Source organism: Apodemus sylvaticus, chromosome 20 (genome assembly GCF_947179515.1).
Source record: "Apodemus sylvaticus chromosome 20, mApoSyl1.1, whole genome shotgun sequence".
Lineage (NCBI taxonomy): Eukaryota > Metazoa > Chordata > Mammalia > Rodentia > Muridae > Apodemus > Apodemus sylvaticus.
Window position 1 is genome coordinate 4,666,744 of NC_067491.1, and position 62,066 is coordinate 4,728,809.

Genomic DNA, 62,066 nt, shown 5'->3' on the forward strand with positions numbered 1-62,066 from the left:
AGGCACGAAGGCACACATGCATACACACACACACACACACACACACAGTATATTTGAAATGATGACTGTTTATTAAAGCTTAGGTTACATTACTTGTGTGAAACAAGATTTCCAGGCCCTACCCTAGCACAGACAGAGGAGCAATCAACACGTTTGTTGTTTTAAGAAGTTCCCTGGAGATTTTAAAACAACAGCAAAGCCTGTGACCTCTGCCTTAGTAAACTGCAATAGGAAACCAGCTTTTCTTGTTAAAACCAACTTTTCTATTTATACCCCACATCTCACACTGGTCTATAGAAATGGCCTAAGTAAGGCTTCGAAAAATGTGTATAAGGCCTCTTCATTATCCTCCTTTTTATTGTGGGTTAATTATTGTCTTGGAATTTTTTTATTGCTGTGACAAAACACTATCATGCCCAACATCAAGTTGGGAAGGAAGAGGTTTATTCAGCATACACTTCCATAGCACTGTTCATCACTGAGGGAAGTCAGGACAGGAACCTGGAGGCAGGAACTGAGACAGAGGTCATGGAGGGGTGCTGCTTACTGGCTTGCTCTCCATGGCCTACTCAGCCTGCTTTCTTGTAGAACCCAGGACCATCAACTGAGGTGTGGCTGCACCTTCAACCACTGGTGAAGGAAACGCCCTCCAGCCTGATCTCCTTTCTCTCAATTGAGGTTACCATCTCTCAGAAGACTGTAGCCTGTGTATCAAGGTGACACCATGCTCCCAAGAATAACTGACCCCTTGTCATCTTGACACACAAAACACATCACTTCAGTATTAAGCTGTAACCTTTCCTTTCTGTTCACTACCAAGGTCGCACATTAATATCAACATCACAGTCTAAAACATCCCAAAATTTAAAAGTCCCACAGACTTTAAAAATTTAAACAGTAGGGCTGGAGAGAAGGCTCGGTGGTTAAGAGCATGGGATAATCTCTCAGAAGACCTGGGTTCGATTCCCAGCATCCGCATGGCAGCTCACAACTGTTTGCAATTCAGTTCAAGAGTATCTGGCCCCATCACACAGACATACGTGCAGGAAAAACACCAGTGCTCATAAAAATAAATAAATCTTTTAAAAGTTCAAATAGTAAAAGTCCAAAGTCTCTTTAAAATATTCAAAACTGCTCAACTGTGGACTCCCATAAAATAAAAAAATAAGTTTCTTTTTTACCTCTACAAAGAACTAGTCCACAGTCGCAGTCTAAGCGAAGCAAAACAGATCCAGCAGTGTAAACTCAGCATCCAGTGTCTGGGAATCTCTCATGGTCCTCTGAGCTCCTCCAAAGGGTCTGGGTCACTTCTCTGGCTCTGCTCTCTGTAACACACACAGCTTGTCTTCCAGGCTGGCTCCACGCCACACCTGCTGCTGTTCTTGATGGTTGTCCCCTGGTACTGGCATCTCCAAAACGCCGGACTTTTTTTACAGCAGCTGGGCTGCACTTTCACCTTTAACCTCTCCTGGGCTCTTTTCGGGAATTCCAGGCCTGCCACACAGGGTCCAGCCTCTGCTGCTGTCCATGACCCCTTCGTACCTTTATGGAGTTATCTGCTGGGTCACTCTTGCGTCACCAAGCTCAGCTGCGGGCGTGAGGTTCAGCCTTGGCCCCCTCCGGGCCACAGCTTCTGAGGAAACACTTCCCAGAAGATTCTGCTTTGATGAATCGCGGCTGATTCTTCAGCTCCAGCTGACCAGACACCGGATTCCCACACAAAAGGCCAAGTGGAGTCTTTGCCTCCCTCTGAACCCCCACCGGCCTCTGTGTTCTGCGCTGTTCTCACCATGTATCTCACAAAGATATACATCTGTATCTTCCAAGCTCCCACAGAGCTGCTCGCTGTGCTCTGAGCGCCCAGTGCTCTTCCCAGAGCTCGAATGCCACCACGGCCCTCAACAAACAAAACAGTAAAAACACATCGCCAAGGCGTCTCTGTCACAGCCGCAGCCCGCGGTCCCAGTAACAATTTCTGTCTTAGGTTCTCTCTCTCTCTCTCTCTCTCTCTCTCTCTCTCTCTCTCTCTCTCTCTCTCTCTCTCTCTCTCTCTCTCACTCACGCGAGATTTGGTTTTTTTCCTGGAACTCACTCTGTAGACCAGGCTGGCCTCGAACTCAGAAATCCGCCTGCCTCTGCCTCCCAGGGTGCTGGGATTAAAGGCGTGCGCCACCACTGCCGGGCTTAGGTTTTCTATTACTGTATGAGACACCCTAAGGAAAAGCAACTTGGAGAGAAGAGCGTTTATTTTGCATTCCCTTCCAGGTGTCAGTCAGGCAAGGAAGTTAGGGCAGAAACCTGGAGGCAGGAGCGGATGCAGAGGCCATGGAAGGGCGTGGTTACTGGCTCGCTCAGCCTGCTTTCTCATAAAACCCAGGACCACCAGCCCTGGGGGTGGCACCGCCCACCATGACTGGGCCCTTCCCCCATCAACCTCTAATCAAGAAAATATCCAGGGGCTTGGGGGAGAGGCTGATACTGGTATGTAAAGTCAATAATTAATGAAAAAAACAAAACAAAAATATCCTCCAGGCTTGCCTGCTTGTCGAGCGTTTTCTCAGCTGAGGTCCCCTCCTCTCAGGCGACTCTGGCTCATGTCAAGTTGATATAAAAAGCAGCCAGAGCCAATATGTTGTGACTGAGTGGCCTGCTTGTTTTGTGGGAGTGCTAACAGTGGGGGTGAGGGCTGTCCTTGACTCTTTTACCTACTTGTGGGACCCTTCCCCTCTACTGAATTGCCTTGTCCAGCCTTGATGCGATGGGGCGGGCCTGGTCTTTTTTCTTTAGATTTATTTATTTTATGTATATGAGTACACTGTAGCTGTACAGGTGGTTGTGAGCCACCATGTAGCTGCTGAGGATTGAACTTAGGACCTCTGCTTGGTCTGGCCCAAAGATTTATTATTATTATTATATATGATTATATTATATAATTAATATATTATTATTATGAAGTACACTTGCTGTCTTCAGACACACCAGAAGAGGGCATCAGATTCCATTACAGATTCCATGTGGTTGCTGGGATTTGAACTGGGGACCTCTGGAAGAGCAGTCAGTGCTCTTAAGTGCTGAGCCATCTCTCCAGGGACGTGCCTAGTCTTACAGTGTAGCTTATTATGCTATATTTGGTGGATGTTCTCGGGAGGCCTGCTCTTTTCTGAGGGGAGCTTGAGGGGGTTGAATCTGGGGGAGGGGGAGGTGGTGGGGGAGAGATTGGGGGAAGGGGAGGAAGGGGAAACCATGGCTGAGATACAGTATATGAAAGAATTAAAAAACAAAAACCTAGCCAACCCACTTATCTTTGCTATCAACTCTTTCCTGTTGACTTGGAAAATAAACGTTCTCTCTGCCTGAGCTACTGTCCACTCCACACATTAGCTCGTGTTTAAGAAACAAGAGTAAAACCGGCAGTGGTGGCCCTCACCTTTAATCCCAGCACTCAGGAGACTGAGGCAGGTGGGTCCCTGAGTGTGAGGCTAGCCTGGTCTACAAAGGGAGTTTGAGACCAGCCTGGTCTACAGAGGGAGCCCAGGACAACAGGTGTACTGAGAGTTTTGGATTCTTTTTAAGGTTTATTTTATATATGTGAGTACACTTTTTTTGGGGGGGGGATTTGTTTTTTTTTTTGAGACAGTTTTTCTGTGTAGCCCTGGCTGTCCTGGAACTCACTCTGTAGACCAGGCTGGCCTTGAACTCAGAAATCTGCCTGCCTCTGCCTCCCAAGTGCTGGGATTACAGGCGTGCGCCACCACCGCCCGGCTATGAGTGCACTGTTGCTGTCTTCAGATACACCAGAAGAGGGCATCAGATCCCATTGCAGATGGTTGTGAGCCACCATGTGGTTGCTGGGAATTGAACTCAGGACCTTTGGAAGAGCAGTCAGTGCTCTTAACTGCTGAGCCATCTCTCCAGCCCTTGGTTTCTTTAAAAACCTCTCATGTTATATGTTTTTGTTTTAAGCTCAAGTATGGGATATGGGGCTGCTTCAGTTTGTCTGCAACTGCTAACTATGACTGTCTTGTGCGCCAAGATAGGCAGGGTTTTGCTATCTGCAGATAGTTTAATTCTGGAGACTCTGGAGAATATTAATACAAGAGCCCCAAGAAGGCCGGGGCAGCTGCTCCCTTGCTGCTGCTGGGTTGCTGACTTGCCCCTGAGAACACCACAACCCTAACCAACAGGAAGTAGCCTGTAGAGGTCTCTGTCCTCTTTCCCCTGCAACCTTTCTCTCCTACCTCATGTTGGGGGTCAGGGGGTGGGTTGGAAGGGAGAGAATAGTCTATGAACTCAATAAAATAGCTAAAAGAGGAAAAAAAGTCGACAGCCAAGTCTACGCAGAGAAACCTGTTTCACAATAAAAACAAAACAAAGACAAAAGCTACTTGTATGAGGTGAACCCACAATTATTCAAGTTTCTGAAATGACATACTGCTGTGTGATTATCAACACTCCTTTCCTTGCAGGGCTACGAGGAGAGAGAGCTTGCCTGGCATGCAGAAAGCTCCGGGCTCAACCCCAAGAAGCTTAGAACACAGAATACCTGGGAGGCAGAGCAGGCCAGCCAGAACAGCAGAGTGAGACCACTGGAAGAGAGAAATCAAAAGGTCACGCTGAGCTGCGTATCTATTAACATCACTTTATAGGGCTGGAGAGATGGCTCAGCAGTTTAGAGTGCTGACCGCTCTTCTGAAGGTTGTGAGTTCAAATCCCAGCCACCTCGTTATGGCTCACAACCATCGGTAATGAGATCTGATGCCCTCTTTTGGAGTGTCTGAAGACAGCTACAGCAATCGAGAAGGGCCGGAGCTAGAAGGAAAAGTGTCTGAAGACAGCTATAGTGTACTTATATATAATAAATAAATAAATCTTTACAAAAAAAATCACTAACACCTTGCATCAAAAAAAAAAAAAAGAGGAAAAAAATTCCTTTTTGAAGGTGATGGAGACTGAACCTAGAACTGAAAGGTTATATACAACTGTTCTGCCAGCAAGCTCTAACCTAAACCCTTAGTCACTGTTTTTTTTGTTGTTGTTGTTGTTGTTTGGTTGGTTGGTTGGTTGGTTTGGTTTGGTTTTTGGAGACAGGGTTTCTCTGTGTGGCCCTGGCTGTCCTGGAACTCACTCTATAGACCAGGCTGGCCTCGAACTCAGAAATCCACCTGCCTCTGCCTCCCAAGTGCTGGGATTACAGGTGTGCGCCACCACTGCGCAGCCTCACTGTTGTTTTTGAGACATAGTCTCAAACAGCCCAGGCTTGTTCGTCTACCTCCAGACCTGGGATTACATTTATGTATCAGCAAGACTGCTTTATTGTTGTTTTCCAGTTTAAGACTCGTTCCCACTCCCTTTCTGCTCTGAGACTGGATCTCAAGTAGCCCAGGTTGGCCTCAAGTCCCTACGTGACATCTGACTCTTCCAGTCTCCTCCTCCTGAGTGCTGGGACCCCAGCCTCGTGCACGGTGAGCACGCAGTCTACCCACAGCGCTGCATCCCTTGCACCCACCGCACCGACGGTTTACTCTTCGGAGCTTTCCCCAGCCGGGGAGAAGGTCCGTTTCAGGCCACAAAATTGGCTTGTGCCTCGTTCTTCCTACGGCGCCGCCGGGAATCTTCTACCCTGAGCTATTTCTGGCGCACTTGCTTGCACAAGCTCTAGTATGAGGCAAGCCGCCAGAGTTATTTATTCATCTGTTTCAGGGCCGTGGGCTGGTTCCCTCTCTGCACCCAGACCTTTAGCAGCCGCCAAGGAGAAAATGTATATACTCAGGCTGGGCAATGGTGTCGGAAAGAGAAGGAAGGGCTGCAGAGCCCAGCCTTGCATTTGTCCCTCATCTCCCGAGGGAGTCCGCGGTGCACAGGACTATCCACGAGGAGGAGAGTCGGAAGACGACGACCAGACTAAACTGTAAATCTTAACATCTACTTCAGTCACCAGCTTCTAGGTCTGTCGGCTAAGATCAAATGTGTAAAAATAAATAAAAATGCAAAACTCTGCAAATTACACAATTCCGCAGTTAACAGCCAGAGGAAGCGAAAGCGGCCCCGCCCACCGCCAGGCCACGCCCCTGGCCTTGCGGGCGTCCGTGGGTCTGCAGCCGAAGGGTCATGGGTGGGGGCTGCTCAGGCCCTTTCCATCCCGGAACCGCGTACGCCTCAGAGCCTGAGTCACCAACTGTCACCCGGCCGGAAGTCACCAACTCTCGCCGCCAGGGAAAAGTTTCCCGTGAGCCTGCGAGGGCTCGCGGACTACGACTCCCAGCATGCTCTGCGGCCGCCGCAGTTAACCCTGCAGGGACTGGAGCCGCCCTGGGTCCCGCCCCCCACCTGCCCCTTCCTCCGACCCGGCAAGGTGAGTTTTGAGGGGCTGGGAGGGCCTTTTTCCTCTCTACGGCTTAGAAGTGAGGGAAAGTGAGGGAAACGGGTGGTGTTGTTTAAGAGGGATTCCTTATTTTCCAAAAATGGGACAATTTGCAGTAAAAAAGATTCTGACGCCCTTTTACAAATGGGAGACACCCTGCTGCTCTGCGAACTCCAGGGCCTAAGTGGAATGGCCGGTCTCTCTGAATGCTACCTAAATCTTCTTTATCCAAGAACAGAGTAGCCAGAACCTCCTCCTAGCTCCCAAACATCATCCTTTCCCTTCACCAGCGCGTCCAGCAAGGTTTGTGGCTCAAGGCTGAGCTAAGGTTTTTGTCCTGATCCTGACTGGTGGTGTGTCTGTGTGAATACCTATGAACTCCTTAGGAGGCCCTGCAACCTTTTGGGTTATTAGAAGGCTCATGGTCTCCCAGGGCCCCTTCCCTTTGTGCGTGTGTGTCTGTCTGTGTTCCCTCCATGTTCATTTAGGCATCCTAGCTTTTTGTCTGATTTGAATAGCATTGTGCTGTTGAAAAAAAAAAAAAGCTCCTTCTTTGGAATCATGTGTGACAGATGTTAACCCTTGCCTACACTGGAACCCCTAAGTCAGCATTAGGTATAGGAGACAGTGTGTAATACCATGTTCCGGTTACTGCGCGTAGTTCTAGGTTGGAGAGGGCCCAGGGGCTACAAGTTCTGAGGATGGGCAGGAGGGAGTGAGAAGACCGCCTCCTCTCACCTTTTACTGTTTCCAGAACAGATTTGAAAGCTTCCCACTTGACCCCAGCACCCCCTCCCCCACCCCCACTCCACCCGAGTCCTTGCTTTGCTTGGGCTTTTCCATGGTCTAAAACTAAGGCGAGTTGAGTTTTTGTTTGTTCTTTTTTTTTTTTTTTTTAGTTTAGTTCTTTCTCTCTTCCCTTAGCTCCTATCTCGGAATCACTGGCAAACATCCTATCTTCACCCTGGAGGTTAACAGTCCCTGTTCTGAGAAGTCCCTTGTTTCTTCTCTGTACCCTTAAAGAAAACATTCTGTTCAGCTTTAGGGGAGTGGTATCAGAGGGAAGAAAGCTTTGGGGGCAGGAGTCCTGAACCACACCGGAGGCCAGGAGAGTGAGGGCAGACAACTCTTCTCCCTCACTTTTGCCAAGTGGCTCCCTGCCCCTGCCCCTGCCGCTGCCCCCGCCCCCGCCCCTTTGACATCCCAGACTCCCTGCCTATTTAAACAGAGATGGGTGCCCCCATCGGCACATTGTTCTTTGGCCACCTGACATCATGCCTCCCAAGAAGGATGCTCCCGTGAAGAAACCAGCAGGGCCCTCCATCTCTAAGCCGGCCGCCAAGTCTACAACAGGGACCCCTCTAGCCAAGACCAAGGCTGAGCTGGCTGGCCCCCAGACACCTGCAAAAACCCAGGAGCCCCCTGTTGACCTCTCCAAAGTGGTGGTGAGTCCTGAGGAAGTGTGGATCTGGAACGGGGTAGCTCCGGGATGCGGTGCAGCCTTGGGGATCCTGGAATATGTGGAAAGGGTAGGGAATGAATGAACCCCGGGATGAGGTCGGGGCTCCCAGGCAGGCCAGTCTCCGAGGTGAAGGGAGAGGGGTGCTGTCTGCCTCTGGCTCCGGCTGTTCAACTCAGAAGGCCACATCTCTGAACCCCAGGAGGGGAGACTGAAGAGGACAGACTTGTTAGACAATCACAGCTGGGGGCAGGGGTAAATTTAGCCTTTGTTCAGCCCCCAGTTATGTGAGGGATGCAGGACTGGGGTAGCAGGAGGGAAGGGAACAGGTGGTATGGGATTAACCCTGTTCCCAAGAAACCCTCCCCCTGTAATTCCTCTTGGGATTCTCCCAAGGCCCAGTGCTGGGAATGGGGCTAAAGTGGCCCGGCTCCCTGCTCATCCCGCTGGGCCCCTCCCCATTAGTGGCTGCCAGTTGGTTGTGGCAGGGAGGGACTGAGTAATCCTGTCATCTCCTCACCTGCCCTTTTTGTCCCCTACAGATCGAGTTTAACAAGGACCAGCTGGAGGGTGAGGAGAAGCCCGTATCCTAAGCCCCATTGTCCTACCCCAAACTCCTGGTCAGATGCTCTTCTCCTCACCACAGTGCTGACCTTGAAACCTCCCACACTTGTCCTGCTCTCCTCCTGTGCCCAGCTCTGCACTTTAGTTTCTGAAGCTAACCTCCCTCTGTCTGCAGGGGATGAGAATCCTTGGTCACATAGCCTTCCCCTTGTGTCTCAGAGTTCAGAGAGGCCTTTGAGCTGTTCGACCGCGTAGGCGACGGCAAGATCTTGTACAGCCAGTGTGGGGACCTGATGCGGGCCCTGGGCCAGAACCCTACCAACGCCGAGGTGCTCAAGGTCCTGGGGAACCCCAAGAGCGAGGGTGAGAGGAACCTTGAGATTTGTGGGGTTTCGGTTTTCTACTTCTTGGTGATGGAGATTGAATACAGGGTTCTGCCTGGGCCATTGAGCACCATATCTAGCTAGCAACTTTCTCTTTATCCATTTTTTTTTTCTGAGATAGTATTTCAGTATCCCAGCCAAGAATAACCTTAAATTCTGATCCTCCCATCTCCACCTCCTGTCTACTGCCCAGTGGAGTGTTGGGATTACTCCAGTTTATGTGGTGGATTGAATTCAGGGCCTCAGACAAGCCAGGCAAGCCCTTTATTTCAGAGGTCCTTTTTTTTTTACTTTTTGAGACAGGTGCTAGTAAATTACTCAGGTTGGCCAGGAACCTGCAGTTCTATCCCAGCAGCACTAATCCCCAGTTTTCTTTCTCTTTTTAAATTTTAATTATCATTTAGATAGGGTTATTATTATTGTTATTATTATTATTATTACATAGGGTCTCTCTCTCTACATATCCCTGCTTACCCTGGAACTCACTATATAGACCAGGCTGGCCTCAGACTCAGAGATCTGTGGGCCACCACACATGCATTAGTGGTTCTCTCTGTTTTGAGTGTGTCCTGCGACTGGGCTACATCCTCACCCTTTTTTTTTTCCTGTTGTGATAGTCTTAAGTTGTTCTGGCTGGCTTTGAACTTGCCTGGTAACTGGTTACAAAACTGCACCACCAGGCATGGCAACAGTATCAATTCTCAATGACAGAATATTGGTGATAGAGGGCGCTGGGACAGATCTTAGGACTCAAAAAACAAACACAGGGAAGGAAAACATCCTGAATGCTGTAGGGGATGGAAGTCACTATAGTAGGGTTGGATGACGCTGGATCTCACACCTTGGTGTCTCTCTCACCTCTGTCTAATCGCCAGAGCTCAAGTCCCGACGTGTAGACTTTGAGACGTTCCTGCCCATGCTGCAAGCCGTGGCCAAGAACCGGGACCAGGGCACATACGAGGACTACCTAGAGGGGCTTCGTGTGTTTGACAAGGAGGGCAACGGCAAAGTCATGGGCGCGGAGCTCAGACACGTTCTTACTACTCTCGGTGAGGCCGGGCCGGAGCTGTGGGTGGAGACGTGGGTGGACCTGGAAGAGCTAGATAGAGCCCGGACTGGGCTTACGGTTCTGCAGTCATGGGCAGGAGGCTTGAGAGGGCCGGCGTTGTGGAGGCAGCGCCTGGGGTCCTCGATCATCTAGAGGCTAAAGTGTCCAGCAACGAGCCCCGGGCAGGGGATGCGCTGGGAGCCTCATGTCCGCCCTCTGCGAGCCACACTTGTGCTGGTTCCGTGTAAGACTCAACCCCTGCGGCTCGCTCCGCTGTCTGAAAGCTTTCGCCTGCTCCAGGGCACCGCTGATGTGTGCCGTGCGGAAAGGAAAAGGGCGGCTGGGAGGACGACCCACCTGAGAGTGGTGAGGCAGGGAAGGCGCGGGGCTCTAACTGTCTGTGTTCAGGAGAGAAGATGACTGAGGAAGAGGTAGAGACTGTTCTGGCAGGCCACGAGGACAGCAACGGCTGCATCAACTATGAGGGTGAGGGCAGGGCGAGCAGGGTGAGGAGCTGATCGTGGGAGTGCCCTCAGTTACCCAAGGTCAGGTTCTGACGTCCTCGCCTCCTCTGTGCAGCCTTCCTGAAGCACATCCTAAGCCTCTGAGCTCCGCGCGTGGCCACGGGCCCTCGATCCAGCAGGCAGAAGCGCGGGCAGTGCGCTTCCCCGCCGGCTGTAGCGCAGCCACCAGGGCAGGACCACTTTCTTCCCACCTCGCCCACCCCCAGCCCAGCCCAGCCCACGTAGAACCCGCGGAGTCGGAACCTTGCCCCACCTCCTGTGCGGCCAGGGCGCGTTCCTGCCACTAGGGGGCGCGTACAGTCTTGAAATAAAAACGTGGTCCCTGCTTTGGTTTCCGACTGTTTTCTTTTGAGAAGGGGGAAGGACAGGAGCGGGTAGTGCTCTCTTCGGCAAAAGCCCAAATTCCCCTGCTCTTGGTGCGCCTCGGAAGAAAGGTTTCCAAGAGTCCCACCCAGGTCCCCGCTGTGGGTCTTCCTGAGGCGAGGTGGGCCCCCCCACCTCATTAATAATGTAGTGACGTCATCTGCATGAGCCCAGACTAGCATGCCTATTGGATGAAGCTGCGGAGGGTGACGTCATGCGCCGTAGGACGTACTAAGGCTGGGCTTGGGTCGGGAGTCGGAGCCATTACTGCCGGAAAAGGTCCCGCAGGAGCTTAGCAGCCAAGATGGTGGGCCCTGGGAATCGGGAGATTAGGGGGATTTGGGGCACGGAGAGGACCGCGGGTGGGAGTAGAGAAAGCAATGGACGTGGGCACGCCCAGGTTTTGGAAGGTTGGATGTGGGGTTGGTGCCCTGGGAAGCAAGTCCTCAGCTTCAAACAGGAGTTTGTAAAACCGGGTTAGAAGCTTGCGGGGTTGGACCTCAGATACTGACCAATCCCTTCTTCTCCGGGCAGTGTGACTTCACCGAGGACCAGACCGCAGGTAGGCAGCCCTGACCCGCAGCCGAGGTCACCCTTACCGAGAGGGACCCCTTCCTTTAGCATCTTTCCTCCGATCCCAACCTGTCATCCCCAGCACTTCAGAAGAGTGCCCCGTGGATTTCCTTCTCTTCTGCTCTAGATCCTCCATTTTCTTTTCTCATTCTTTCTTCCTTCCCCTTTCACTCTAGATCTGAGCCCCAAGTACTGGGTGAGTTTTAGGTGGTGTGGGTATGTGAAACAATTTGACTAATGCCTGTTGTGTGTCGGGTCTATTATGCTGTGTTCTGCTGCTTTTTGCCTCTCCTCTGACAACTATCCCTCCTTAAGCTCGGGTTCTGAATGCCATAAAGAGCAGTGACTTGATATCTTGTTAAGACGGGCACTGGAGAGTTTGCTAAGGATGTGGCTTAGCTTCACCTCTTGGAAGATCTCCGGAGGGAAAGGGTGGGAGTGGGAGGCTAGAGTCCAGGCCACTGCTCCTACTTCCTTATATGGGCAGGACCTAGCCTGTGCGGTGGCAAATTCCAGCCGAGTAGTAGAGTAGTGGTGGAGAACAGCCGCTGCAGCTCAGGGGTGTGTAAACAGATGGCTGCCACCGTGAGGTAAGGAAAGAAGGCTGAGTGTCTTTATGTGGGGCATTCGAGTTGACAGAAATAGATCCGTAGGAGCAGTCTTCGGTGTACAGGAGGACGAGATATCTGGTTTCTGCAGCATGACTTGAGTGCTGCTGTTCTTCTGAATCCCAGAATTCAAGGAGGCTTTCCAGCTGTTTGACCGAACAGGCGATGGCAAGATCCTGTACAGCCAGTGCGGGGATGTGATGCGGGCCCTGGGCCAGAACCCTACCAACGCCGAGGTGCTCAAGGTCCTGGGGAACCCCAAGAGCGATGGTGAGCATTTTAAGAACTGTTTGTTCAGCTAAAGGTTCATCCCTTTATGTTCATCGGTGCCAAACTTGAGCAAGTTTAGTCTCCGCCAGTTCCACTGATTTCCCTCTTTTGTCCAGTCCCTTGTGTTCTCTAACGTGTGATTTCTCGTCTGACACGTCTACCTCCCACACGACAGAGATGAACGTGAAGGTGCTGGACTTTGAGCACTTCCTGCCCATGCTGCAGACCGTGGCCAAGAACAAAGACCAGGGAACCTACGAGGATTATGTTGAAGGCCTTCGTGTGTTTGACAAGGAAGGGAATGGCACTGTCATGGGTGCTGAGATCCGTCATGTCCTGGTCACGCTGGGTAAGGGTCTGTGACCTTTCTGGAGCTAAGCTGCCACCTTGACACATTTCACCTGTCACCCAGTTCTCTCTCTGCAGGCGAGAAGATGACAGAGGAAGAGGTAGAGATGCTAGTGGCAGGGCACGAGGACAGCAACGGGTGCATCAACTATGAAGGTGAGGGGCAGAGTATAACTGGGGCCTCTGAGGAAATGGCCGTTCAGGGCGTGTTAGGGGGCATTGTATTCCTAGACTTGGTTCCAGAAGGGGCGAGGCTCAGACCAGTCTGGGAGGGAACTGTTGGGGAAATGACTGTCAAGGAAGGGGTGACGGACAGGGTACGAAGGGTGGGCTAGGAACGGGAAGTAAACAATGTCTGTCCCCACTGCCTGACCCCTTCACCCCATGTCTGTGTCTTGTCTTCACCATTAATGTCTCTTCCTTCCTGCAGCATTTGTGAGGCATATCCTGTCGGGGTGACGGGCCCAGGGGCGGGTACGGCTCCTCCCAGCCTCTCCTCTAGTTATCGCCCTAGTGTTTTATTCTTCCCAACCTGTGCTCTCGTCCCTGCCCATGCCCCCGACCATCTGACTTCCACCTGGCATGACTGCATGGAGCTGGCTCGAGGGGAGGGATCCTCAATGAGGAAAGCAGTTTGGGGGTGTGGTACCTCCTCCTCTCCTAGAATGGTCTCTGAGGCTTGACTTACAGGGGTCTTGGTGCTGGTGTCTGGGGACCTCAGCAGCTTGTAGAGAGGGCTTGTCTTATGGTGATTCTTTGGCCCTGGAGCATGGAGAGTTGGCTGGGGGCGGGGAGGAGCTAACTGCCCTATTCTGCTGCTAAAACAAAAGTCCCTTTCCCATCCTTCTACTGGACAGCTTGGAGGTACCCTAACCCAAAACTGACCTCTCCCCCTGCCAGTGGCTGACAGTAACTGTAGGCGTAGCTGAGAACTTTTCTGCCGCTGCTATGTTCTTGCTATTTAGAGTGGGGTGGGGGCTAACAGCCAGTGGGAGGGGAACCAGGGACAGAGAGAACACGGTGGCTCTTTTGGAAACTGACCCAAGGTTGGTCGCTATGGGCTTGTTCCCTCCCACCACCTTCATGGTCTGTGGTCTCCTGGCCCATGGGACCCCTCCCCAGCCCTCTCCTTGGCTGACACCACCTCTCCTCTCTACAGAGCTTGTCCGGATGGTGCTGAATGGCTGAGGACAGCTCTGTACCCTCGCCCATTCCTCGCCCAGTGTGAGATTTCTGTGTGGCCACAGAGGCTCCGTATCACAGCACCTCACCCATCTGGTTTCTTTTGGATGATGTTTGCCTTCACCAAATAAAATTTGCTCTCTTTGCTCTCTTTTGGTTCTTTCTTTCCTGAGCAGGGTGAGGAGAAAAAGGTGAGGTTGTAATGATGTCTGTCTTCAAACAAAGCTCAGGCTGGGGCCAGAGGTTTGGGGAAAACGGAATTAAGTGCTTGTAGTAACAAAACATGGACTCATTAATGAAAGGTTCCCTTTGGGAAATGAAGAAAGTGATAATTCCTATAGGATCAAGATAGCAGTACCTTTGGGGGGGGGCAGTATGTATTCCTTTTCAAGTTAAATTCTTGGCCTCGGGCTCCTCTGGGTCAGGCCCCCACGTGCCCAGGCACCGCTCACTGAAGCGCGAATGCCAGGACTTATAAGTACGCCAGAGCTGCTGCGCCTGCTGCAGTGAGGGGCCGACAGCCACAGTAGTGGGTGCGCTCCTGCCTCCTCCCTAATAAGGGAAGGAACGCAGCAGCCGTCTAAAAGGATCCAGAGACGCATCCGTTGTGTCGCGCTTCTAAGAGCTAATCTGTGGAGGTAAGCATTCCTGATGGCTGTGGCTTTCAAAGTGCGGCTGCAGCCCTGGTGAATGTCAGTGAGGGACTGCAGGAAGGCTGCCCCCAACCCAGGTTGCTCCTGCCTAGCAGCCACAGGTAAGAGAACACAGAGGCATCCACAAGATGGAACTGAAAGCAAATTAATTTATAAAAAAAAAAAAAAAGGAAAAAGAAAAGAACAAAGAAGAAAAGAAAATTTTACAGAAGACTTTGAACAGAAGAAAGGTGCGGAGATGCAGAGGAGGGAAAACACTGGGACGAGAGGAGCAAGGCGCCTGGCGGGACGGGCCAGGCACTGGTGCGGCCTGGAACTGTGTAGGCCTCCACATGGAGGGTGAAGAGGAAGACCTGGGGAGCAGAGCCGCGCTGCACTGCTCCCAAATCTTTGTCCTCATTTGGGGAACTCCTAGCTATCACTGGGTTCTGTCAGGCTTGGTTCGTGAGGGCAGAAGTTAGCAGACTGTCCCACTGTCAAAAGTAGGTGCTTAAGTGCTTTTCAAAGCTTGAGGGTTTGCAGACTCCCCATCCTCTTAGGGCTCCCCTTTGATGCCTGTTGGGCACTCACAGATACAACCAGGAAAGCAGGAAGAGCCAACTGAGGCCCCTTCTTCCCCTACTACCTACCACAGAATCCCCGAAAACTACATTTCCCACAAGTACACAGACGCTGACAGTGAGCAGGTGACAACAAGTACACAACACAGCTGACTGAGGGGAAGGTCACTGGCTGAGCTGGGCCTAAAACAGCAACTGTGGGGTGGTGAGCAGCAGGAGGGTTAGCATGAACGAACTGGAATGGGCGAGGGCTGACTCAGCACTGCCGAGGGGCTCGGGGACAGGCTTGGTGCCCCATTCCATCTCACAGCATTCCCCAAAACTGTAATTCCTCTTAAAACCTGCCCTTTCACCTCAAAATAATAATAATTAAAAAAGTTCTCTTTTTTTTGTGGGCTCCGATGTGTCTTTTTAAAACCTCCCTTTTAAAGGGTTTCATTTTCACGTTATCACGTCAAAAATGCAGTAATTCTGAAGGGGTGCGTACCCTCAGAACCAGTTAGTAGAACCTCATAGAAACATCTTTCCCTCCTATCCTTTCTCCCAGGCATTAGAAACATCTTTTAGTCAGAAGTCCGTGGATAATAATTGGATATAAAACTGCACACCTCTGCTGGGCATGGTGGGGTGGTGAAGGGGCAGGAGGGGCTTTCCTTACGTAGTGATGGACTCTCCAGGCTGAGGGAGGGCCCCAGTAGTGGGGGAGGACTGTTCCTGGAACTGTGATCTTCATGGGGAGTGAGGGACAGACGGCTGGCTGGTTCCTCACTGTGGAGGTGGCACAGGGGTGACTGTGCCTGGGCTCGGGGCCGTGGGGTCTGGAGGCAGCGGGGTGCCTGGGTCTGTGGAGAAAAGGAGGAGAAATGAGCTGGAGAACGCTGAGGGGTGGACCCAGTCCCAGGCTCCACACACAAACAGAACCAGGCACGGCATGCAGTGGGTGGGCGGATGAATGAGGTACCCACTATGTGTAATTTCTTTTTCCCAACACTTTTTTCCACCTGACATTAGAAAAATCTTATACCCCAAACCATTCTCCTCTCCCCAAGGACTCTAAATGGGTCGTCTGAATGTGGTGGGACAAGCAAGGGAAGCCATCTTCATGCAGATGGGTAGCTAGGTTCCAGGTTTACAGCTGAGGTCCTCTGAGCCACTGGACTCCTCCATGACCCACCAGTGGAAGCCCCTTGTTATCCCAGAGGCGGCTGCTGCTGCCAAGCTGGGAAACAGAGGACAGCCAGAGGGGCCTTCCTCCTGTGCTCTGGTTTTACCAAGCATTGAACAGGGAGGGCTGTGGAAATCCTAGGATCTTACCCTTTCCCCACTCGCCTCCCTCCCATAGTTTGAGCCCTCTCCCTTACCCTCTCCCTCCTGGTCCCTTCTCACCTGGCAGTGGGCTGGCACTGGGCAGGAGGTTGCCCTGAACTGCTGCCACAATGGCAGGGCTCTGGGCTGCGGCGGATCCGAGCCCCGGCCCGAGAGGCAAGGAAGATGGCATGGTGGTGGTCGCCGGCAGGTTAGGATGTAGAGGGTTCGCCATGGACACAGGCAGGTTAGGTGGGGGGATAGTGCCCGGGGCAAACGGGAGATGGTGGTGATGCCCATGCAGGTTAGGAGGAGGGGGAAGGTTAATACTAATGGAGTCAGCTAGACTACCGAATGGGATGACGGATGGAGCAGCAGGAGGAGGCGGCATGCCAAAAGGCAAACCCAAAGGAGCATTACCCGCCACGCCTGGGTGCCCGCTGCCTGGCACTGCCCCTGGCATCATTGAGGGAGGAGTTTGTTGGTTGGGGAACGGTGAGGGGCCTAGAAAAAAAGAGAACACGAGGGTGAGGGAGTGGACTCCTGCCCACAGCACAAGCTGCACAGCCCCCTGCTGCTGCTCTCCCTTCCCCTGGCGCTAGAGGAAACTAGATTCTAGGACTAACACTCTGTGTCTGTTTGGGAACACAGCCCTCCTGCTAGTTTGGGGACATAATACAATGGAGCCCACCTGTAGGAACTGCAACAAACATTTTTATCCAAGCCCATCCGGTATTCCCTTCAAAGGAACCAGAACGTTTGCCTGGAACTCAATAGCAAACCAATATTCTGGAACCCACACTCACCATGGGGTCCAGGGGGGGGTACCCCTGGTGGGACTGCCCCAGGCTGAGGGGCTCCAGGTTGTGGCTGCTGTGGCCCTGCAGTTGTCCCTGCCGGCCCGATCTGTTCAGAAGGGCCCAAGCTTCCAGGGGGGGCCCCAGTGCCAGGAGGAGCAGAGGCCACAGCGGCTGGAGGCACCGCTAGACCATGAACTGCAGGTGGTCCGGCGGCCCCCGTGGGGGGCATGGGCTGGGAGCCTGGGGGCAGGGCGGGCTGCTGCTGCTGCTGCTGCTGCTGCATGTGCTGGAAGTGCTGCTGCCGGGCTCTCATCTCCGCGTACTTGAGCTGCTCCATGTGGAAGGCTTGGCGGTCGGCCAGGAGCTGCTGCCTCTGATACTCCAGCTGCGGGGTCAGCGGGAGACTGTCACCAGGGTCCAGAGAACCCCTGGCAACTGCCTTCCTCCCACTTCCTCTTTTGAAAGACCCTATCTCACGCTGGTGTTTCCCCAAGACTCAACGGGCGTGCCTCCACTAGTCTCTACAGATCTGAGACCACGCGCAGCGCCCCTCACTGCACCCGAGTTAATCTGGTGTGGTTGGGCTCACTTCAGTTTCAAAGCTCTGAATTTATTACTCTGATTTGAAAATGCCTCAAGCTTCTGTCAACTCAAGTTCTTTCCTTCCTTCTAAAATCAGCTACAAATTTAGTATTTCTTAGGATTCACTGGCCTCTGCATTTTGATTTTATTTTGATTCTGCCAGCATTTAACTTTATTTTTATATGTTTGTTGGTTTTTCAAAACTGGGTTTCTCTATGTGGACCTGGCTGTCCTGGAACTCTGCAGACCAGGCTAGCCTTGAACTCAGAGAGCCACCTGCCTCTGTCTCCTGAGTGGTGGGATTAAATCTCTTATTTTAAAATGTTATTTTAAGGTGCTGGAGAGATGGCTCAGCGGTTAAGAGCACTAGCTGCTTTCCAGAGATCCTGAGTTCAATTTCCAGCAACCACGCTGGCTCACAACCATCTGTTGTGGTATTTGATGCCCTCTTCTGGTATGTCTGAAGATAGCAATAGTGTACTCATATACATACATATATGTGTGTGTGTATATAAATAAAATAAATCTTTAAGAAAAAGTTATTTTTAGTGATGTCTGTCTGTCTGTCTGTCTGTCTGTGTGAGGGTATGTGCATGTGAGTGTGTGTGCTCATGAAAAGACCCTAGGGACTGATGTGGGCCCTCTGGAAGAGCAGTCTGTTCTCAACTGCCAAGCTACTCTGCTAGAAAAATCTCTGAATCTGAATTTTCCTGTAGTTTAAGCATTGTTAAGTGTTTCTGAAGTCTCCATGTTGTATATTTGATGTCTCTTAAGAGTGGGTCCTCACCTTGTATTTCTTTTTTTTTTTTTTTTGCATTTGTTTTTTTTTGTTGTTGTTGTTTGTTTGTTTGTTTTTTTGAGACAGGGTTTCTCTGTGTCGCCCTGGCTGTCCTGGAACTCACTCTGTAGACCAGGCTGGCCTCGAACTCAGAAATCCGCCTGCCTCTGCCTCCCAGAGTGCTGGGATCACAGGCGTGCGCCACCACCGCCCAGCTTGTATTTCTTTCTAAGCCCTCTCAAAGAAACAGAATCACCATGGTCTGTGCTGTCTGCTGCCCACATTTCCCTGTGGGTCTCTTATTATCCCCCAACTCCACGCAGTCACTCAGACCTGTGAGAAGCTAAGGAGGGGGAGCATCGGGGGACCTAGAGACGCAGCAGTCAGAAAGCCTGCCGAGCAGCCTGCCTGCCCTTCTCCCCTGTGTGAGCTGGGCCAGCCTCCTGATGACCGCCTGACTGCATGTCACTCACCGCCTCTCGCTCCCGGTCCATTATTGTCTCCAGCTCCTCAAAATGTCGGAGTTTGATCTCTAGTTTCTTCATTTGCGTCTCTACCAGCAGAGCTACCAGAGACTTGATCTTCCTCTCCTCAACTGCAGCCAAGTGCTAGGCAAGAAGGAGGGTGACAGGGTGGGCAGGCGTTAGTTAGCCAGAGCGCTCAGGGTCAGCTGCTCCAGGGAGGGAGGGAGGGAGGGAGGGAGGGGCAGGGCAGATGCTAGCAGGCTTAAGGAAGTAGCTGTAATCACAACTCAGAATAGTGTAGCTGTAATTTATATATGTACTATGTATTATAATACATAGTATAGTAAGTATAACACATTATATAGTATATATTACATATCACAATAAATGATGCAATATATTATATCATAATATAGAATTATATAATATATGCATGATCTAGATATATCTGTATTAAACAACACACACATACATATTATATCTACATCATGAACAAAAAGAATAGCAAGAGATAAGACAAGGGCTGGAGAAATGGCTCAGAGGGGGAGGGAGATTTCTTAATAACTGATGTGGGAGGGCCCCGCCCACCGTAGGTGGCTCTGCCCCTTCTCAGGTGATCCTGGGCTGTATGAGAAGGCAGGCTGTGCAAGGCAGTAAGCCGCATTTCTCCCTGGCCCCTGCTTCTCAACATGTGAGAATCTGACTTCCCTTCATGATAAACTGTGACGGGGCATAGACATTGAAGTAAAGCCTTTCCCACCATTGTTGCTTTGGTAATGGTGTTTTATCACAGCAACAGAAAGCCAAGAGAGATGGCTCAGCAGTTAAGAGCACTGACTGCTCTTCCAGAGGTCCTGAGTTCAAATCCCCGCAACCACCTGGTGGCTCACACATCTGTAATGGGATCTGATGCCCTCTTCTGGTGTGTTTGAAGACAGCAACAGTGTGCTCATATAAAATAAAATAAAATAAAAAGAGATAAGACAAGTAAAAGGAACTGAAGCCTGGAAACAATGAATAAGAGATCAATAAGTTTGGTGCTAAGTCACTCATCCTGAGTGAGAAGGGACCAGGCGAGAACAGAGTGCGTGACATGGATGCGGAAGGCCGGCTTCTGAGGGCCGCCCTCACCTTGGCCTTGACTGCAGCAGCGGCCAGGGCTGCGGCGGCAGCTGTGGACAGGTTGCCTTCACCAATGTCACGCTCCACCTTGGTTTTCCTCTCCCCCTCTGGCTCCGCCACTTCCTTCAGCACTTCCTCCTGCCCTTCCGTTGGCTCCTTGTCTTTCTCAGGATCAACTGTGTCAGGACAAAGGCTGAATCAGCCTTTCAACTTGTCTGTCTCCTGTGCCCCTCATCCTCTGGGGAGGCCACTCACCTATCGGGTCCCCGTCACTCTTCTCAGACTCCTTCTCGCTGTCACCGTCTTTCCCTTTCTCTTCATCTTTCTTGGGACCCTCACTTATTTCCTCCTTTGCTTCTTCTTCCACAGCGCCCCCTCCTTCCCGAGGTTCCTGGACGACATCAGAGGATGCAGCTCACTCCCACTCAGCCCAGGCTTGAGGCTGACTGACCCTCTTGTCCTTATGTAGCTGTGTGTGCGCATGTGCACAAGTAGTGCCTGCCCACGTGCAGGTGTGCAAGCGCCTGTGTGCGCACGCCAAAGGCAGAGCGGGCCGAGGTGCTGGGCTGCCCCCAGCGCTGGGGTCCCACAGTGACGGAGTTACAGACACATAAAAATGATACCAAAGGGGCCCTAGGGATTCTAAATCAGATTTTCAGGTCTGTAGAACGAGCGCTCTTATCCAGCTAACCCCTTACACAGGGCAGGGGTAGTGTAGCTCCAGGAGAGTGTGCCTGCACTGCATTCCAGCACCTGGGCTGCACCCAGCAGCCTCCTGCACACCCAGGTCATTTCCTCTATACCTTAGGCTCCTTCTTCTCATCCACTGCCTGGCCCTCTGCCCGTGCCTCCTCAGTCCCGCTTTCCTCTGGGCCCATGGAGAAAGCAAAGAAAGGAGAGACATTTGATACGTTTCATTTATGTAACGATTTCCTAGTAGCTAAAACCTCAGGGACACAGGAAGCCAAATTTCCCACAGCGATGTCATAAAGGAGAACAAAACCCCACGGACTTTCTCTCCCACCTGTGCCGTGACTAAGATCACCGTGCACGGGGCCAGGGCCGGGAGGGCACAGGGAGGCCGGCGGCTCTGGCTCTTGGTGAACGGGAAGAAATCTGAAAGTGCGCGCTCACCAATGCGCTCAGGCTCGTCAGAGGCGGTCCCCGCGATGCCGCTGCTCTCCAGACCGAAGGCGGGGTCGGCCTTGCCTGTGACTTTGGCTGCCTCTTCCACCTTGCGCACGTGCGCTTCCACCAAGGCCGTGGGCACCTCTTCCTTCATCTTTGAGAACTCTTCTGAAAGCCCAGAGGGGAAGAGGCTGGGATAAGGCGGGTGCGCTGTTCTGACTATGCCTTTGAAGCCTTTCTCACAAGCCCATCTCTCTCTCAGACCAAAATGGAGCTCAGATGGTGCCTGAGCTAAGGCAGCGACAGACAAGGCTAGCAGGGCAGACCTGAGAGGTTCAATCTGAGAATCTAGCTGTAAAAGCAAAGAAGGCCCAAACCCCCCATCCCCAAATTACCTAGGGCTGACTTCGCAGCAGCAGAGGCAACTCGGGGATCGACGACAGAGGCCAGGAAGGCAACAGTGCTCATAACAGGGTTGCCTGACTGACTGAAGGGGATGGGTTGGTAGGCCAGAGGGCCGAGAGAGGCCTCCGAGTCCTCCAGGTACGGGTCTTCAATGGGCAGGCGAAGGAAATGTAAGATGCACTCGTCCTGCGTGCGGCTTCCCACGTGCTCAGACACTTTGTTCCAGTCGTCCTTGTACATCTCTAGGGCCTGGAGGGCAGTGGGGACACAACTCCGCTCAGTTAGCCACTTTTCTAGAAGGCCAGCTCCCCCATCCTCCTAAGGGCAGCTGCTTCCACAGCTCTCTATATTCTGGTATTTCTGTTCTGGATCCAGGAGGGAGGGGTCTCCAAGCAGCACGAAGAAACAACGTGGAATTACAGACAGGCCTGAATCCCTGACCTGCAGCTGTTCCTGGGACAGCTATGACAAGCACCAGGGAGGGGGACACTGAGGCAAGCTCATGCCTTACTCAGTGCCCGACTGGGAGCTCCCCACTCACTCACACCGCAGGCGGCCGTGTCCCAGCCATGCTGTCCTCACAACTCCCTTCCCCAACATACAGCGGGTGGCCGTGTCCCAGCCATGCTGTCCACACAACTCCCCTCCCCACTCACTCACACGACGGCCGTGTCCCAGCCATGCCGTCCACACAGCACCACTCCCCACTCACTCACAGCCATGCCGTCCACACAGCACCACTCCCCACTCACTCACAGCCATGCCGTCCACACAGCACCACCCCCTTGCTGTCCCCGGTTACCTCCAGGAGCAGCAGTGTCTCCTGCTCCGTCCACTCCCGAGTGGCACTCGCTGCAGCTTTACTCTGTGGGGAAGCAGGATGAGTCAGCACAGAGGAGTCGAAGCCACGCGCAGTGCAGGCTGTCAAGCCAGCCGGCTGCAGCGCATACCTTGGAGGGGACATTCTTCTTTGTGTACATGTCTGTGCGCAGCCCAAAGTTCTGCATGTCTGTTGGTTTCTCCTTGCCTTTATCAGGGAAGCTCAGCATTTGCTGGGAAGCAGAGTTCTGCTATTTGTGGAAGGAAAGAAAAGGGAGGTGAGTGTAAGTGGTCCCAGGTAGAGACAGAGAGAGAGACAGAGAGAGAGAGAGAGAGAGAGAGAGAGAGAGAGAGAGAGAGAGAGAGAGAACAGACAGACAGACAGCAGGAGCTTCCTTCCCGAAGCCTGGGCGGGACTTCCTCCCTCACTGCTGCAGCTCTTCTGCTCTCCTGCCTCCTCTTCCCAGGCAGGGGCCCCCCAGTGAAGGGGGCAGATAAACAGCCCAGCGGGGTCTGCACCCCACCTACCAGCTCTGGCTTGCCCTTAGCCGTCTCTGGCACCAGGTCATCCAGCTCTTTGCCCTTCCGCCCAGCCTTGGTATCAGCATCAACCTGGCGGCCCTGGGGGACAGAGCTTGGCGTCATGGAAGCTGGGTAGGAAACGGCAGGCCAAGGCCTTGGAGGCCTGAAGACCAAATGCTGGGCGGCTCACGAGCTCTGGGAACACTCGTGCCACTGTTCCATGCTGCTCCATGATTAATTAGACATGTAGCTGGCATGATAGACATTTGTAGTCACGTGTGTCGTTACAGACTCTCTTAGGAGCTGGACAATAGATCCTAGCCCTAGATTAGTCAGTATCTTGGTGTCTCTTAAAGAATGTATGAGATGGAAATGGGAAAAATGAAGGTGATAGTAAATATGAGGAAAAATGGAAAAATACAGGAAATGTGACACAGTATAAAAATGCATACAAGTTATGGTAAGCCATCTTTCTCTACTGCGCCTATCCTACACTAGCCTGCCTGTGCGCTGACAACAAGGAGCAGCTCCTCACAGCTGGGGTAGGCGGGCTGACAGCGCTGAGCACACGGCTGACGCCCGTGGCCCCCTCTACCTCACGGTAAAGAAGCCCTACTACTCCGCCCAATCTCTACCCTAAAAACATAAAAACCGAAAAACAAACAGGAAAAGAAAAGTCCAAAGGAGCCCATTCCGCCCCACCCAGCCTTGTCCCCAGCACCCTTCGCCCTACCTGTGGGGGCTTCGGCTGAAGAGGAACCAGGCCCGATGGTGTGTCTGCTAAGACGTGGAAGTGAGAGGTGGGTGGAGGTCCCATGGGGGTCGGCCGACTCTCAGCATCTACCTGGTAGTTAATAAGACCCCACTGTTCCAGGAAGGCATGGACCCTGTGAGAGAAAGGGAGGCTAGGCCAAACGGGAAAACCAAAAAGGAGGAACCTACCCCCTTCACCAACTCTTCACCTAAGTAGCAACCGCAGTTGCACACCGCAGCCCAGTGACCATGTCTTCCTAGAGAGTAAAGCCCGCCCACTGTCTGTCAGCAGGGGCCGCAGCCTCTGTCCCTCCCTCGCAGCACACTTCCAGCCCCACACCACTCATCCTCCGCTTGCTCTGACAGGGCTGGCTTTCTCTAGGGTGCTGCTCTTGCTTATTCCCTATCTTCTTTGAAAGTATCTGCAGTTCTGCCAAGACAGACAGACAGACAGACATCCTTCCAAATTCTTTCTCCTCAGAAGCAAGACGCACCTCATGATAGCACAGACATCACCCGCCAAGTTCCGCCGACAGGCAGTGGATGTTAGATACTCCTGGGGATTCAGCCGGTACGTGTCAATCATGAAGTTCCGATATGCCAGGTAGCTTAGGAGAGTCAGAAAGACAAGTAAGAGGAAGAAAGTTAACGCTTGCTGGGGCCCACGGGAAGGAAGAATAATAGAAGTGCTACAACCCAAAATATTCTAACCTCATCTATCACACATTTCTCACTGGGGCTGAAGGACTAGCCCAGTGCTCAAGAGTACTTGCTATTCTAGCACAAGACCCAAGTTCAGTTCCTAGCACCACATGGCGGCCCACAATCATCCACAACACCCTTATTCCGAGGAATAAGGAGCAATCTTCTGAGCTCCGGAGGCAGGGACCTGGCACATGTTACACACATACACTCAAGCCAAACACTCAAGACACAAAATAAGTACATCTAAAAAAAAGTTTCTTGTATTTTTCCTGATGGCTTTTTTTTTTTTCAAAACAGGGTTTCTCTGTGTAGACCTGGCTGTCCTGGAGCTCACCCTATAGACCAGTCTGGCCTCAAACTCAGAAATCCACCTGCCTCTGCCTCCCAGGTGCTGGGATTAAAGGCGTGCGCCACCACCGCCCGGCCTCCTGATGGCTTTTGTAATTAAATGAACTATCATCACCTGGGAATGTCAGCCTCCTAAATGTGGAGATTACAGGATTATCTATCTCATCATGCTTGTCACCCAATTTTATTGGGGGGAGGGGGATAAAAGCCCTCGTTTCCAATCAGAAATCAAAGTCCTTACCCATGCAAAAATCAGCCTGCTTCCAGAGGAGGAACTTAAAGATTGCCGTTTTAACATCTTTTATGTGTATGGGTGCTTTGCCTGCACGTATGTCTGTGTACTACCAGCCTGCCTGGTGCCCAAGGATGCAAACAGGGGGTGGTTGGACCCCTGGAACTGGAGTCAGAGAGAGTTGTGAGCCACTATGTAAGTGCTGGGAATCAAACCCAGGGCCTCTGCAAAGTCAGCTAAAGTCCTTGACCACCGAGCCACCTCTCCAGCATTCAAGGGTTGCTTTTGTTTTGGCTTTTAAGGTTGTGATTTATAATTTTTTTTTAACTTATAATTTTGAGGTAGGGTCTTGTGTAGTACAGACAGGCCTTTAACTTGATCTATAGCACAATTTCACATCCCAGATGCTAAGGTTATATACCACCATCCTGGCTTTTAATTATTTTTTAAAAATGTATTTATTTGAGTCAAGGTCTTACATAGTGCAAGCTGGCTTTAAATCTGTTAGACAGTCAAGGATAGTCTTATATTCCCGATCCTCCTGCCTCTGCTTCCCAAGTGCTAAGATCACAAATGTGAAACACCACAATTTTTTTTTTGTTTTGTTTTGTTTGTTTTGTTTTGTTTGTCTTTCGAGACAGGGTTTCTCTGTGAAGCCCTGGCTGTCCTGGAACTCACTCTGTAAACCAGGCTGGCCTCGAACTCAGAAATCTGCCTGCCTCTGCCTCCCAAGCGCTGGGATTAAAGGTGTGCGCCACCACGCCTGGCTCGAAACACCACATTTTTTAAACTTGGTTTTTACATATAATAGTTTTATTAACTTATTTACATTTATTTAGTCTGTGTGCATAGGCATTCACAATCTACAGCGCACACACGGAGGTTGGGTAATAATTTTCAGGGACTGGTTCTCCTTCCAGCATGTGGAATCTAAGAACCAAACTCAGGTTGCCACACTTAGAGACGATACTGCGGAGCCAGCCTACGAGCATTCTCGTGCTCACGCTCTCTCTCTCGCTCTTGCTCTCTCTCCCCATCTCCCATTTTAATTTACTGATTTTGTGTATATGCACACGAGTACCATTACACGCATGTGGACCTTCATTGCCGTGTGCACACAGACATCACAACATGCATGTGGACTTGTTGTGTCAGGATTAGCAGCCAGGGGATTTTACATATCAAGCCATCTAGTTGATTCTCTTTCTTGCCTTTTTTGGTGTTTTGGCTTTTTTGTTTTTTAATTAATCAATTTTGTACACACAAAATTGTATGTGTGTATGTGTGTGTGGTGTGTGGCAAGGCAAGTGTGTGGAGGTCAGAGGACAACTTATGGGAGTCCATTCCTTCCAGGGATCAAATGCAGTTCATCAGCCTTGGTAGCAAGCTCCCTTACCCACTGAGGCATCTCAGAGACACATTTCCTTGGAAGGAAGGAAGGAAGGAAGGAAGGAAGGAAGGAAGGAAGGAAGGAAGGAAGGAAGGAAGGAAGGAAAGAAGGAAGGAAGGAAGGAAGGAAGGAAAGAAGGAAGGAAAGAAAGAAAGAAAGAAAAAATTATTTTATTTGGGAGGCTAGAGACATGGCTCAGTGGCAGAGAGACTTGTTCTTACAGAGGACCCCTGTTCAGTCCCCAGCACCTAAATGGCAGCTCACAACCACCTGTAACTTCCAGTCTAGGAGATATGACATCCTATCTGACTTCCAAAGGTGCCAGGTACACACATGGTGCACAGACATACATGTAGGAAAACCATTAGTACACAGAAATTAATTTTAAGTGCTAATTACGTGTGAGGGTGTGTGTGCTTGTACATAGATGGGAGAAACTGTCAGATCCTCCCAGAGCTGAGGTATAAGTAGTCAAAGCTCGCTCAGTGCAGTGCTGAGAAACAGACTCAGGTGGCGGCACAGACTGTTAACCGTGGAGTCTCTCTGCACACACGTGCCCTGGCAGACAGGCTGACTTTGAATTTACTGCCTCCGAGTGCTGGGATTAAAGACATGCTCCACATGCCTGTTTTTTGTTTGTTTTCTTTTTTGTTTTTTTGTTTGTTTGTTTGGTTTTGGTTTTTTTGAGACAGGGTTTCTCTGAATAGCCCTGGCTGTCCTGGAACTCACTCTGTAGACCAGGCTGGCCTCAAACTCAGAAATCCCCCTGCCTCTGCCTCCCGAGAGCTGGGATTAAAGGCGTGCGCCACCACTGTGTGGCTTTTGTTTCTTTTCTTTTTTTTTTTTTTTAAATATTTATTTATTTATTATATGTGAGTACACTGTAGCTGTCTCCAGACCCACCAGAAGAGGGCGTCAGATCTCATTACGGATGGTTGTGAGCCACCATGTGGTTGCTGGGATTTGAACTCAGGACCTTCGGAAGAGAAGAGCAGTCAGTGCTCTTAACCGCTGAGCTATCTCTCCAGCCCCTTCTTATCTTTTTTTAAAGGTTTATTTATTTATTATATGTAAGTATACTGTAGCTGTCTTCAGACACTCCAGAAGAGGTGTCAGATCTCCTTACAGATGGTTGTGAGCCACCATGTGGTTGCTGGGATTTGAACTCAAGACCTCTGGAAGAGCAGTCAGTGCTCTCAACCACTGAGCCATCTCTCCAGCCCTTTTGTCTCTTTTCTTGAGATAGTATTTTACTTTGTAGTTCAGGCTAATCTGGAACTTGCTTTATAAACCACACTAGCTTACAATTTGTGATCATGCTTCAGCCTCTTTTTTTTTTTTTTAAAGGTTGCTTTTTATTATGTATGCAGTGCTCTGCCTGCATGTAGGCCTGCAGGCCAGAAGAGGGCACCAGATTACATTACAGATGGTTGTGAGCCACCATGTGGGTGCTGGGAATTGAACTCAGGACATTTGGAAGAGCAGCCTGTGCTCTTGACCTCTGAGCTCTTTCCAGCCCCTTGCCTCAGCCTCTTAAGTGCTGGGATTACAGATGTGATTTATAAAGTTAGAAAGATCTAAATTCAAATGCCAGTCTTATCATGATGATGTCAAGCTATTTGAAACTTAAAGTCCTTATGTGTCAAACGTGATGTCTTTGGAGAACTAGCAGTATCTGGCACTGTAGGAGCCCAAAGGATGACAGCCGAGAGGCTGGAGCGAGGCAGGTGCCAGCACCTGTGCTGTGCTAGTCTACTCTCACAGTGGCCTGCAACTCCAGCTCCAACAGGCCCAACACCTTTTTCTGGCCTCTGTAGGCATGGCACTCACAGGTACATACCTACATACATACAATAACTTGATGTAAAATGAATCTTAATATTTAAAAATTAATGAAATTATAAAGTATATAGTTGATTAAAAATTATAAAGTATAACATTTGAAAATATGTCCACACTAAAAGATCCAGAATCTGGTTTTACTACTTACCTAGCTGTGTAAGCTTACTCAAGTAATTTAAGTCAAATGTTCCCTCCTATCAGGATCCTAGTCTCTAAACTAGAGATGACAATGTTATTAGCCTCAATTAGACTAATTAGCCAGTGCATGGTGGAGACATAGTGCTAGGAACGGCAAGCTCTTGGGCAGTTACCATTCACTATTCCTGGCAGCATAAAAGTCATGTCGCCTGGTAACACCTCTTCCTTCCTGTCATAAACCTGGCTCTCCTGAGAGGACGAGGCCCACACCAAGCCATGGAGAGAGAAACAAGCTGAGCACAGATGGTTCCACAGACGGAGGCTGAGCAGCAGGCAGAGAAACCGTGCCAGCTCCCAGCCTCACTCACCCTACCCTGTCACGTGCTCACTGTGGTGTACCCTAACCCCACATTTCCACACACAACCCGAACCAAGAAAACTGACTGAAAGTTTAAAGTAACTCCTTTTTGTTTGATACAGGGTCCTACTCTGTAGCCCAAGCTGGCCTTGAACTCACAATCCTCCCTCAGCTTTCCAGGGCTAGGACTACAAGCTGGCATATGCCAAGTATCTTCAAAGAGTCAGAGAGAGGAATAAGAAGTCTGCTGAGCGCTCAAGGTAGGAAGACACGGGAAGAGTGCGTCCTGCACGACACATGAAGAATGCAGTCGTCAGAGTCAATAAACTGTGGCTTATTGACTAAGCCCTAAACCTGTAGTTTATTATTCATTTTCAAGATCAGGTCTCACAACATAGCCCTGGCCGGCCTCCATCTATGCTGATGAGACTTAGACTCAGAGATCTGCCCGCCTCTGCCTTCTGGCATGCACAGTGGTACAAAGACAAGACTCTTGTGCACATTAGGCAAGTGTTCTGCTACGGAGCTATGTCTTCCAGCCCTAATCCTGGACATATGTGCTACTCTTTCATAATGCACACTCCCTCCCATCTCAGAACCCTCAGAGCTGCACCTTAGTTCCCTCCCCTCTAGCCAGGAAGCCCAGGGTGACCTCGAATTTGACTTCTTACAACAGCATTCCAGGTGCTAGGACTCTCCTCATGTGCCACCATGCTTGATCTTATCTTGGTTTTTTTGTTTGGGTTTGGTTTGGTGTTCGGTGTTTTAAGACAGAATTTCTCTTTGCAGTCCTGAGTCTCCTGGAACTAGCTCTGTAGACCAGGCTAGCCTTGAACTCAAGAGATCTGCCTGCCTCTGCCTCACAAGTGCTGGGATTCAAGGTATGCCCTACCACCACCTGACATTTCATTTTTCAACCAAATCGTCATTTACATTTTAATTAAAGTTGTTTCATACACTGAGGGGTATGTCAATTTCAGGTAACATAGCAACTATGGAGTAAAATTCTCCATGTGTTAAAAAACTTGAAGCAATGGGAACAATGTGACAGGTACTTGTTTTGAACAGAAGAGTAAGTTCTATCCTATCATCTCGGGTCACCCTGAAGAACATATTGTAAAGTGTCAGGCTGTGGCTGTCTAATGGCATCTCTCATGTCTTTGTAAGTCTAGCGGAGAGCCTGGGTGAAGGTTACTAAGTCTGCAAGGGTGAATACAGAAAGGACCCCAAAAGAAAATTGTAAGCTGAAATCTTACATCTCTGGAGTCTTGGACTTGTTCTTGCCGTTGAAGAACTCAGGAAGAGCCCTCCGTTCAATGGCATGGACGCTGCAAGACAAATCACAACGGGTTCAGGAGGTCCCAGGGGAGGAGTAGGAGCTGGAGGGAGGAAGACTTGAAAGATGGGGTTGGCAAGAGCTCTAAGCTGTGGGGGCGACCGAAGAGACAGCCCATCGATGGGCGGGGAGGAAGGAGGAGGCGTAAGCAGGGCCAATACCTGTTGTAGTCGAACCAGGCAGCATAGCTGGGGATGATGATGTGGTGGGTCTGCTCCGTCACGTTGTCCTCGTGCAGGTCTGGGTTCTTGGTCTGCTCCCCTTTGTTGCCTGTGCTGTTCTCATCCTCGTCCTATGAGTATGGAGGCTGCTGGGTACTCAGCAGTCCCCTCCCCGCCTAGCAACCCTCAGCTTCTCCCACACCCAAGAGCATGACACCAACAGGGGTGAGGATGAGCACTGCGGGCCCTGGGGCTCTAAAGGGCTGGGGTTCTGAGCACAGTTATAATTCATCTATGGCGGGAAAAGTCTGGGCAGAAGGAACGGTGTGACCCCAATCCTGGAGAGGTAGAGAGAGAGAGAGGGAGAGAGAGAGGGAGAGAGAGAGGAAGAGAGAGAGAGAAAGAGAGAGAGAGAGAGAGAGAGAGAGAGAGAGAGAGAGAGAGAGAGAGAGAGAGAGAGAGACTGTCTAAGCCAATCAGAGATAGAGCCTGTCTAAACTGGCTGCACCTTGCCGGTGGTCTCCATGCTTTCGTCATCCTGTTCATCTGGAAGGGAAAGAAGGCGGGTGAGGCAGAGCTTGTGCAGGAGGAGAGGGCTGGGGGAAGGTGGGCTGAGCTTGGGGCTCCCTGTCTTACCCAGGTCAGTCATGGTGCCACCTTTGACGGGGGCTGACTCGGAGTCCTTTTTAGTGTTGACTGCCAGGAGAAAAAGCCACGGCATTAGACGTGTTGGCCAAAATCAAGCTCTCACATCTCAGCTGTTAATAGTTTTACATATGTTGCTTTCTCAAAAAAAAAACTTTGAAATTCGTTTTCTATTCTACTGCCTTAGCCGACCAACGATTTCCCTTAGCTTTCTCTTCTGTGTGTGTGCTCCTGTGACTCCAGCCGCAGCACCGAGGGCTATCCTCGTATAACTGCTCTTTGTCCTCCTATTGGTTTTCCCGATACAGTCTTTTAATGGACTGAATTTGAACTAGATCATACTAGGTTAGTAGTTAGATATCATCCCTTGATCTACTACTGGCAACTGAACCTAAGGCCTCGTGCATGAACATGGAGGTGCTCTACCAGAGTTACAGTGCGAGCACCAAGTTTTTGTGGGGGGAGGGGAGGCAGGGTCTCATGTATTCCAGGTCTCTAACTTGCAAAGAATGGCCCTGATTCTCTGCACCTGCTCCTGAGGGCTGAGGTTACAGGTGTACCCCACCACCAAGCTCAGTTCCCCAGCACTTTCTTCTTTCTTTTCTTACACTTTTTATTTTGGTTTTGCCTTTTTCAAAGAGCCTCGGGCTAGAGAGAAGGCTGAGAGGTTAAGAGCACTGGCTGCTCTTCCAGAGGTCTTGAGTTCAATTCCCAGCAACGACATGGTGGTTCACAACCATCTATAATTATAGTCCCACGGAGTCCATTGCCCTCTCCTGCTATGCAAATTGCACTGGCAGACAAACACCCATGAAATACATCCATAACTAAGTCTTTATTTGTTTAATATTTTTTAAAAGAAAGAGACACAGACTCAAGGAGCTCAAGGCTGGCTTTGGGTTCATTATATAGCTCAGGCTGGCTCTGCACTCCTGCCTGTGCCTGCCGAGTGCTGCGATTACAGACGTGAGCCACACTTGGCTCTTTCCTTTCGAGACTGTCCCCTTTAGTTCTGCAGGTTGGCCTCCGGGGTCACTCTGCAGCCCAGGCAGATTTTGTACTGCTTTCATCCTCCTGCCTCAGCCAGGCACGCTGCTGAGATTATTGCCTATTCTATGCTACCAGGCCTAGTTAAACGATTAGCTCTTAATTCATAGTAATTGTTGTTTTGTTTTTGTCGAGACAGTCTCACTAAGTAGCTCTGGCTGTCTTAGAACTCACTATGTAGACCAGGCTGGCCTTGAATTCACCTGCATCTGCTTCCCAAGTGCTGGGATTAAAGGTGTTTACCACCATTTCCAGACAGATCTTAATTAATTTTTGAAGACAGGATCTATGTATCAAACCTGGCTATCCTGGAACTTGTGATGTAGACCAGGCTAGCCTCCAACCTACAGAGCTCCCCATGCCTCTGTCTTCTGAGTGCTAGGATTTAAAATCATGTGTCACCATGTCTAGCTTAAATATTTTAAAAAAGATTTTTTTAAAGCTGTCTGAAGGGCTGGGGATAGAATGCAGGACTCTGTACCTACTGGGTAGTGTTCACCGTAAGCTGCACCCCAACCTAATCTTCAAAGCTATAAAGCAGGGGAGTCTCCTCCCTTGATTTCATATACAGATGCTCAGGAGAAAACAGCTTCCCAACCCCCTGAAGTACATTTCTTGATATTTGAGGCTACAGGACAGGAGACAGACTACAAACCAGTATTGTAGTGCAGTCCTCTGAACTCCTCATGCAGGACAGACTGGGTCAGCACACACAATGCAGTCCAGAGGAGGTTCTAAGGCTCTCTGGAGCTGTTCCTACTACCTCTTACATCTTTCTCCTTCTGTCTTTTTTTAAGTTTATGATTACAGGTACGCAGACATGTATAAAGTTTATGATTACATTTATGTGGACATATGTAAAGTTCATGATTACATGTACACAAATGTGTAAAGTTCATGGCTACATGTATGTAGACGTGCGTAAAGTTCATGATTACATGTACACAAACGTGTGAAGTTCATGACTACATGTATGTGGACACGCATAAGCCACCTGATGAGGGTACTGGGAACTCAGGGCCTCTGTCAGAGCAGCGTGCTCTTAACTGCTGACACTGTTCTCAAGCCCCAACATTTCTCTAAGAATTTCAAATGTATTATGTGTGTTTATGTGGCGGTCAGAGGTCTACACTGGAGTTATCTTCTACCGCTTTCCTACTATGTTCGTTTAGATAGTTTCTCAGTGAACCTGGAGCTCACGGAGCGCTCAGTTAGCCGGGCCAGCCAGTAAGGCCCTGGGCTCTTCCCCCTCTACCTCAGCACTGGGATTATGGCACAAACTACCATGCTCAGCTCTTTATATGGTACCAAGGATCCAACTCAGGCCCTCATCATGAGCCATCATAATTTTATTTTATTTGGAGACAGGGTCTCATGAATCCCAGGCTAACCCAGAACTTGATATGTAGTGGAGGATAGCTTTCAAACAGCAGCTCCCCTGCTTCACAGTGCAAGGATGCAAGGATCACAGGGCTGCAGCACAGTGTCCTGAACTCAGGGCTTCATACGCACTGGACAAAATCTCTACTAAACAGCTGGGCAGCAGCGGCACACGCCTGTAATCCCAGCACTTAGGAGGCAGAGGCAGGTGAATTTCTGAGTTCGAGGCCAGCCTGGTCTACAGAGTGAGTTCCAGGATAGCCAGGGCTACACAGAGAAACCCTGTCTCCAACCAACCAACCAACAACAACAACAACAACAACAACAAACCAAACAACAACAACAACAAAAATCTCTACTAAACAGCCAAGTCTAGCTACTTTGCTTTGCAAAGATGGACAAGGTGGTTGGTTGTGTGGAAGTCGGGGTAACTTTGGGGAGCAGTCCTCTCCTTCCAGCTGGTTTTGAGAGAGGTCTCACTGTTCTTTCTGCTACTATGCTTCTCAGGGGAGCTCTGGGCCTGCTCACATCCTGTTTTGCTATAGAAGTGTCAGGATTACAGGCACAAGCTCCTGAATCTTGCTATGGATTCCAGGGTTCAAATTCAGGTCCTCAGGCTCGTGTGGCAGGCACTGCTACCCACTGAGCCACTGCATTCAGCCTTGGTTCCATTTTTTTATATTGATTTTTATTTATATATATAAATAAATATACCTGCATGTGTCTGAGAGGGTATGGTATGAGTGTGTGTGAGTGTGTGTGTGTGTGAGTGTGTGTGTGAGTGTGTGTGTGAGTGTGTGTGTGTGTGTGTGCAGGTATCCACAGAGCCCAGAAAAGGAGACCAAATCCAGACCCTCTGGAGCTGGAGGCCCAGGCAGTTGGGCGCTGCCTCACAGAGGTGCTAAAAACCAGACTTGGGTGCTCTGGGAACAGCAGGCTCTTAATTGCTCACCACCTGTCTCTTTGGCTTCCCAACACTATTTTAAAATGTCTTTTTAAGATTTTTTACTTTTTTTTTTTTTTTTTTTTTTTTTGAGACAGGGTTTCTCTGTGTAACCCTGGCTGTTCTGGAATTTACTATGTAGACCAGGCTGGTCCTGAACTCAGAGATCTGCCTGCCTCTGCTTCCCAAGTGCTGGAGTTAAAAAGTCATGCGCCACCTCCCTGGCAGATTCTTTATTATTTAATTTTTGAGTTAATTTTATGTATATGGTTGTTTTGCCAGAATGCATGCTTGTACACCATCTGTATGCAGTGCCTGCAGAACCCAGAAGAGGGTGCTGGATCCAATGGTACTGGAACTACACAGCTGTGAACCAAGGCTGTGGCACTGGGAATCACACCTGTGTCCTCTGGAAGAGCAGTAATTGCTCTTAACCACTGACCCAGCCGTCCAGTCCCCACCTTTTTTTTTTTTTTGGATTTGCTTTTTTCGAGAAAGCGTTTCTCTGTATATCCCTGGCTGTCCTGGAACTCACTCTGTAGACCAGGCTGGCCTCAAACTCAGAATTCCACCTGCCTTTGCCTCCCAAAGTGCTAGGATTACAGGCGTGCGCCACCACCGCCCGGCTCCCACTCACTTTTTTAAATAATAATGTTTGCATATACTTTTAAAATGGTCCTAAAATGAGGTTTTGGCAGTATCATTTGCATAATTTGTCTTAAAATATATTTTACTGATGGTTATGTATAATCAAACACCTATCAGGGTAGAGAGATAGCTCAGTCAGTAAAGTACTTTCTGCACAGGCCTGAAGATCTGTTCAGTCCTCAGATCCCACGTGACAAGCCAGGCACAGTGGCACCGATGTGTGACCACCACGCTGGGGAAGCAGAGAGGAGACCTCTGAGGGTGCCTCGCAAGCCAGATTACCTACCCTTCAAGCCCCAGGCCTCAGAACAGAAGGCAGAGGGTTGGCACGACTGAATTGTTGCCAATCCCCGGAACCCACATGGTGGAAGGAGAAACCAACTCCCACAGTTGTCCAGTGACCTCCACATGTGCACTGTGGCAAGCTTACTCATATCCAACACACACAAATACATGAATAAATGTGAAAAACACAAGTCAGAGGCTCCTGAGTACTGACACTTGAAGTTGACCACAAACACAAACACACAACCAAGGGTTTGGAGCTTTGGGGGTGTGGCTCAGCTGCAGAGCATGTGCTGGCACACAGGGGGAGTTCCTAGGTTTGGCTCTCAGCACAGAAAAAAGTTTGCACACAGCTGCTACTAGCTGCAAAGCAGGTCCATAGGAGACATGGATACAAAGTAAGAGATGGTTTCACTAACCTGCTATGTGGAGGAAATGCTACTTTAGATCTGGAAAATCCCTCCCTTGGGGAGCTGGGCACAGAAGGGATGGGAGAGGGTGGGGATGGACCTGAGCCCGGCCCATACCTGTTTTGGGGAGTGTCACTTCTTCCACATTGGGGACTGGAGAGGGCTCGTCCATGTCTTTTGTCAGGTCTTCTTGCTCCTCTTCTCTGTGGCCTCTCTTTGACTTGGTGTAAGGTGTCGAGGGTCTGGAAAGGGAGAAGAGATGTCCTTGGAGTCAGGGAGAGAGAACGGTGGGGCAGGGCTGAGTGGAGTGGAAACAGAACGTGCGGAGTAATGGGAGTAAGGCACACGTTTTTCTGTCGGGTGACTATGCTTTCTTTCAGTTTAATGATAACTAGGACTAAAGCCATCACACAGGCACATGAAGGTCCCCTCTCCCTCCTCACAGACAACCCAGCCAAGGGCCAGCGACTTCAGAAAGCATTGTCTTTCCTTTGAACAGCGCATGGGCACAGAAGGTAGCATACCCTTTCTTAGCATTTTTCTTCTTAGCCTCTGGGGTGGGCGAAGGAGAGGGAGAGCGCTTCCTCTTCTTATAGTTCCCTCCCTTCTTGTCCCGTCTGTCTGAATCCGGACTGTTGACCTGCACAACAGGAAGTGGGATGAGCAGAGGTCACCCTCTAGTTCCCAGCGAGGCTTGTTTCAGGTATAAGCGAAGAGCTCTGAGAGAACGGAGCAGAGGCTCACCTCATCCGTCAGTGTTTTGGCGGAGATCTTCTTCCTGCGGGAGACTGGACTTTTGTCATCACTGACTTCATAGTCTTCCTCATTCATCCACTCATTGAACGTGTCGGTGTCAAGGATCCACTTCGCGTGGACCTGAAGCACAGGGCAGCCCACATCGGTTACCAGAAGCCACGGCTCTGTCTAGAAACTCTTATGCAGAGTCCCGGCCCCCTGACCGAGAGGGCTGGTCCTGAGTGTCCTCCCAGCAGTGGAGGTGCCAGGAGAGCTCACCTTCCTAGGCTTCTCAGGGGTGGGAGCATCCTCCACAGATGCTTCGATTTCACTCGCTGGGATCCACGTGTCGTAGCTGCCAGAAGAAATTCAGCGTGAGGTGGAGACAGAGATGGAGTGCCGGCAGCGAAGTGCAGCCCCAGGCCGGCCTGGTCAGTGTGGTGGGAGCTTGTATCATAATAAGAGTGTAAAGGAGAGCTAGAGGTGGCTCAGTGGTAGAGTACGTGGCGAGCACAGGCAGGCTCTTGGACCCATGAAACTATCAACTATGAAACTGGAACAAAAACTCGAAAGTCAGGCTTGGTGACATGAGCCCAGGATCCCAGCACCCAGGAGAGTCTTGTGTTCTCCACAGCCTGAACAGTGCAGTGAGGCATCTCAAAACCAAAAGAAAATCAATCAACCAACAAAGAGAACATAGGACAAAAAGGCTTCCCAAAATGTATGAAAAAAAAATCTAGCATAGGTGGCTATGGGAAACTGAGGCAGGACTCCCTTGAGTCTAACTAAGGTCAGCCTGGGTCACACAGTGAGACCTGGACTTCAAGGTAAGCTAGAGCCAACCACTCCTTCAAATGTAATTACAACTATATTACATCTGACATTTGTATTTGTTTTGTTTTGCTCCCTGAAAGAGAGGTCATACTATGTCTCTCAGAAGAGCTTACAAGTCCTAGTCTCCTGTCTCTACCTTCTGGGGAGTGGAGCTGGACCTGTGGATGCTAACTTCCCTTTCCCACTTAAATTTTCCTATAAACTAACTGTATTCTGTCACTTTAAAGGTTACATAATAGCCCGGGGTAATTTTATACATTTGTGGAAATATTTTCCTACTACTATACTGTTTTAACTTCTGTTCTAAGATACAACTTCATATAGCTTAGGCTGGCCCCAAAGTTCCCAGGAAACTGAAAATGACTTTGGTTTCCTGATCTGCTTTCTCTGATTCCTGAAGTGTTGAGAGTGCAGATGTGTGGTACTGTGCTTGTCTTCGTTTTACATCCAAACATCGAAATACATGAACCTGGCGCAGAGGGGTGACTCTGGGGAACAGTGCTTGCCACGCCAGCCCGGAGACCGCAGCTACATCTTTGGGACCCAACGTGGAAGGAAAGCATAGGCTCCCAATCCTGTATACATGCAAGCACACACACACACACACTCACTCACACACGTGCACACACATACACACTCACACACACACACACTCACACACACACTTACACTCACACACACACATACACACTCACATACTCACTCACTCACTCAAATAAGAAGGCCAGGTGTAGAGAGCAATCCTCTAATCTCGGCACTCAGAAGGGAGAAGCTGGTGCATCTATGTGAGACTTTGTCTTAAATATGTATGTATGTATGTATGTACTTATGTATGTATGTATGTATGTATTATAAAAAAAGGAACATAAAGTTGAACTGGGGAATGACCAGTCAGTAAGCGTAAGGACCTGAATTCTATCCCAAGAACCTATGTAAAAACGCTGGGCATGGGGCTGAAGCAATGGTTCAGCAGCTGAGAGCGATTGTCGCTCTGGCAGGGAGTCTGAGATCAGTTCCCAGCACGTACATTATAACTCCAAACTACCAATAACTCGAGTTCAAGAGGATCAGTAGGTCTCCCCTTCTGACCGCTGCAGACACCAGGCATACATAAACGTGGGCACTCATGCACACAAAATTAAACAAACAAATAAACAAACAGTGTTGGTGCTAGCCGCTCCAATCCTTCAAAGGTGTAGACAGTAGGATCCCCACTCTCTCTGGCCGTGCAGTCTAGCTTAACTGGTGAGTACTGCACTGATGAGAGACCCTGTCTTAAACAAAGTGGCCAGCTTCCTAAGGATGAACTGGAGGTTCTCCTCTTGTCTCTGTGCATGCATGTCCACACACACCACACACACACACACACACACACACACACACACACACACACACACGAAAAGACACATATTTTTAAAAAATTATAGCCAGGTGTTAGTGGCGTCTGCCTTTAATCCCAGCACTCAGGAGGCAGAGATAGGCAGATCTTTGAGTTTGCAGCCAGTCTGGTCTACATGGTAAATTCCAGGTTGACTGAAATTAAATAGTGACATCCTGTCTTGAAGGTGACACACATCTTTAATTCCAGATCTTGGAGAACAGAGGCAGATGGATCTCTGTGAGTTCCAGGACAGCCAGGGCTGTTACATAGAGAAACCTATCTTGAAAAACCAACAAAACAAAACAAACATGGGCACTGGGCACTGGGCACTGGGCATGGTGGTTTTCCTCAGTAATCCGAGCACTGGGGAGGCTAAGCAAAAGTTCCAGAAGAGCTTGGAACTAAGATCTGGCCTTACAACAAACAAACACCAAAAAGCAGTGACTAGAGAAACGGCTCAGTATTTAGAGCATTATTGCTCTTGTAGAGGGCCCAGGTTCAGTTTCCAGCACCCACGTGGTTCATAACAGTCTATAACTCAAGTGTAAGGTGTACAGACATACATGCATGCAAAACATCCATACACATAAAACAAAAATTAAACTTAAAAGGCAAAAGTGAACAAAGAAAAAGGGAACACACACACACACACACAGTCAGTAGGTGGCTCCCGCTTCTCATCCCAGCACCTCGGAGGCTCAGGTACAAGAACTGCTTCAAGCTTGAGGCTAGCACAATCTACACAGCAAATTCTTACCAGCCTGGGCTACACGGCAACATTCTATATCCAAAAAAAGCAAACAAGTAAATAAACAACTGACGCAGGCCTCCTTGCTCTGCCATGTGGACCTGCGTCTGGCTTCTGAGAACCCGTCCTCACCTGTCAGGATAGTAGCCCCAGTGCAGAAGAACTTGCTTATCCCTCTTCATGACTGGCCGTACCCATTCCTCTGAGGATAGACAAGAGAGAGAGAGAGAGAGAGAGACATGCTGAAGGGAAGCCTGACTGGACAAGGCCTCTAACTAAGCACTCTCCTGATGTGCAGGGGACTCAGTAGCAGGGATCAGGATTGCAAGGCTCATGACCACAGGTGTTATATGGGGAAGTAAGCAGTCCTCTATTCAACAGACAGCCCTAGCCATCACAGTGGAGGCCACGAAAACCCACGTCTCACCTTCTTCTAGGTTCCCTGGGACAGGATACACAACATGGGAGGCGTTGCTCTTATCCTCAGAGACAGTTCCCTGAAGCACAAGGAAAAGTGGCAAATCTACTTCCTTTTGAATTATTCTCCAGTTAAGAAAAACAACTAAAATGTAACCACAGATCTGCCTCTCAAGTTACATCTTTCCTGACGTATTAAAATTAGTTTGTATTTTCTTGCAACGCCACCTAAGTGGCAAAGAAACACAGTATTAGCACTGTCTGTGTGTGTGCACAAGCTACAGGTCGGCCACAAGTGTCCTTGAGTCCTCTCTGCCAGTCGCCTGCTTCAGACGCCTGACAGTGAACCAGGGCTCATCATTTCAGCTGGGCTGGCTGCTTAACCAGCCCTCAGGGTCTACCTGTTCCCACCTCCCGGAACTGTAGGTATGAGCTCTAACACCCACATTTTCCATGTGTTTCCATGAAGACTCTGGTCTTCATGCTTGCATAACAAGCACTTACTTTACCCACTGATCCATTCAACCTATAGGAAATTCAAAATGGGCTATGAGTGCCTATCCCATAATATCTGCTTCTTTAAAACGAGCTCCAAGGAGCAGAGATTTATTGAGATTGTTTTAACAGTATCAATCAATACTCCAGGCAGACCTGAACACACTACGTAGCCAAGGGTGACTTTGAACTCTTGATCCTTCTGTTTCTACTTCCCAAGTGCTAGGGTACACCACTACACCTGATTCCAGGGTTGGTATCTCTAGTTCAGTGGGAGATGCTCTCTATCACCCAGGCAGAAGCAGGCTCAATGGGCAGTGATAAACCCACCAAGCCTGAGGAACAGAGCACACAGGACAAGCACTGCTCAAAGACTTAACTCTTGCTCTAACCAGAAAGGCCACAGCACAGGAGAAAATATGGTACTACAAGCCGCTTCCTAACATCATCAGTCATGGGGAAGTGCTAACAGTGTGTAAACCAGTCACCGACTTCAGAAACCTCCAGTTACTCACCCCGCCTCCCACTCACCTGGTGTCTCTTAACAATGTCTTTTAATTTCCCTAGCAGTTTGGGCTCAATTTCTGGACACAGGAAAATGTTAGGTCGAGACAGGCAATTGTTCTGTGAAGAGGAGACACAGAGGATGTGAGGAAGAGCTATTTTGTATTCTTACTGAGGGGAGGGGTACGGATGGGGGTAGTTCTTGTATATTACCTGTACCAAGGACTTCTCAATGGTCATGAACATTTCCACATTGCGGTCCATGCGTGACGGATTCTGGAAATCGTAACGCCGCCTTGTAAAGGGACAATAACCTAGTAAGTTTATGTCTGGGGAAAGGTAGGATACAGGACCTCTGTTTCCTTTTCTTCTTCTTCTTCTACTTTATGTTTTTATTTCATGTGCATGGGTCTTTTGCCTGCTTGTATGTCTGTGCACCACGTGCATGCAGTGCCTGTGGAGGCCAGGAAAGGTCATAAGACTCCCTGGGAGCGGGGTTTCAGAGGTGTGAGCAGCCATGTGGCTGCTGGGAATGGGACTGAGTCCTTTGGAAGAGGAGCAGTGTTCTTAACCACTGAGCCGTCTCTCTAGTCCCAAAGATATATGACTTCCTAATGGGAAATCAGGAGGTGTTCTTGTAACAGGTTTCACCTAAATCACAGGGAACACGGGTGTTCTGCTCACAAATGCATGAGTCACTCTACATGCTTCATCCAAAGGACAGAGCTTGAGGTGACAACCTAAGAATCCCCCTTCTGGAAGAATTCATTCCCAATCCACTCATGCTTGCAGACTATTTTGGCCATGAAATCTATTCTTCTGATCTATTAAAATAAGAGACACAAAGAATTTCTACATGTGTTCTTTCACTTCAGAAGGACCCCAGGAAATAATGGAAAATTCTCTCATAACTAAATATAAAAGGCAGAGAGAGAAGGCGTCTTACCATCCCTGGTCACTCTTGAATTTGTAGGCAGCTGCAAGAATATGGCACAGGGATCCTCCTGCTTTGAAATCTAGGAAACATTTGATCTACAAAATTGAGATAGGGAAGAAGTATGTGAAAGTTACATTGTACATACATACACACACACACACACACAAGACTAAAGGCAAGCTCATGCCAATCTAAATCCCACTGCCTCCTTTTAAGGAATTACATTTACTTATGAATTTATTTAGAGTCTCTTTCTCTCTGTATGTACGTATGTGTATAAATGTATCATGTGTGCATTTTTGTACGTGTTCTATGTATATATATGAATGCTTGTGTGTATGCATGTGTACCTACGTATGTTATGTATGATGTGCGTACATCTATGTGTTCTATGTATATGTATGTTGTGTATGCATGATGTGTGTATGTGTGTGTTCTATGTATGTGCATGTATGTGTGTATATGTATGTTATGTGTGTCTGTGTATGTATATGTGTGTGTGCACTAATGGACATCACAGGGTGTTGGTTCTCTCCTTCCACTATGTGGGTAGTTCTAGGTACTTTATCCACTGGACCACCCCTTCCTTTGTGATACTGAAGACAGAATTCAGGCCCTCTCCCAGATTAGACAAGTGCTCTACTAGGACTATACCTCTAGTGCCCCTTTTCTTAAAGTTGAAGACAGGATGTTGCCGAGTTTCCTAGGCTAGTTTGGATCAGTAATCTTCCTGAACCAGGCTTCTAAATAGTGGACACACCAGGTGTGCGTCACCACATCTGACCTAAAAGCTCACAACCTCACATTGTTTTTTTTCTAACTTTTCAAGATTTATGTATTTTACATGTGTACGCGCTTTTCCTGCCTGTGCATTTCATGGGAAGGTCAGAAGGCATTGGATCCCCTAGACCTGAGGCTGTGGATGTTCTTGAGCAGACACTGAGGTATCTCTTCGGCTCCCTAACTTCATGCCCCTTTAAGCATAACCATGAGAGAATAAACTTGACATTCTCAGATTACTTGTTAGAGAGTTTTCCTTTTTTTTTCTTTTTTTTGGATTTGTTTTTTTCCAGACAGGTTTTCTCTGTATAGCCCTGGCTGTCCTGGAACTCACTCTGTAGACTAGGTTGGCCTTGAACTCAGAAATCCACCTGCCTTTGCCTCCCAGAGTGCTGGGATTACAGGTGTGCACCACCACCACTTGGAGAGTTTTTCTAAAATAACAGAAATGATCAACTGGGAGTGAGGGCAAGCTGTAATACTCTGACCGTTGGAGACAGTTTAAAAAAAAAAAAAAAAAAACCTCCCAAAATTTTGAAATTTGAAAAAGAAGAAAATATGGGTTCTTTCTTTCTTTACTTTTCTTTCTTTTTTTAATTTTGTTTTGGGTTTTGTTTTTTGGTGGTTGGTTGACTAGTTTTTTGAGACAGGGTTTCTCTGTGTAGCTCAGGCTGTCCTGGAACTCACTCTGTAGACCAGGCTGGCCTGGAACTCAGAAATCCACCTGCCTCTGCCCCCAAATGCTGGGATTAAAGGCGTGCGCCACCACTGCCCAGCTGTTTTTCTTTTTCGACATGGTACTACACACAATTGCTTTACAGAGCTTTGAATTGCTATATAGAGCAGGCTGGCCTCCAACTTTTGATTCTCCAGTGTCAACCTCCCTAATTCTGGATTACAGGCACATAGACAAAATTTTAAAGGGCAAAACAAACGAAAAACCTCTTCCCAGTTTGGAGGATTTGTCCCCTCCCCTTGAACTCACCGGCAGTTTAGTAAGAGGCGCGTTACTGACATGTTTGCCAAAAACCTCTTCCTGAAACTGGAGCAGCTGCACCACCAGGCTGGACAGGGACTTGTTGGTTGGTGGTTCTGCTTGTATGTACTGGGAAAGGAGGGAAGGGAAGAGAAACAGTCCAGACAAATTCTCTACCACCACCCACATCTCTCCGTGAGTTCCTGGAAACACCTGGAGAGACAGAATTGCCCCTTTCCCCTCCGCATGTCTAGTTTATATAAAGAGGACTTCAGGAGGGACTGGAGTCTATTGTCAGCAGCCCAGGTTGCCGGGACTAAGGACTGGCAGCGAAGGAAGCTTTAAACTCTTCCTTGGCTGTACCCTGACGTTGGAATAGCAGGACGCCACTATCTCGGCACCTCATCTCCAACCAACTGTAAAAATTCTGAAGGTTGATGGAGTTCAAGGGAAACAAAAGCCCCTTTGAGGCTCTAAGGGATACAACAATGTATTTCTTGGGGGAACATGATAAGAGACCAGGCTTCTGTCCATGATGGTGCATTAAGAGAGAGAGCAAGGGGGGAGGCAGGACAAACTCACTTATAAACTAAGCCTGTGCATTTTGCTTCATGAGGCTGAGAATGGCTAGCATTGTAGGGTCTCCTCTCCAGCAAGAATCTCAGACCACCCACCCAGCTTGATAATAAGTAGCAAGACAACAGTCATCTATCCTTTTCAGAGGAATCAGTGACCTCAAACACTACCGTTTCAAGCTACCTGGAATCCTACCTTTCCTTTCTGTTCACTGAGCCAGGAAGCTACTTTCTCTTTACCTTTTGACCTTATTTCCTCTACCCTAATCAGAGTCTGCACCTCTCGGTGGGAGGTGTAAAGAGATCCCGGGAAAGAGAGAAGTAAATGACAAAGAGTTAAGCACTTGAAAGCTGCAGCGGGTCACAGCTGTCAATGCCCTGGGGGTTTCACACTAAGACCCTAGACTGATCTCCCCTTAAAAGGTTAAAGGCAGGAGGCTGGGAACCAGAGCCTCACGCTGAGGGTACACAGGAGTCACAGACCGGACAGCGGCTGGTCAGGAGTCTGACACCCACAGAGACCCCCAAATGGGTTCAAGTGCCAAACTCAAGCCAGGATTAGTGGGGCTCTCTGAAGTTGTCCACTGTATTCTGACAGGCTGGGCTGCAAAGCTGGAGTAGTAGCAAGAATTGGAGGGCTGTAAAACAACGCTAGGAAAAATGAACCCTTAGCTGGGGTTTGTGAGGAAGCAGGCCATATCGAAGGTTTAAAAAAAGGAAAAAAGAAAAGAAAAAAGGCCCAGACGCCATGAAGACGCAAGAATAAAATTTGGTGTGTGTGTGTGTCTGTGTGTGTGTGTTTAAAAGACAGGTAAGGCTTCTTGAACCCTTTTGTTCCCCATCTTTATTTCCAGTTACGGGGTGGGGGTGGGGACGAGCGATACGAAGCTTATCCTGGCCTCTAGACCTCAAACCCAAAGCGATGCCCAGGCTGGCTTGCAGAGCGACTTCATTATGGAAGGAGGCTTGGAGGGGCTGCTGCCCCGGGCTCCCATGCCCTGTCCTCCGAGAGGGCTGCAGCCCTTTAGCAGGAGGCGAGGGTAACCCTGGGAGACAGGTGATTCCCCAGGTAGAGGCGCCTTCAACGGCCTGCTCCGCGCCGGTCTACCCTCCTGCTCTGCCATCTGTCTCCGGACGTACACAAAGCACCGGGGAGGCCCGGGCCGCGCCGGGGTCTGGCTCGGAGGGGGGGCTCCGGCGGGCCCCGAGGCTCGCACACCGGAGGGGAGGAGGCGCGCGGCGGCACCGGTCAGCCTGGAGGGCGAGGGCTGCCGGGCCCGGGCCGCCGCCCCGAGCCGCCGGCTGCACCCGGGCAGAGGGCACGGTGGGGGCGGGGTGGGGGAGGGGCGCGGGCGGGCGGGCGGGAGGCGCGGGGAGGCCTCGGGGAGGAGCGCGGTGGCGGCCGCAGGGTGGGCCGGCCCCGGGAGCGGCGGCCCGGGGCCCTTTGTCCCGGCCGTGCCCCCCGCGCGGCGCGGCCCGCGTACCTTCTTGTAGTTCTTGCCGAGCCAGAGCCGCACGTTGTCGAACTGGGTCACGGTGTCCGCGGCCTCGTAGTACTTCACGTTGGGGCCGCCGTCCTTCTTCCGCACCGCCATCTTCTCGGGCTCGGGCCCCGCCGCCGCCCGCCCCGCTCAGCTCAGCTCCCGCCTCCTCCTCCGCCCGCCTCCCGCCGCCTCCCGCCGCCACGACCGCCGCCTCCCGCCGCCTGGGCCCCGGCCGGCGGAGCGCCCCCTGCCGGCGGCCCGGCGCGGCGGCGGGCGGACCCGAGCGCGCTCGGCGGACACCCCGGCGGCGGCGGCGGCGGCAGGCGGGCGGACCAGAGCGCGCTCGGCGGGCTCCCCGGCAGCGGCAGCTTCCCGGGGTCTTGCGGGACGCGGCTGTCCCACAGCGGAGCCCTCCCCGACCTGGTCTCGCAGCGGGAGTGGGCTTACTGTTCCACCCCACGGGGAAACCCGGAGCCCCGGGTCTCCAGGAGCTCCGCCCCGTAACCCCGAGTGGCCCCCAGCACGCACGTTCCCGTGGAACTCTTTCGCTCCAATAAGTTCCTTCCAACCATTCCTGTTTCAACCCTGACGCTCCGCGCCCCGGCGCACCCGGGGTCAGGTGAGGGGTCTCCTCCCTCTGATCTTCGGGTCTCGCCGATCGCCTTCGGTTTAGAGGTCGGCTGGCGAGTCCCGATTCCCCGACCCAGCCTCAAGCGCTGTGGCGCGAAGGTACGGGGGAGGGAGCGGCTCCGGTGTGCGCCTCGGGGCCGCGACCCCGCGCCGGTCCGCTCGCACACGCCCCAGTCGCCCGTGTGGACCCTTTCTGTAAGCGCGCGGCCAGCTATGGTTTTGGGAGTCACGGTGGCCGAGTGGTTAAGGCGTTGGACTCGAAATCCAATGGGGTTTCCCCGCACAGGTTCGAATCCTGTTCGTGACGGCAGCTTTTCTTTTCCTTCCTACGTGGTTTAATTCGGAAGTAAAAAGGCAGCACTACTTCTTTAGTTACACTTGGGGAGCACACAGACTGAACTGGGCACAGCCGTATTCGCTGCTAGGCTATACCAGGCACTTGGAGAATTCTGTAACATCCTGACATAGTGAAGAGTTGTTTTGTTTGGGAAATCTGGGTCTTTGCAACAATACTCAAACCTAGAATTTCTTTTTTCTTTTTTTCTTTTTTTTTTTTAAGGATTGAACATTTTTATTAGATTTTAAGTTTCTTTACTTCGTACCACAGAGCCATACTTAGGGGGTCAGCAGTTATGATATTGTTTGCAAAGAAAACACTAATTTGAAAAAAGTGATTTTTGACCATATCATTAAAGAATCAGGTGGGAAGGGAGAGGAGAGATGGGCCTGAGGGAGACAGCCAGCATGGAAGGGTATTCGTGGAGAGGTATGCCGACCTAAAACCTAGAATTTCTAAACAGGGCATCTTTGAATTTTGTGACCAGAAGTGAAACCTTGAAGTCTGGTGACTGGAGACGCAAGAAACAAGCAAGAAACAAGCGTTCTCTCATTTGGATTTTGTTTTTGTTTTTGTTTTGTTTAAATTTTAGATAGGGCCTCTTGTATCCAGGCTGCCCTTGAATTGCCTTGCAGCTAAGACTTTGAATTTCTGATCCTCCTGCCTCTTACCTCTCAAATGCAGAGTTACAGGCGTGCCTGGGCACACCAGGTTCCTGTGCTGGTCGACACTGAATCCAGGGCTTCAAGTGTAAGCCTTCTGTTGCGCTACAGTCCCTAGCCTTTATTTGAGTTTTCCTGAGTTTACCTCGGGTGTCACAGGCCTAGGAGGAGGCCTGTGTTGGGGATTTGTTGGGCACCAGGTGCTGGCTAGGATCTGAGTGTATCAACCAAGCTGGGGAGCTCCTTTCTAGCCCTCATGCGTCGCTGTTACCCAGTTCTTTATGGAGAGTACTTGTTCTTTTTCTTGCAGAGCAAAATCTCCCCCGGGAAGGATCTCTGAGAACTCATGGAGCATCTGGCTTTTCACCCCGTTTCCCGCCTTCATGTGGCTGCTTATGGCTTCCTGAGACTCCTTCCTCCCCTCTGTGCAGCCGCCTCGGTCCCTCAGTCACAGCCATGCCAGCTGGAACCTGTCACCCTTCCGTGACCATTCAGTGAGTTTCCTGCAAGGAGTCTTCTTGTTTGTCTGCTGTCTTAGGGTCTTACTGCTGTGAACAGACACCATGACCAAGGCAACTCTTATAAGGACAACATTTATTTGGGGCTGGCTTACAGGTTCAGAACTTTAGTCTTTTATTGTCAAGGTGGGAACATGGCAGCATCTGGGCAGGCATGGTGCAGGAGGAGCTGAGAGTTCTACATCTTTTTTTTTTTTTTTTTTGATTTTGGTGGGGGTTTTTTGTTCTGTTTTGTTTGTTTGTTTTTTTCTTTCTTTCTTTTTTCCCGAGACAGGATTTCTCAGTATAGCCCTGGCTGTCCTGGAACTCACTCTGTAGACCAAGCTGGCCTCAAACTCAGAAAACCGCCTGCCTCTGCCTCCCCGAGTGCTGGGATTACAGGCGTGTGCCACCACTGCCCAGCTATTCTACATCTTTATCTGAAGGTTACTAGCAGATTACTACTGGCTTCCAGGCAGCTAGGATAAATGTCTTAAAGCCTACATCCACAGTGACATATTTCCTCCAACAAGGCCATACCTACTCCAACTGGGCCACACCTTCTAATCCTGCCACTTCCCCTGGCAGAGCATACACAAACCATCACATCTCCTTTTTGAGACAGTTTCACCGTAGCCCAGGGTAGGCCGCCAGCTCATGGCGGTCCCCCTGCCTCTGTCTCCTGAGTGCCACCATGCCCACTTTGTAAGGAATCTCTTCCTCCATTAAAAAAAAATTCTATTTATTCTGCCTCCTAAATATGTTTTAAATCATACCATGATTTAAAATGGACGTGTGTGTAGTGGGCCTACCTCTTGTCAGAGAGAGCCTTTATTTGAAAAGCTGCAGTAGGCTGGATTGGCTGGTACCTGTCTTTAATTGCAGCACTCAGGAAATAGAGGCAGGCAGATCTCTGAGTTCAAGGCCAGTCTTTCCACTTACAGTGTTTCCAGACGGCCAGGGCTACCTGTGAGGATTACATGAATTCATGTTTGGATATACTGAGGCAGCCATACAGCCACAAACCTAAGCCCGCCAGGGCTGTGTGTGTGTGGACGGCCTGACTTGAGTCTTCTCTTAGCCACTTTTTACAACCGTCCATCTCGTCTGACCTTGTCGGGGCTGTTCAGCGGTTGGCACAGCCTCTGTCATCCTCACTTCCTCTGCTCCATGTAAATGTCGGACAGTCTTCTTTGGCTGGATGTGATGTCCCATGTCTTCAACCCCAGAACTTGGGAAGTTGCAGCAGGAGAATTGCTGTTAGTTCAAGGTAAGGCCGAGCTACAGCGACGCCTTCTTTGAGGAAGGATTGGAGATGCAGCTCAGTTGCTGGAGTGTCAGTGTATATGAAACCTTGGGTTCAGTCCCTAGAACTGCGCTCTAAAGAGGCGGAAGCAGGGGAGCAGAAGTTCAAAACCTTCGCTGCTGCGTGCGAGTTTAAGCTGACTTGTGCTAATGAAACCCTGTCTCAAAAGGAGGAGGAGGGGGAGGAGGAGGGGGAGGAGGAGGAGGAGGAGGAGAGGAGGAGGAGAAGAAGAAGAAGAAGAAGAAGAAGAAGAAGAAGAAGAAGAAGAAGAAGAAGAAGAAGAGACTCTGAAAGTCTGATCACCTATTGTCCATCCCATCCACCCTAATCTTATGGGAAGTCATTGTTCACACAGACAAGCCACTCAATTTTTTTATCTTGCTATGTGAATGCACACGTTGTGTGTGTGTGTGTGTGTGTGTGTGCGCGTGCGCGCGCGCGCGCGCGCGTGCGTGCGCGCGCTTCAACAAGGCTTTAAACACAGTTGTGATCAAAGATGCTTTACAGTAACTAATAGAATCTCTTTTTTGGCTTGCAATTAAACTATCTGGAGAACCAAGGATTGACCAGCAGAGGGCAGTCAACAACCATGTTGTGAAGGAAAGAAGCATGCCCTTCCACCCCCAACACACACACACACACACACACACACACACACACACACACACAGTTTACAAAATGGAGGCTGCAGTGGTAGTGGTGTGAACGCTGACAAGCTTGGAGTACCTGAAGATCACCCCTTCCACTCTTAGATGCATCACTCAGAACCTTTAAGTGTGAAACACCGGGGGCTCCAACTTCCCATCCAATAGATACTTTGCACGCTGGCACATCCTTGTGATCCCAGGAAGGACAAGGCTGAAGGAGGAGGATCATGAGGTAGACATCAACTTGGGCTACATATCAAGTTCAAAGCCAGTCTGGGCTGTAATGAGACTCCGTCTGAAAATCAATTTTAAAAGAATTATCTATCAATCACCATCACCACCACCACCATCATCATCATTATTTTGCCTATCGAGGCTTCCTCTAACTCCTTACATTCCCACCCTGTTTTCCACCTCAGCAGATGGCATCTGTCCCTTTGACCTGGTGTGGCATGAGCTGTTGTCCCTGTCCCTGTTCCAGTCCGCGTGTTGCTTCTCCCTCTGGAATTTGGCTTAGCTCACCCTCCCTGACCCTGCTCAATCCAGCTTCCTGTGTAATCTGGACTTTCTTTGTCTTGGTTAAGGTTACTGATGTTGCTGTGATGAAACACCATGGCCCAAAGCAAAGTGGTGGGGAAATGGTTGCACTTCCACATGGCACTCCACTGAAGGAGGTCAGGACAGGAGCTCAAACAGGGCGGGAACCTGGAGGCAGGAGCTGATGCAGAGGCCATGGAGGGTGCTGCTTACTGGCTTGCTCAGCCTGCTTTCTTATAGAACCCTGGCTCACAAGCCCAGGGATTGCCCTGCCCACAATGGGCTGGGCCCTTCCCCATCAATCACTAATTAAGAAAATGTCCCACAAGCTTACCTATAGCCTGATCTCATGGAGGTGTTGTTTTAACTTACAGTTCCCTCCTCTCAGATGACCCAAGCCTGTGTCGGAGCTGACATAAAATTAGCCAGTACAACCTTGAAATTTTCCTGTTCCCGAGTCAGCCCTTCATGAATTCAGGATGGACAAGCCACACTCCCTCACTTGACAATCCCTAGTCACTATTTTCTTATTCTAAACAGGGTTTGTGTGTGTGTGGGGGGGGTTGTTTGTTTTTAGAGACAGGGTTTCTCTGTGTAGCCCAGCTGCCCAAGAACTCACTCTGTCGATCAGGCTGGCCAGATCGGATCTTACTAGGTATCGCAGGCAGGAATCCAGGCTGGTCAAACCTATCGTCTTTCCTCAGCCTCTTCAGTGCTGGAATTATAGGCAAGCTCCACCATGCCTGGGTGTTCTGTATTTTCAAGACAGAGCTCTGTGTAGCCCTGGCTGTCCGTCTGTCCTGTAGGCCTGGCTGTCCTGGAACTTACTCTGTAGGCCCCGCTGGCCTCTGCCTCCTGAGTGTTAGCATTAAAGGTGAGCACTGCCACACCCAGTCTGTTCGGATTTACGGGGTCTTACTCTATAGTCCAGGCTGGCCTGGAACTTGCTGAGTAGTCTAAGATGGACTCCAACTCCTGTCCCGTCTTGGTACTGGGGTATTGAACCTGGGACACTGGCATGCAAGTCCACTGGCCTCCAGCTTTAGCCTGGACTTGAGTTCTCAGTCTTCTTGCTTCAGCCTTCTAGTGCTTGGGAGTACAGAGGGTAACTCTTCCACTTCCTTGACTGCTCCACCGACAGACCTTACCAGGGCATTCAGGAATGAAGAGGTGATCCTTATGGACGCAGGAGAGGTGGGGTCAGGAGGTCAGGGATCTCTGATGAGGAAACTGCACCACCCCGAAGGAGGCTCAGTGTGTTTACCCTACTCAGCCAAACGGAGAGGCGAGGAGCAGATCATGACAGATGTCTGAACGAGGAGCCAGTGCCTTTAATGTACAGCTGAACAGGAGGCGGCTTTAGTTAATCTCAGTAGAGGCCGTTGATATCAGGGACAGGGAGGGGAGCTAGAATGGGCATTTTCTGCACACACCATCAGCTCCTGCACACGGATGAGAGGATGCTGTCCTGAGCCTCCCGGGGATGAGGGGCTGTGCCCATTCCCCATGGGTCTGAGGTGATGGCGGCTGGCATGGCTGTGGTCACGGCACACACTGACGCAGAACTTCCTGCGCTCCCCATGCGTTAGTGATGTGTGTGTGTGTGCATGTGTGTGTGTGTGTGTGTGTGTGTGTAGTGTGTTGCCATGCCTGTGGACCTGAGAGGGCAGCTTTCAGGACTCCTTTCCCCCATGTGGCCTGGCCTGAGGGGTCTAATTCAGACCTCTAGGACTGGGTGGCAAGTGCAAGTGCCTTTAATTGTCGAACCATTTCACAGTTGATGGCCTTTGTTTTTGGTTTTCCAAATAAAATGTTTATCTTTCTGCCTCTGGCTTCCCACCGCTTAGGTACCTTTTGGTCTGGTTAAATTTAAATTTCATATATGTGCACTGTATTTACAACATTTCCCCCTTTCTCCCACCAACTCCACCCATGTTATCCCCCAACCCCCAAACTCATGGCTTTTCTTTTCTTTTTGAGACATGGTTTCACTCTGCAGCCAGGCTGGTCTTGAACCTGCAGAGATTCATCGGCCTCTATCTCCCAAGAGCTGGGAAAGGTGTGCACCACTGTGCCCAACCGTCTCTTTTTATTGTCCTCTCTCCCTCCTGCCCCCTCCCCCCCCCTCACACACACACACACACACACACACACACACACACACTTGCTGAATCCATTTAGCATTGTTCATCTGAATTTCTGTCAGGACAGATCACTGATTGGATAACCAGCTCAGCGGCTCACCCCTGAGAAGTCCTTCCTCTCCTGAGAGTCACTGCTTGCTTGTAGCTCTCCATCTAGAGGCGGGGCTCCACGAGCTTCCCCTCGTCCCCTCGCTGACTGGCCTGTCAGCGGTGTCACAACTGTTCACATCTTCTGTGGTCATATCGCTGGGGTTTCAATGGTGCCCTTCCCTGCCGTATATAGAGAGTCTCGCAGCAAAGGTCCGTGTTCTGCTTCCCCTTCCTCAATGTCCCCTGGACCTCAGATGTAGGACTGTGTTGGAGATGTGTCAGCTGGCAGTGGACATCCCGTGGTCAGTCGTCTCCGCACTGTGATCAGCTGTGGCTTTCTGTAGGGGTCTCGTGTCCACTTTACAACGAAGCTTCTCAGCCGGGCGGTGGTGGCGCACGCCAGTAATCCCAGCACTCGGGAGGCAGAGGCAGGCGGATTTCTGAGTTCGAGACCAGCCTGGTCTACAGAGTGAGTTCCAGGACAGCCAGGGCTACACAGAGAAACCCTTTCTCGGGGGGGGGGGGGGGGGGGAACAAATCCAAAAAACCAAAAACCAAAAAAAAAAAACCAAAAAAAAAAAAACCCGAAGCTTCTCTTGTGAGGGGTAAAAGCTACACTCCCCTGTGGGTATCAGGATAAGTATTTAGGATGGCACTGGCTCAAGAAAGTGCCACTAAGACCTGAGACCTCACTAGCTACAATAGTCGGCTAGCTTTCCCAGGCGTGCATTCATCCTACTGAGTGGGCCTTATATCCAGTAGAACAGCCGCTATCGCATGTTCAGAGTTATCTCTGCCATACTGGCTGTTCATAGACTTTATAGGTAGGTGGGAATTCTTGATTAGTTTTCTCCTTCCGAAGCTTGCACAAGACCTCCTGGTGCGATGACAGCCTGTCCTTGAAAGGAACTTTCTGGTGAGAGCATAATTCCTCTGTTGGACCCATTCCTTCTAATGTTCTGTTCTTTCCAGGAGATATTAGACATCTAAACAAGTTAATCATTTCCATGTGATGGCCCAATTCCTGCTTTATAAACATTATAAACAGCAGCAGACTAATACCACTCTGTAATGACCTCGGCTACAAAAATCTTAGATTTTCATCAAAATCATTTATATATATATAAATGAGTTCGAGACCAGCCTGGTCTACAGAGTGAGTTCCAGAACTCAGATATATATATCTGAGGCACAGTTTCTCTATGTAAGAGGCCTGGATGTCCTGGGAACTCGCTGTGTAGACCAGGCTGGCCTCTCACTCACAGAGATCCACCTACCTCTACCTCCTCAATGCTGGGATTAAATTCATATGAATGTGTGTGTGTGCGTGTGTGTGTGTGTGTGTGTGTGTGTGTGTGTGTGTATGTGTGTGTATGTGTATATGTGTATGTGTGTGTATGTGTATGTGTGTATGTGTGTGTATGTGTGTATATGTATGTTTGTGTATGTGTGTGTATGTGTATGTATGTGTGTATGTGTGTGTATGTGTATGTATGTGTGTATGTATGTGTATGTTTGTGTATGTGTGTGTATGTGTGTGTACGTGTATGTGTGTGTATGTATATGTGTATGTTTGTGTATGTGTGTGTGTATGTTTGTGTATGTGTGTGTATGTGTGTGTACGTGTATGTGTGTGTATGTATATGTGTATGTTTGTGTATGTGTGTGTGTATGTGTGTATGTGTGTGTATGTGTGTATGTATATGTGTATGTTTGTGTATGTTTGTGTATGTGTATGTATGTGTGTATGTGTGTGTATGTTTGTGTATGTGTGTGTATGTTTGTGTATGTGTGTATGTGTGTGTATGTTTGTGTATGTGTGTGTGCCCATAGAGGTATATCATCAGATCTCCTGGGCTGGAATCATAGGCAGATCTGAGCTATCATGGGTCCTGAGAACTGAACTCAGATTCTATGCAAAAGCAGCAAATACTCTTAACCCACTGAGTCATCCTCCTGCTCTAATTTCACACACACACACACACACACACACACATATACACGAGGTAGGGGCACTATATGAAGAACCTACCACTAATATAACCCAACATAATATCCTCTTCCATATTAATGACTTGCCCCAAATCATAAAAGCTTCAGGCTAAAGCTACCTTAACCTAAAACTGTCACGCACAAACACTTCAGGAATTCCTTACCGCTGATTTCTGAACCACTTTTGAATGATTGCTTCAGAATTACTTGAAAAAAGTCAACTATATCATCTCTTCTGTTTTGCTCTAGATTTCCTCTGTGACTAACCTAGGTCCTATTCATTGTCTTCCATTTCTGTCTTCTCTATGTGCAGTTTTTCAAGACAAGTTTCATGTAGCTTCAGAACTCAGTATATTGCAAGATGTTAATCTCCTATCCCTCATATTTGCCGCCCACAAACTGGGATTATAGGCATGCCTCACCGCACGTAGCTTTAGCCTTCGTGAGACGGCTTGGTATTGCCTTTTACGTGTGGCAGGCTTCCTCCTGCCAATTCCTGGGCTTCAGGCATGCGCACCTCACTGAATTCTTTGCACTAATTCCCATTGTTTCCTGACTGCCCGTGAATAAATAACCCCCAAATCCATCTTTTCTGAAAAATTACTTTCATTTGTGTCTGTGTGCGTGTGCGTGTGCGTGTGTGTGTGTGTGTGTGTGTGTGTGTGTGTATACATGCAAGCAGATGCTCAAAGAAGCTGTAACCCACAGTGGGTCTTCTGAGCTGTTGTTACAGGTGGCTGTCAACTTCCTGACATGATTGCTAAACTCAAGTCCTCTGGAAGAGCAGATAAGTGCTCTTAGCTGTTGAGCTGTCTCTCCTGTCCCAAATCCAATGCATTTGTATTCACCCCCCCCCCACACACACACTACTTTGTTTGTAAGTAAGAATATAGAGGTCAAAGGACAATCTGTCAGAGTTCCTTCTTTCCTTCATGTTGGTCATCAAGCCCAGGAGCAAGAACCTTCACCTTCTGAACAAAGGTCCCAGCCCCCTTTGTTGTGTCTGGTACTATGCAGCCCTGACTGTCCTAGAACTCAGTGTAGACTAGGAAAGCCTTGAATTCAGAGGTCTGTCTGCCCCTGCCTCCCCAGCACTGGGATTAAAGGGGTGCACCCCTTTGCTCAATTTATACCTTATTTTAGTTTTCTAAGACAGGGTCTCCCCAGTTCTGCGTAGCCCTGGCTGTCCTGGCCACTGCAGACCAGGCTGGCCTCGAACTCACATAGATCTTCCTGCCTCTGCCTCCCAAGTGCTTGGATTAAAGGCATGCGCCACCACCATCTGGCCTTATGTTTTATTTTTTTAATATTTATTCTCATGAGTGTTTTTGCCTGTGTGTATGTACAGAGGCCCATGCATGCCTGGTGCCTGTGGATGCCTAAAAAGGGAGTCAGATTCTCCGGGACTGGAGTTGTAGATGGTTGTGAGCCAGTGTGTCGGTTCTGAGAGTCAAATCCAGGTCCTCTGCAAGAGCAGCAAGTGTTCTTAACCCCTTATCCATCTCTACAAAGATAACTTTAAAAATTCTTATGAGCTGGGCGGCGGCACACGCCTTTAATCCCAGCACTTGGGAGGCAGAGGCAGGCAGATTTCTGAGTTCGAGGCCAGCCTGGTCTACAGAGTGAGTTCCAGGACAGCCAGGGCTACACAGAGAAACCCTGTCTCAAAAAAAAAACAAAAAAAAAAAAAACACCAAACCAAAAATTCTTATGAGCCAGGAAGGAGGCAGAGGCAGGCAGTTCTCTGAGATGGAGCTGAGTTCCAGGACAGCCAGGCACACAGACAGACAGATGTGCATGTCTGATAGGCCTGTCTGCATGCATGTGCACACCACGTGCACAGCTTTTGGATTCCCTGGAACCCCCAGTTCTGTAACCCCGTTACAGATAGATGTGAACCACCATGTGTGTGCTGAGGATCGAGCCGAGTCCTCTGCAGGAGCAGCAAGTGCAGCAGTAAGCAACCGCTGCCCTCCAGCTCCCCTCTAAGAGATCTCTATGTGTGCAGTTGAACATACATGTGAACATGGCACCCGTGGAGGCCAGAAGAGGAAAGTGGATCCTCTGGAACTGGAATTACAGGCAGCCATGAGTTGCCCACGGTGAATTCTGACTCACGTTCTCTGCAAGAACATGGAGTGCTATTAACCCCTGAATCATCCCCAGAACCCCCGTCCCCAGCCCCCGCTATTTCAGACCTGCTATGCAGCCCTAAATCCAGTCCTGTCTCAGCCTCCAAAATGCTAGGATCTTAGGTGTGGAACAGTGAGCTGGTGAAATCCAGGGCTCTGTGAATGTCAGGTAAGCAAGCTGCCTATTCAGTGACACCTCTAGCCGTCCAAACCCATGGGGGGAGGGGGAAGGGTCAGACAGAACCTCACTGTACACACCAGGGGGCATCTCCGGGACTGGACGAGTCCACCACCACCACCACCACCACCACGCCTGGCTGTCATCATTTTCTTACTTGTTTTCCATGGCCACCAAAGTTGGAAGTCACTCAAAATTCATCAGTAGCATTCCATTCGCTATCCTGAATTCCAAGGCCTGTCCTCTGCCTCTGGTTCATTAGTTCCTTCAATAAACTATCAGCAATCTCAGAGGGCATAAGAAGATCACATAAGAAGGGAAGGAAACTTTTTTTTTTAAATCTAGGCAATTCAAGGCTAGCCTGGTTTACAGAGTGAGTTCCAGGACAGCCGGGGCTACACAGAGAAACCCGGTCTTGAAAAATAAAACTAAACAAAACAAAAACCAAAAAATCTAGGCAATTAGAAAGCAGGAAATTGGGGTAATGGTGGGACACTTGAGCATATACTGATGTCCCCATAATTTAGCTCTCTTCTGATGTTTTCTAGTCTCAGAACTTGCTAACCTCAATCAACTCCTGCTTAGTGAAACAGAACTACTTAAAGGATACTACAGGACCAGGCCTCCTCAGTGGCTAAGGGGGTGGAATCACAAGTTCAAGGCCTGCCTAGGCAACTTTTAAAGGGAGCCCAGGGACGGAGCTCAGCTGTAGTGCTGCCACCTCCTGAGCATGTGCCAGGCCTAGCCTCCGTTCCCACGACTTCGAAACCCATGCTTGGCATCATTTGCATGGAATGGAGGCTGAGGGAGGGAGACCACAAGTCTGCCAGCTTTGCTTCGAAGCCAGACCCTGCCTAAACAGAAGAACAAAAATGTAAAACCGTGGTGTGAAGGTACACACTTGTCACTCCAGAACTGGGAAATAAAGATAGCAGAATGAAGGATTCAAGAACACTGGGCCATATAAAACACTGTGTCAAAAAAAAAAAAAAAGAAAAAAGAAATAAAAGGACGGGGCCTGTAGAATGGCTTGGGGCAGAAGTGACTGCCAGTGGGCCTGATGACTTCAGTTCAATCCCAGAACTCCCCAGCAAGTTGTCATCTGGTCATGTTGCATGTGGAAAAAAAGCTAACTGACCAAATCTCAACGTTTACCCTAGGAATCCAAATGAGGAACCAGTAACAATGCAGCCTTGGGCTGGATCCAGGCTTAGATGTAATTAGACACCCTTATCTATGCAGAAACCCACATACACTGGCACCTGTGCACAGACCAACACCCAGACACCCACACCTGTGCACAGACTCACACTCATGTGCTTGTGTACAGACCCACCCACTCACACAGACCCACACTCAGACCCACACACAGATACTTGCCCACAAATCCATTGTTTAAAAGCATTTTCTTGGGGAAATGATGGAAATGTGAATTGGATATGGATTTATTTAGACAATACGAAAGTGTTCTGATTTTTCCCGTAATATGCCGAAGCGAGTGTTTTCTCGCTGTGTACGCGAGGTCTGCAGTCAGAGGACAACAGGGCTCTGCATCTCCTTCACCTTGATGCTTCCGAGGATCAAACCCAGGATCAGCGGCAGACACAGGACCACCTCACTGGCTTCTCTGAATTAAATTTAAAACCACCAATCCTGTTCCCTTCCTTTCTTCTTCTCCCACCTTCACATTTAGTAAAAGACCTAAGTGTTTTCTACTCTCCTGGTGTAATGCCCTATGTGCAAGATCACAGCCCGTCCTCAGTACTGAAAGCCACCACTAGGGGGCGAGGCCAACCGCCGCTGTTGTAAAGCAACAGCAGGCAACAGGATGCAAGCTGTAGTTTTCAGACCACTCTGATCTACACAGAACACTTCTCCAAAATCCTTCCTGGTGCCCAGAGCCCGGGGCTTTAGCATCCTTTGTCCATTGTTAGATCTTAGCAATTCTCTCCTATTGTAATTATGTTGTCTCTATTAAGTCGGGTACCATTTTGCCACCTGAATCTTCCCTTATACTAGTGAGTACTTTTTAGGTTAGACTAACAAGTATTTGTCCCATCCCCCAACTCTCCCAAAAAAATCTATGAAACTGGTGACAACCTCACATGATGGAATCAGCTTGCCTATCACATGGGATGGTTCCGTCCCGCAGCTCTGAATAAACCAGGTGGTGAGTCACATCTGTAATCTCAGCTCTCAGGAGGTGGAAGGCAGAAGGACCAGAAGTTCAAGGTCATCTTATTAAGGGAGAAGGGATCTTTTTTAATTAAGATTTATATGTGTGCGTCTGTCTGTGTGTACCCACAGAGACCTGAGGGCATTTGATCCTCTGAAGTTGTTGCTACAGGTGTTTGTCAATTGCCTAATCCAGGTGCTAGGAACTAAACTCCAGTCTTCCAGAAGAAACGTGCACTCAACTGCTGCGCTCTCCAGCTCTTGCACAGCAGTGATGTCAGTATGGGTTTTAAGAGAGCTGTGAGCCGGGTGGTAGTGGCACACGCCTGTAATCCCAGCACTCTGGGAGGCAAATGCAGGCGGATTTCTGAGTTCCAGGCCAGCCTGGTCTACAGAGTGAGTTCCAGGACAGCCAGGGCAATGCAGAGAAACCCTGTCTTGAAAAACCAAATCCAAAAAAAAAGAAAAAAAAAAGAAAAGCGCTGTGATGCCCATTCTTGGTTATCAACTTGACAAAATCTGCAATTCACCAAAACAACTAAAGCAGCTGTATACACGTGAGGGGTTGTTTTAATTAGTCTGGGTTGGGAAGACTGTTTAATCCAGATCTTTTGGGGAGGGAAGAGCCCACCTTTGATCCAGATCTTTTTTCTTTTGGTTTTTTTGGATTTGGTTTTTCGAGACAGGGTTTCTCTGTGTAGCCCTGGCTGTCCTGGAACTCACTCTGTAGACCAGGCTGGCCTCTGCCTCCCAGAGTGCTGGGATTACAGGCGTGCGCCACCACCGCCTGGCGATCCAGATCTTTAAGGTGTGGAAATTCACTCTGGGCCACATTTCCTGGTGACAGCCTAGATAAAGAACATGGAAGAAGGAAGCCCTCACTCTCACTGGCATTAGAACCTAGTTCAGGATTTCAGCATGTACAGAAGGCCTGCTGAGACATGCAGCCCGTGAACTAAACTGCTGGGTGGCTGCCGGACAGCCATTGCTGGACTTGCTGGATCATGGCCTGTAAGCCTCTTTAACAAATTCCCTTTATATACACACACACAAATATATACATATAATACACACACACACACACACACACACACACACACAACTAGTTGTTACTCTAGAGAATCCTAATACACGTTTTGGTACCAGGAGTGGTTCTAGAGCAAAAGAAGTATAAGGATGAATTTTTTAGGTAACTGGAATAAGTGTTCCAATTTGGTAGCACCTACAGTTACCGAAATCTCTCCGCGTGCTGATGCCTCTCCTGGGAGCCTAAAGAGTACTGAAAGCCCACAGTGGGTGTGTGAACTATTTGACAAAGGTGAGAAATACATTTGATTATCCTGATTCACCAATTGTGAGAGACAATGAGTGGATTTGGCAACTCTCTGTATAAAACTTCGACTATTTGTGAGAAAAAAAATGATGATTCTGGTTGGTTAATCTTTATCTCTGGATAAAATGGCAAAGGAAAAGAATGCACTCTGTGATTAAAAAAAAAATTAACCAACTTCTAACATCTCAGAATACTGCAAAGAACAACAGTGAACTTAGTGATAAAATTGACCAGCTCCACCTGTGCATAAACAGGCTTAAAGGTTTCTAAGAGTGCCCTGGAAAGCAATCTTCTCTCCAGCAGACACAGAGTTCACGTTGCAGGAAATCAAAGGTAGTGCTTCTTATGAGACTAGGTGAATTACAAAAAATAAAAATTAAAAAATTAAAATAAATTAAGGCCCAGAGGGTGTTGGCAGTTAGAGGGCATTAATTGTTAAGGGCTGGTTCCAGTAACTTGGGATGGAGGTGTGTGTGGGAGGCTGAGAACTCTGAGCCCTCACGTTCTCACGGTCTCTCTCACCTGAGATGCTCTCCCCCTTCAGCAGATGTCTACCCTTGCCACCTAAAATAGCCTCTCCAAATGGGTGAAGGACGTGAGGATACTTCTGTTTAAAAACAAACAAACAAAGCCAAAAAGGTGACTTCAGAAGAGAGGTTGTCCAGCCGTCTGTGGGCAGCGCCTGCTTCCCAGCCATCCCTGTCATGGCTCCCTGGGAACAAGGAGACCATGATGGCAGAGATGGAGAGGTTCTGTCTGGGCTCCACCTCATGCACTGCCACTCACCAAGGCTGACATGGCTACTGCTGCTGCGACCTGGTGACGGGGTGACCACGTTGGACCTCTTCCTCCACGGAAAAGACGTCGGTTTGTCCTTCCTGGAGTAGATGCTTATTCTTTATGGATTTGCCTTCCCTGCACGTAATGCTTTTGCTAAAACTACCATCCCTGGACTTACAGAATGTCTTCTTTACCATCATGGAATCCCACACTGCTTTGTTTCTGACCGAGGAACTCACTTCACGGCTGGAGAAGTGTGACCTTGGTCCCACAATCATGGAACCCACTGGTCTTAACATGTTTCCCACAGTCCTGAAGCAGCTAGTTTGACAGACAGATGGAATGGCCAATGAATTCACAGCAGTCTGAGACAGACTTCTCCAGAAGGCACTGTATGCTTTGAATTATCCACTTGCCAGAGTCTACTGGCCAAGGAATCAAGGTGTGGAAACGGGAATAGTTGCGCCATCACTCCTAGCGACCCATTAAGAAAACTTCTGTTTCCTGTCCCCGTGACCTTAAAAGGTCCACTGGAACTAGAGTTTTGATTTTAGAGACCGAAGCGCTCCTGCCAGCAGCCACAATCATTCCATTGAATTGGACGCTCAAGAGTTCTCCCTGACCAAAAGGAGTGTTAGGAAGGCTGATGGAGAAACTGGATTGCCTCTCTCCACAATGGAGGGAAGTGAGATTATGTCTAGAGTGAAGTAGATCTTTTAGGGTATATATCTTGGTGCTACCATGTCCTGCATTAAAGAAATGGGAAACTTACAACAGCCTAATCTAGAGCCAATGACAAAGCACACAGAGCCATCAGGAACAAAACATGTTTACCTCCTGGAGGAAGGAATCAAAACTTGAAGTGCTCACTTGGGGTAGAGGGGACACAGAACAGGTAGTCAAGGTAGGTGGTAATAAAGACCAGCTAGGGCTACAGTGACCAATCACAGAAATGAGGAATATAATTGACAAGTTTCTCTTCTATTTTGTGAAGAATGTGTGTGATGCCTAGTTTTATGTCAACTTGGCACCAGGTAGCATTATTGGAGCTGAGGGAGCCTCAACTGAGAAAATCTCTCCATAAGACTGGGCTACAGGCCTGTAGGACATTTTCTTGGTGATTGATGTGGGATGGCCAAGCCTGTTGTGGGTGGGGCCGCCCATAGGTTCTTTAAGAAAACAGGCTGAGCAAGTCATGGGAAGCCAGCCAAAAAGCAGTCCTCCAAGGCCTCTGCCTCCAGGTTTCTGTCCCGACTTCCACTGAAGATCAACAGTGATATGGAAGTATAAGCCAAATAAACCTTTTCTTTCTCAAGTT

General features: G+C 49.5%; 3 protein-coding genes and 1 non-coding gene across 12 annotated transcripts; 3 read left to right on the top strand and 1 right to left on the bottom strand.

Annotated features, from left to right (window-relative positions):
* The first annotated feature begins 6,170 nt into the window (after positions 1-6,170).
* On the top strand, positions 6,171-10,664 carry Myl6b (myosin light chain 6B). Of its 2 annotated transcripts, none has more exons than XM_052164801.1 (7): positions 6,171-6,352; positions 7,590-7,806; positions 8,363-8,390; positions 8,604-8,747; positions 9,643-9,816; positions 10,224-10,301; positions 10,395-10,664. In XM_052164801.1, the coding sequence occupies exons 2-7, from the start codon at positions 7,636-7,638 to the stop codon at positions 10,421-10,423; spliced, it is 624 nt and encodes a 207-aa protein (XP_052020761.1). In that variant the 5' UTR covers positions 6,171-6,352; positions 7,590-7,635; the 3' UTR covers positions 10,424-10,664. The 2 variants fall into 2 exon arrangements, with proteins under 2 accessions (XP_052020761.1, XP_052020762.1); XM_052164802.1 differs by lacking the exon at positions 6,171-6,352 and adding an exon at positions 6,557-6,664.
* A 249-nt stretch (positions 10,665-10,913) lies between these two features.
* On the top strand, positions 10,914-13,834 carry Myl6 (myosin light chain 6). Of its 3 annotated transcripts, XM_052164804.1 has the most exons (7): positions 10,914-11,009; positions 11,237-11,264; positions 12,010-12,153; positions 12,329-12,502; positions 12,580-12,657; positions 12,932-12,975; positions 13,661-13,834. In XM_052164804.1, the coding sequence occupies exons 1-6, from the start codon at positions 11,007-11,009 to the stop codon at positions 12,958-12,960; spliced, it is 456 nt and encodes a 151-aa protein (XP_052020764.1). In that variant the 5' UTR covers positions 10,914-11,006; the 3' UTR covers positions 12,961-12,975; positions 13,661-13,834. The 3 variants fall into 3 exon arrangements, with proteins under 3 accessions (XP_052020764.1, XP_052020763.1, XP_052020767.1); XM_052164803.1 differs by lacking the exon at positions 12,932-12,975 and having other exon boundaries at positions 10,916-11,009; XM_052164807.1 differs by lacking the exons at positions 10,914-11,009; positions 11,237-11,264; positions 12,932-12,975 and adding an exon at positions 11,793-11,865.
* A 637-nt stretch (positions 13,835-14,471) lies between these two features.
* On the bottom strand, positions 14,472-45,486 carry Smarcc2 (SWI/SNF related, matrix associated, actin dependent regulator of chromatin subfamily c member 2). 6 transcript variants are annotated; one of them, XM_052164790.1, is made up of 29 exons: positions 45,309-45,486; positions 43,259-43,378; positions 41,503-41,588; positions 40,770-40,851; positions 40,584-40,676; positions 39,568-39,637; positions 39,273-39,342; positions 36,457-36,532; positions 36,187-36,318; positions 35,967-36,082; positions 35,560-35,684; positions 30,721-30,780; positions 30,593-30,630; positions 30,085-30,215; positions 29,844-29,915; positions 24,069-24,182; positions 23,555-23,708; positions 22,828-22,920; positions 22,431-22,547; positions 22,283-22,345; positions 21,471-21,729; positions 21,082-21,243; positions 20,751-20,815; positions 20,203-20,338; positions 19,957-20,123; positions 18,835-18,969; positions 17,008-17,386; positions 16,283-16,705; positions 14,472-15,738 (listed from the first exon to the last, which is right to left on the bottom strand). In XM_052164790.1, exons 1-29 carry the CDS (start codon positions 45,417-45,419, stop codon positions 15,662-15,664), a joined length of 3,726 nt encoding a protein of 1,241 aa, XP_052020750.1. In that variant the 5' UTR covers positions 45,420-45,486; the 3' UTR covers positions 14,472-15,661. The 6 variants fall into 6 exon arrangements, with proteins under 6 accessions (XP_052020750.1, XP_052020753.1, XP_052020749.1 ...); XM_052164793.1 differs by having other exon boundaries at positions 16,622-16,705; positions 22,431-22,550; XM_052164789.1 differs by having other exon boundaries at positions 22,431-22,550.
* A 677-nt stretch (positions 45,487-46,163) lies between these two features.
* Trnas-cga (transfer RNA serine (anticodon CGA)) lies at positions 46,164-46,245 on the top strand. Its single transcript has one exon. It is a non-coding gene; the product is annotated as a tRNA-Ser (tRNA).
* The last annotated feature ends 15,821 nt before the right edge of the window (positions 46,246-62,066 follow it).

Excerpts from the sequence above, each read along its gene's own strand:
- Smarcc2 (XM_052164789.1), bottom strand. The coding sequence starts at position 45,419 with ATGGCGGTGCGGAAGAAGGACGGCGGCCCCAACGTGAAGTACTACGAG. Across the intron at positions 30,216-30,592 it reads GCATGGAGACCACCGGCAAG|GACGAGGATGAGAACAGCAC; the intron begins GTGCAGCCAGTT and ends CCATACTCATAG. Across the intron at positions 20,339-20,750 it reads ATGAGAAGAAGGAGCCTAAG|GAACCTCGGGAAGGAGGGGG; the intron begins GTATAGAGGAAA and ends GATGTCGTCCAG.
- Myl6b (XM_052164801.1), top strand. The coding sequence starts at position 7,636 with ATGCCTCCCAAGAAGGATGCTCCCGTGAAGAAACCAGCAGGGCCCTCC. Across the intron at positions 8,748-9,642 it reads GGGGAACCCCAAGAGCGAGG|AGCTCAAGTCCCGACGTGTA; the intron begins GTGAGAGGAACC and ends TCTAATCGCCAG. Across the intron at positions 9,817-10,223 it reads ACACGTTCTTACTACTCTCG|GAGAGAAGATGACTGAGGAA; the intron begins GTGAGGCCGGGC and ends GTCTGTGTTCAG.
- Myl6 (XM_052164804.1), top strand. Across the intron at positions 12,154-12,328 it reads GGGGAACCCCAAGAGCGATG|AGATGAACGTGAAGGTGCTG; the intron begins GTGAGCATTTTA and ends CCCACACGACAG. Across the intron at positions 12,658-12,931 it reads CGGGTGCATCAACTATGAAG|CATTTGTGAGGCATATCCTG; the intron begins GTGAGGGGCAGA and ends TCCTTCCTGCAG.